General features: G+C 33.8%; 5 protein-coding genes across 7 annotated transcripts; 4 read left to right on the top strand and 1 right to left on the bottom strand.

Annotated features, from left to right (window-relative positions):
- Positions 1-16,415: 16,415 nt before the first annotated feature.
- LOC133700020 (beta-galactosidase 13-like) lies at positions 16,416-20,689 on the top strand. The gene is made up of 18 exons (XM_062123574.1): positions 16,416-16,511; positions 16,611-16,723; positions 16,835-16,901; positions 16,987-17,079; positions 17,186-17,329; positions 17,420-17,514; positions 17,686-17,791; positions 17,879-17,963; positions 18,051-18,169; positions 18,294-18,461; positions 18,590-18,765; positions 18,885-18,994; positions 19,086-19,195; positions 19,292-19,399; positions 19,485-19,589; positions 19,711-19,856; positions 19,954-20,299; positions 20,422-20,689. Exons 1-18 carry the CDS (start codon positions 16,416-16,418, stop codon positions 20,569-20,571), a joined length of 2,337 nt encoding a protein of 778 aa, XP_061979558.1. The 3' UTR covers positions 20,572-20,689.
- A 2,458-nt stretch (positions 20,690-23,147) lies between these two features.
- LOC133699261 (E3 ubiquitin-protein ligase UPL3-like) lies at positions 23,148-32,488 on the bottom strand. 3 transcript variants are annotated; one of them, XR_009843267.1, is made up of 18 exons: positions 31,478-32,488; positions 31,032-31,142; positions 30,794-30,910; positions 30,537-30,707; positions 30,302-30,463; positions 29,905-30,153; positions 29,683-29,804; positions 28,160-29,591; positions 27,585-27,674; positions 25,718-27,280; positions 25,395-25,619; positions 25,178-25,288; positions 24,842-24,922; positions 24,688-24,756; positions 24,456-24,584; positions 23,822-23,944; positions 23,517-23,734; positions 23,148-23,309 (listed from the first exon to the last, which is right to left on the bottom strand). XR_009843267.1 is itself a non-coding variant. In XM_062122454.1 (17 exons), exons 1-17 carry the CDS (start codon positions 32,294-32,296, stop codon positions 23,669-23,671), a joined length of 5,634 nt encoding a protein of 1,877 aa, XP_061978438.1. In that variant the 5' UTR covers positions 32,297-32,488; the 3' UTR covers positions 23,148-23,668. The 3 variants fall into 3 exon arrangements, 2 of the variants coding, with proteins under 2 accessions (XP_061978438.1, XP_061978437.1); XM_062122454.1 differs by having other exon boundaries at positions 23,148-23,734; positions 25,178-25,282; XM_062122453.1 differs by having other exon boundaries at positions 23,148-23,734.
- A 12,079-nt stretch (positions 32,489-44,567) lies between these two features.
- On the top strand, positions 44,568-51,933 carry LOC133700245 (synaptotagmin-1-like). Its single transcript, XM_062123797.1, has 12 exons — positions 44,568-44,968; positions 45,116-45,214; positions 45,296-45,346; positions 45,443-45,566; positions 45,886-46,004; positions 46,096-46,197; positions 46,770-46,844; positions 47,374-47,450; positions 47,578-47,824; positions 47,908-48,255; positions 48,576-48,707; positions 51,518-51,933. Exons 1-12 carry the CDS (start codon positions 44,858-44,860, stop codon positions 51,647-51,649), a joined length of 1,617 nt encoding a protein of 538 aa, XP_061979781.1. The 5' UTR covers positions 44,568-44,857; the 3' UTR covers positions 51,650-51,933.
- A 1,248-nt stretch (positions 51,934-53,181) lies between these two features.
- LOC133700246 (L-ascorbate peroxidase 3-like) lies at positions 53,182-57,501 on the top strand. Its single transcript, XM_062123798.1, has 9 exons — positions 53,182-53,397; positions 53,479-53,603; positions 53,684-53,733; positions 54,630-54,695; positions 54,775-54,823; positions 56,176-56,258; positions 56,355-56,434; positions 56,525-56,627; positions 57,150-57,501. The coding sequence occupies exons 1-9, from the start codon at positions 53,285-53,287 to the stop codon at positions 57,339-57,341; spliced, it is 861 nt and encodes a 286-aa protein (XP_061979782.1). The 5' UTR covers positions 53,182-53,284; the 3' UTR covers positions 57,342-57,501.
- Positions 57,502-61,325: 3,824 nt separating this feature from the next.
- On the top strand, positions 61,326-62,757 carry LOC133698462 (myb-related protein 308-like). Its single transcript, XM_062121382.1, has 2 exons — positions 61,326-61,921; positions 62,013-62,757. Exons 1-2 carry the CDS (start codon positions 61,659-61,661, stop codon positions 62,554-62,556), a joined length of 807 nt encoding a protein of 268 aa, XP_061977366.1. The 5' UTR covers positions 61,326-61,658; the 3' UTR covers positions 62,557-62,757.
- Positions 62,758-71,625: the final 8,868 nt, after the last annotated feature.

Here is a 71,625-nt window from a genome sequence, read left to right on the forward strand (position 1 = left end):
GATCAACGCAATTTTTTAGAGAGAGATAAAAGAGAGAAAAATGTAAGTGTCACCAGTAACAAATCATGTCACCTAAGTTGTTATGCACTGCCCCAATAGGAAGATGGTGCCATGAAAATTCCAGCAACACGAATAAAGGAATATTTTGGCTATCGAAAAGCGCTACTAGAAAGGTATGGCGCCTCACCTCCTATATGCCAACAACTTTTACATTAAAATATTATTTTATGTTTATTAAAAAACTAAATTGCCTTCAATCAACTTCATAATAATAAAAAAGTAATAATAAAAATATGAAAAAGACCTTGGATGCAAGCTTTAAAATTTTTAATTTTTAGGGGGTAATAAAATCATTTTACTGTTAAAAAATGAAATGATTAAAAGGCCCTATGATGTTAGTTCTAAAACTTTTGTTTTTAAGGGTAAATGAGTAATTTTATTGTGCTTTAAAAAAATAAAAAAGACAAATCTACCCCCATTCAATTAAGTAACAAACTATAAAATTAAATCATTGTGGAGGGTCTCACATTTCACTGTGAATTTGCACAAAAAAACTACCATTTTACTTTTAGAAGGCAAATTCAGTGAACTTGATCTTAGGAGTAGAAAAGTCTTTTCCATGGGGACCCATTAGTCATTAAAAAAATTAAAGGGGTTAATCAGTTTTTTTACATCTTTGTTGCACGATATAATTATTAAATCACCTTTAAAAGAAAAAAAAACATCCTGCTTAGATTTAAGGGCTTTTCAGGCTTTTTTTATGGTACAATGACTTAAATGCCCCTTGAAATTAAACTTTCTTAGCCTTAGATGCAAAGGCACTTCCATCATTTTATTTTGGTTTTTTTTTTGTTATTTTCATGTGGGGTTAGGGGTAATTAGATATTTTAATATATAAAATACAATTTAAATAAAATATTGGTTGGCACATGCCTCATACATGCTAGCAAGTTGGCATCACCTGCACCTTTCGAGTGGCGTGAACAGACCCTTAAAATTTTGAACATCGTTTTCCAGGGCAATGTTCGGTGCGTCTCTCTACCCCCATCACAGTAGTGAGAAGCAAGCCACCACATGATTGGCTATTAAGCTCTGACCACATGTTTTTTCTTCCCTCCCCTCCTCGAAAAAACACATTGGGTATTGCAAAAAAACAAGAAAGTCTGGTTATTTGTTTACTGAATCAAATTAGATCCTCATTCTTTTGATTGCAATGTATTTGGTTTTAAATCCTTTATTGATTTTTTTTTCAATCTTATCCCTTGACATTTTATATTTATATCAAATTTGGTTCTCATTGTTATTTGTATTTTTCTTATCTTAATCGAAATTATTTTTAAATTTCATCCTTTATTATTTAATTTAATTTTTTTTTGTCAGATTTGGTCCTCATTCTTTTATAATCTATATTTTTTCTTTCTGATTCTTTTTTTTGTTGAATTTGTTTTTTCAATTTTATCCCTGATTATTTTTTTGGTTGACATTATTATTTTTTTAAGCTTGTCTTTTATGTTGTAACTCTGCCTCATGATTCGTGTTGTAACCCAATTTTGGATCCACCAAGATTTTCTCGAATGTTATTTTATTTCTATTATTATTTATAAAAATCCAAAAAAATTAAGAAAAAAGTTTAAAAATTCAAAAATATACTTTTCTCGAGTCAACCGCATCTTTTCATCAAAACCGAGTCCACCGGGTCAATACGAGTCAAACCATGTCGACCAGGGTAAAAAATGAGTTTCGGACCGTTTCGGGTCAAAACCGTCATTTTTGGTCAAAACCGAGTGCACCGGGTCATTACAGGTCAAACCATGACGACCAGGGTAAAAAATGAGTTTCAGACCGTTTCGGGTCAAAACCGTCATTTTTGGTCAAAACCGAGTCCACCGGGTCAATACGGGTCAAACCATGTCGATCAGGGTAAAAAATGAGTTTCGAGCCGTTTCGGGTCAAAACCGTCATTTTTGACCAAAACCGAGTCCACCGGGTCAATACGGGTCAAACCATGTCGACCAGAGTAAAAAATGAGTTTCGAGCTGTTTCGGGTTAAAAACCATCATTTTCGACTAAAACCCGGTTCACTGGGTTGATACCCATCAAAAGTTTTTTCCCGGTGTTTAAAATAATTTTCGGTCATTAAAATGGATTTTTAGTGGTTGAATCAGGTTTTTTCTAATACTAAATAGAGTTTTTTTAATTTTACCTATATAAATATGTAGTATTATACATAATAAAAAAAATAAAATAAATAATAATAATAAAATAAATTGTCAAACGGCGCAACGCGTTGCGCCGAAAGCAAACGGCGATTAAACAAATGATAAAGCAAACGGTGATTTAAAAAATAATATTTGAAGATTTGCATGTCTCCTGTGGCTATAAATGCCAGTGGTAGTTCGACAGAGGGGAGAGGAAAAAAAAAGAAAGGAGAAAAGAAAAAAAAAAAAAGAATCTTACTATTCACGTTTTTTTCACTATTTCTTCATGCGAGTAGGATATTGATTTTCAAAAAAAACAATTTGAAAAATACCAAATATATCCTAACCGTTAGATCTATAGTGTTTAGATCTGAACCGTTGATTTAATAAGGTACAATAGAGCTTACCACACCAAATTAAAACCCAAATCAATCTCAGCCCTTAAAACAATTCTCCTTTAGATCCGGTGGCGCCACGTCACACGGTGTACCGAGCTTTCGGTACACCGCGACACACCAGATCAAACCTCTGATCATCCAGACCGTCCGATCAACCTGCAGATCCAGCCAATAACAGCCGTAGGATCAGTTCAACTTCGATCCAACGGTTCACAGCCGTCAGCTGCACCGTTGCACCATGCGCGCGTTCACACCGTAGCACTCCTCAGACTCCCTCTCTCCTCTCGCCGGCGACGCTCTCTCTCTCATCCGATCTCCACTTTCCGGCCGCCTCCTGCCTCCGCACCACCACAGAAAGTTTTATCCCCTGCTGTAAAGAAAAACCCCGGTGGTTTTCAGCGTTTTATCCGCCTCATCTTGCCGGAAAAAGGCCGCGATTGTCGGCGGCCACCGAAGCTTCAAGTCGTCGATTCTCCTTCGTCAGCCATCAACGACCGACGATACCACCGCCATCAGAATCCTCGTCCTCAGATCTACCAGGATCGACCGTCGTTTGGACAGAAATCTCGCCGGGAAATTTCGCCGCCGCCCACAGTAGCCGCGCTTGAGTCACACGCGCCGCAAGTGGCATTTTCGTAATTTTCCGAGAATTTCGAGGGTATTTCAGTCTTTTACCTATACAGTGATACTCAGGTAAATTTTTTGAGATTTCTAACATTTTTTTATTTTGTATATAAATTTTCTTGCATGTAAAAAACAATAAAACAAAAAAATATAAAAAACAACGTGGTTCCCGTACCCATTTTATCATATTATTGTTCGTGGATCCAAAGCTCAATTCTCGAATATGGTTATATCCATTTCTCAATAATATCAAAATAAAATTTATTTTTATAAACGAATATTATTTGTCGACACGTCTCTTTTTTTAAAAGGACCGATGTCAAAAATGTAAATATCAAATATGGATTATTTCCATTATTTCTTCTGGTAATCCAGACGTAATTCTCCTTTTTAGGGTTGAAACGTCATATTTTAGACAAGTCTCCTAATTTTTAGGGACTGATGTCATTTTTAACGCGTCTCCTATTTTTAGGGACCGACGTTAATCATTTTAAAAAAGGCAAATTACCAATAAACCCAAAATATAATGGATTATATCCATTATTTCTTTTGGTAACCCAGACGTAATTCTCCTTTTTAGGGACAAACGTCAATATTTTAGACGAGTCTCCTAATTTTTAGGGACTGATGTCATTTTTAATGTGTCTCCTATTTTTAGGGACCGACTTTAATCATTAAAAAATTTTACAAATAAGCCCAAAATATAATCGCATTGTGAATCAAATAGAAAACACACAAGTAAGGGTAACCTTTCTATTGAAAGGATGTTTTAAGGGTGGTGTCTACCTTCCCTTAATCATAACTAATCCCGTACCCGAATCTCTGGGACCAGTGTCTAATTTAGGATTTCTAGTTCCCTCAAATTACTAGATGGCGACTCCAATAAAATCTTTGTTTCCCCCAATAAAAAAAAAACCCTTTTTGTTAAAAACAAAAAAAGCGGGAGCCGTCGCCCGACGTCGTGTATCGACAATTCGTGTCATGAGTTTCGAAGATTAGATCGGGTTGGATTCGATCATTTTCAGGTCCTTTTTTAATATATATAATTTTAGTCCTCATCATTGGGTTCATTAGAAATTAGTATTCGTTATTCAACTTTTTTTTTTCTATGGAGTTATTTGTAATCATGTCTCGAGTCATAGATTCAACAGGTTTACCAGGGTTGACCCGAGTCTTTTTTTCATTGCTTTTAATTGTTTTTTCACTTGTCAATATTAAGTTAGTTTGAGAATTAAGCTTCGTAATTTTATTCAATTTGCTTTTCATGGTGTTATCTCAGTCTCACGGCTAGGTTATAGATTTGGTGTGCTGACTCGGACAGACTCGGGTCAATTTCTTTTTTTAAAAAAATTATTTTCTTTTCAATTTCATCGTTCATCATTTTATTTATTGAGAATTGTTATTTATTTTTCTTTCTTTCTATGCAATCTTCCCGTTCTTATTTAATTTTTACTTTGTTAACAAATAAGATCATTGAGATGTTTTAGGAATATTATAAAGATATATTTTTATAATATTAGCAAGCGTTCATCTTTTACATTGAATCGGTGTTGCTTTTTTTTGTTATATTTGTTATCGATATTTTATTTTTTAATCATATTATCAAATTAGTCAAGCTTATTAAATCCTTTCAAGTTAATTATCAAAATCTCATTTTTTTTAAAAAAAAAAAAACATTTATATTATCTTGATATTTTTTTATGTCAAACAAAAAAAAAGGGCTTGCACGAACTATCTAAGTTAATAATATAAATGGGATAGTGGTGTCAAATTGAAAGAATAATATAAATGAGGTAGCATGCATGTGAACCATATTGTAATGGATTTCAACAATTACAAGGGAGGGAGGGTTACGTGAATTACTCGCCACCAAGTATTTGTGAATAGAAAGACTTGAAAAAAATGAAGACAATGATCTCTCAATTACAAAGAAAAAGTGATTTCAACCCTAAAAAAAAATTGATAGTGGAGTTGGTTGTGAAATCAAAGTAGAAGAAACCTAAATAAACCCAAAAAGATGAAATACCATAAATGCAAAAAAAAATATAAATTAATAAATTTAAATCAAGCGAGGAAAAAAAAAAGAATATATGTATTAATTAGTGAAAGATTATGTATTATATGATTATTATAGTAAAACCTTACCAACTTTTTAGCAAATACAATCACATTAGTTTTGGATAATATTATATTGTTTTAGAAATGATTATTGTTTGTTATAATATTTCAAGAAGATGTTTAATTTTTTTAAATAAAAATACAAAACTACAAAAAGCACGAACAACCTACGTAACATCAAGTAATTGGCTAGTTATAGAGCAATGAAAACACATATTTAAAAGGTGTTTGAAAATGTGATAGTGATTACTTTTAAAAATATTTTTAGCTTGGTAATGCATTAAAATAATATTTTTTTATTTTTTAAAAATATTTTTGTTATTAACATATCAAAATATTCCAAAAACATAAAAAAAAAATTAAATGCTTTAAGTCATAGATTTAAATACAAGTGCAAGCGCAAGCTCAAAAGAGAACACCTGGGCAATTTCTAGAAATGGTTCTTTTTATTTTCTTCTGAGGTGTTCATTCATGATTCATCAAAGAGAAGGTTGAGCTTTTTTATATATAAATTGAGACAAGTGTCATAAAGTTTTTTAATAAAGCCTCTCTTCTATTTCAAAGTGCAGACTTCGCAATAAAAAAAGGTATTAATTAGTTTGTTTCATTGTAAAATGTCTTCCTCACTTTCAATTTTCTCAATTAAAATTTTCTAGAAGTCAATACATGTCCCCTTTTTCTAGACATGTCTGAAGTGCCACGCAGCTTCTATGGGAATCCATGCCAAGTTTGAAATGTACTCAAAGAAAATAGAAATTAATACCGATCTATGTGTTGCGACCAACAAGTTCTACAGAAAACCATTTTCAAGCTTTCGATTTTTAATCAGAATTCAAAAATTTCACATCGACAAGACAATTACAAATTGATGATTCATTCTTTTTTACTCAATGTTTTTATACTTTTAAAAGAATTTAAAATGTTTTGCTTATAGCATTTTGCTAGAATTAATATCCTTAAATTTAGTCATGTGTCAAGTTCAAGCTATTATAAATATGACATTGGGGGTATAGGCAACTTGTCATACCTAATATGCTTGGGTTTAGCCATATTCTGAATCCAAGACATCATGGATTCAACAATTTATCAAACCTAACATACATGAGTTAACCCAAGACAAGACAACATGTGTTTAATAAATTTCCAGGCCTATTTTCCTTAATCTTAGTTACTTGCCAGACCCAATTGGTCTGAGTTCTATCTTAAGACTATTAACATGATAGTTATTTCTTTACATTTATAGGTGCATAAAAAGTCTTCTAAAAACATATCATATTTTCATCTCAATAATAATCTATAAAGTATATATTTCTCTCATTAATGATATGTTAGAGATTTTTATTTCATATTAATATCATTAGGATCAAATGACTCTCCAGTCTCTCTACTCCATCAAAACAAGTTCAAGGATTATAAATACTTCATGAACCATCCAGGTAAAAGGTTCATTTTTTTTACTCTCAAAGCATTTATAACTTAACTCTTAGAGTATTTATTATATAAAAACAAGAACAAATACTTTTGTTCTTTGAAACTAAAGCTTTTTTTTCATTTATTATAATCTTTATTTAAAATTACTGATTTTATTATCGAAGTATCCCGAAATCCCACTTAAAAAAACTATTTTGCAGGTACAGGATTTTTACAATCAATTATGTACTTATTGGGCTATGGAAAAAAAATATTAAGATGAACATTTAAGTATCCAAACATCAAATAAAATATCTCATATTTGAATTACTTGGGACATCATCACATACATATCTTAGAAACAAATTATCATGTTGTATGTATCTTTTAAGCAAGTACAAACTTCTTTTCTTAACATGTTTGATATGTTAGGTTTCTAGAATTTATGTGCTTTGAATTATACTCAATTTAGTTTCGGTGGCTCAAAAATACCAGATGACCATTAAAAAAATGAAAAAAGGACGAAGAAGAAGCCACAGCCTACCAGAAGGGTGAAAAATTGCTAGATTTGAACGATGTTACTTCTAGAGATAGATTGGGTTGGTAAGATTGCCTTCAATTGGAAGCAATTTGACACTTGATAGGTTAATAAGATGAATAGGTAGGGATGGTCGAGTCCTTGGTTTTCAAGGGGAGCCACTAAGGTATCACAAAAATAGGGGAAGCCATTCATGAATTGAAACGAGACATGGTTGAACCTGCAACTTGGAATGGTTAGCATTGTCCAACGTTCATCGACCATGTATCCTGAGTCCTGACCTATCTCACTCAATAACTCTCTAACCACCTCAATCCTCCATGGGAATAAAGGTAGGTTATTGGCTAAGGGTCCATTGACCCACCTAATCCTAGTAGGTTTTTGTGTCATCAAATTTTTACATGTCAACGAGCAATTTTGTATTGGGATCTGGCAAATGTTGAGGTCCCTTTTGGATGTAGCCCGCCAGCAATAGTTTAAAAGATAGAAGCCCTTTGGCCTGTATGTATAGAAAAAATCAAGCCAGCATGTGATTGATGAGCAGATATCATGAAAATCTAACGGAAAATGAAGTGCAAACAACTCAAAATCTCAATTGCCAGAGCAAGAATCCTTCATTTTCTTAGGCTTACATATGCAAGCACCAACTCACCCTCTCAGTCAATCTGTTTTCGTGCAATGTTGCTTTCGTGAGTCGTTAATCATCACCTAACAATTTGTCCAGACCTTAGAACATTGTATTATCTGCCTAATAAGACAGTAACGTTAGCTAGATCTTAACCCGCTAAAGTTCTGCAGCTCAAACATAGGTTCTAATTAGTCCCTGTTAACTTTAGTTTACAAGATTATAGGTAGTAGAAATATCAATAAACTCCTGATCAGGCAAACTAAAAATATTAATGGCAAGGAATTAATTTGGCCAACACAGGGGACGGTTGGCAGCTACTCCATGTGCATGAATGGCCAACCCTATCCTCGAGTTACTTTCTCAATTCAACATCCAATCCAGAGATGCTACGATCCCTCCATATCAGCTTCCCACCAATTTCTTGTTGTTCTCATCAATAGTCAATACTATAAAATTACGATATGTCGACGCTTATTCTTCAAAATGAATATAAAATCATAGTCGGAAATGATAGTGGCTTAATGGTAAAACAACTCGTTTAATAGCCTCCAATGGATGGTCCAAGGGATTTAGGATTGAAGAAATACTACCACCATTTGTGTTAACCGAAGATTATATGTTATCAAAGCCCAAAATACTCCTCAAAACACCTCTCTTAGTATCAATAATAATAAAAAAGACTCATCTTCCTAGGACTCGGCCAAGAAAATAATCTATTTTTTTTGGACACAACTACGTTTTGGATCATATTTTCTCTACACTCATTAGATATATAAAAGTTATCTGAAGACCCACCATATTCTTATTAACATTAATATATATATATATATATATATATATATATATATATATTAGAGATATTTTTTTCTTTATTAATACATATGTCAGAAATATTTTCTCTCATTAATACTATCAAGGCAAAATTATATTTTAGCCCCTCATCTCCATAAAGAGACTTATTGACTATAAATGAAAGATGAATTCTTAGAACAAAGGGTTCAGAATCTCTACTCTTTATTGCATATTTATTTCTAGAGTATCTTTATGTAATATTATTGTATTTTCTCTAAAAAAGTTAGCAACTTAACTATAAAAAAATCCTTAAATTCACAAAAAATAACATTTTTACAAGTATACACAAGTTACCTCAATAGGAGAATGGATCAAATTTTCAAAACCAAGATAGATTAATCAATTATTCAAAACATAAGTCTTACCCCCTAAACAGCTTGGATTTTCTAGGACATCATCAATTGGCATCATTGGTTGGTCGTCGGAACCACCAAAATATAATTCTGACTTAACTATCACAAACAAAATAAATTTGTAATATGATAGTGAAAACCAGGTCAAACCCAAGGGAAATTTCATTTAATTTTCCTACAATATACTAAAATGAGAAAGAATTGGGGATTTGAATGAAAAAATCAAGAAACAATAATTCTGAAAATAATAAATTGATATGTCGTTAAATCAGTTCAATGATCCACACATCCATTCCTATAAATCTGTTGATTATTGAAGTAAAATAAATATTTTTCGCGACAAGCAAATAAATTCGATATCCCTTAAAGCTGAAGAAAATCGATGAGATTATGAGTACATTAATTAGGAAAAGCTCTCTAATCAATTTCTAACCATCGGGCGAGTGTAATATTGAAAGCAATTTTCATTCACTCGACAGTAGTCTTAGGAATAAAATCTGTGCATTTATTCTAAGCAAACATTCAAAAGCTTGACAATTTTAACTTAGTTTATTCTTCCCTAATAAATCAAGATGAGAGTTGCAACAATCAAATTAATTCTTTTGCTTCTTACTCTAGTCCCAAAAAACAATTATGGATTGAAAGAAACTAGAAAGCATGCATGCCATCTTAAAACAACTTAATAAGCTTGAATAACAATCAATAGCATAGTTTTGAATAAGAAAAAATAAATACTTGAATCTGAAAGAATTACAATGATAATGTTACTTTTCATAACGTGTTAATGGAGATGGTCTGTATCCCTTTTGAACCGAATTTAGGAGTTTAGTTCATAGTTGCTGGAAAATTAACAAAAGTAGAGAAGAAAGGAATTTTTTTCGGGTCCTTTTTCAGCTGTGTTCTGATTTATTTATCCTCTTTTTTTGCTGCTGAATTTCTACATAATTCTTAGGCTAATTAGGAGTCCTCATGATGCTAAATTTGTTCCTTTATCTGGTCTTTAAGGTTGGATAAATCTCTCAAAATCTGTGTTGAAAATTGATTATGCTACTATTATAATTATGTTGTAATACCAACTTTATTGCAATTTAGACTTTGATTTTGACTTAGTTTCTTACAATATCCAACCATCACAACTATATTCTTTCATTCATGACATGTTAAAGGCTTGATATGCACCTTTCTTAAGTTTTAAGTCCCATCATTTTTATGTCAAACTCCCAGCCGTATTGGGATGCTCGACACTATTAGTTTCTAAATCAGATCAGGGGACCCATGTCGACCAACTAGATTGCGTCTAAATTATATCCTTCAAAAAGATTTTATCTGACTTGAAGTCCCTCATGAAATTTGTAGTACTGGATGTGTAGATGAATTTAGGATTTTGAATCACTTGATTGCAATATCAAAAGCTCAAGATATTCTTGATTGAATATCTAGTATGAAAGCAAAGAATCTTACTGCGAGAAGGATTTTGGCCCGAGTTTGCAAGTCTGATTCAAGGTCCAAATGAGATCGGAGTTTTGCCCATAATACCTTCCTAGAAAGCTTGACATGTTTACTTCAACTTAGATTAAGCCCACATTCTCATTCCGGAACTCTAACTTGGCAAAAGACCTGTTACAAGAAGCTAGATCCAAAACGTAAAATGCAGAATTTCTTATCTTTTAACGATTAATTCACAAAGTCTCTTATGCATGCTAAACTTATAAAAATAACTTCCAATCAACTCAAATAAGTTCAAAATGCATTAAAAATCATAGTGTAAAAGGAATAAAAATAAATGTATATTTTGCACTTATCAGTCATCTATGAGAAAATGATCAAAAAATTATTAATCGTTCCTCCAAGAGCTAGGCCATTATCATTCCTAATTATAATCAAATTTGAAGCCTTGAAATTTTGGAAGATTTTCAACAATACCCACGGGATGTTGGTGCAAACCATGTAACTTTAGGAGTTATTGCAAACCAATGGTTTCATTGCCATTATCATCCTTAATCACTGTCGGAGTTGGAACTTCAAAGTTTTAGAAAGCCTTCAATGGCTACCAAAAGAGTTTTGGTTCAATCCATGCAGCTTCAAGAGTTATTGTTAATCAAGGACTCCTGCCAAACTTGCAGACCTGACAGGGTAAATGATCCCTAAGTAAAGAGGTTACCTTCTTTTTTGTTAGTCATATTTTCACAATAACTGAAGGAATTATGTTTATCTGGGAAAAGTCCTTTTGACACTACCCAAAAAACCTTCATCGGAGAAACGCAATTCCCTCTCTTTTTTTGGGCCCCAAAGCGGGATAAAAATGTATTATGGTTAATAACTAGAAATGTAAGTTTCTTGTATATGAATTTTTTTTTCAAAATAACAAATGCTTTCTACTCTCCAGATCTCAAAATCTTTTAAAGATGAGATGAATTTACTCTCCTTAACATCTCTCTAGTGCTATCACACCTTTCTCTAAGAATGGGACGGGCGTTGCATCAGTAATGGGGATGGATACGCTCTCCCCATAAAATCTTCCTAAAATGGGATGAATTTACACTCCCTAATGCGATAACATATTTATTTTGAAAGTAACGATGTCTCCCTAATGCTATGGTATAATTTATCTTAGAAGGGATTGACATGTTTTCCTTAATGCGATCACACTTTTCTCCAAGAATGGGACGGACATTGCAACAGCAACGAGGATGGATACACTCTCCCCATTAAATCTTTTAAAAATGAGATGAGTTTACTCTCTCTAGTGCGATAACACATTACTTTAGAAGTAATAAGCCTCTTCTATTTTCTTAGGAACAATGCTTATGAGGCCTTCTGTGGACCAAAATTAAAACCACTCGACACCACTTCCTAACAGGAGATTTCTTAACGGTCCAGAACTAATAACCCAAACTAATGGGTGGTCATATGCAGATGGCATCTCTCCTTATTTCTAAAAAGACAGAGCCCTCATAAATCCAGCTAAGGTTAGATCATCCACCACCCGTACCAAAAAATGCTTTATTAAGTATGGGCGTTGGAACCAAAAATGTTTTATTAAGTATAGGCAATGGACTCAAAGACATTTTGTTAAGTGTGGATGTTGGACCCAAAAAAGCTTTGGTAAGTGTGGGCATTGAACCCAAATAAGAACTCTACACGGGGACTAAAACTCATAAAAATCAACAAAAAAAACACATAATTATTTTATAGGTGAAAGGGACTGCAAATGTGAGCTTTAAATTTGCAAGTTTATTTTATGAAAATAGCAAAAAATCCAAAAATATAAGAAAAATCATAAAAACTACCTAAACCAAGGCCTCATTGCAAGATTTTTTTTATAAGTAAAGATTCTACAGTTGGCTATTATAAAAAAAAAAACAACCTCTAAAATGTCCTGTAAAATTTTAAGTGCAATCCAATAGTCAAATCAAAAGTTATTGTCTTTTTTAACCGTTATTATGGTCAAGTGCAACCAGGCCCTCTTTTGGACATTAATATGTCACAATGGTTCATAAAAGCATTTGCTATGTCATTTACGTAATCTTTATGGGGAAGATCTCCATCTAGTTGTAGCAAACTCATACCCAATTACATATAGCTCACCTTTCTTGGGTTTCCCCAAGCCTCTTAGAATATTTTCTAAGTATTGCTCACCCTCCTTGAGTTCCTCTCAGCCATTTAGAAATTATCTAAGTATAGGCTCTTCCTCCATGGGTTTTTTTTTCCTATTAGAAACATTTTCTAAATATAGGTTTCCCCACGGTTTACCTCTACTTATTTAGAGGTTCCTTTTTCAAAAATGGTGCACACTCATATACACAAGCTCTCTAGTATTTTACTCGAGGTTTTCACCCCGCTTCTCATAAAAAAATCATCATGCCAAGTACTTTTACAAGTCTTTAAATATAAATATCACAAAGACTTGGGGGCTGCTAATGAACCCAAATTTATTAGCCAATGGAAGGACCCTCCTCCCTTGATCTTAGCCAAGAGAAAGACCTGCCCTCCCTTGAGCATAGCCAAGGAAAAGAACCCACCCCCTTTGGGCACAACCAAGAGAAAGACCCACCTTTCTTAGACACAACTTCATTTTGGATCCTACTCTTTTTACACCTACGAGGTGTATAAAGTCATCTAAGAACCCACCATATTTCCATCAACATTAATATATATGTCATGGATATTTTCCCTTATTGATACATATGTCAATGATATTTTTATCAATATTAATACATATATCAAAGATATTTTTTTCATTAATACTATCAAGTAAAAATTACATTTTAGCCCCTCTTCTTCATAAAGAGACTTATAGGCTATAAATAAATGATGAATCATTGGAACAAAGGATTCGGAATCTCCATTCTTTATTGCATATTTATTTCCAGAGCATTTTTTCATAATATTATTATATTTTTTCTTAAAAATTCATTGACTTAACCATCAGAGGGTCTTTAAATTCACAAAAAAAAAAAATCTTTTTGCAGGTATTAGATACTAGCCACCTTAAAAGAAGAATAGATCAAATTTTTATAACCAAAAAATTAACCAATTAACCAAAACATAAACCTTATTCTAAATAACTTAGATTTTTTAAGACATCATTAATATAGATAAAAACCTCCTTGCTTGATAATGGTGAAAATGAATGCTAGCATAGACAATTGAATTGCCATGATTAGTATTTTCAACTCTTTCTTTGATCTTAAGAAAGAAATTGAAATGATAAAAAGAAATTCACCTTATATTTTTCAGAAAACAAAGAAACTTGAAGTAAAAATAATCTTTCTAGATCTATCACATTATAGAGCTAAAAGGTTCCAAACTCTAATTGCCCAGTTATCTCACCGGCTCGAAAACAGCTTGCTGTGACTTTTACCTCAAAACTTTAAGCAGTAGAAGCTTGAGGGGAATTGTGGTGGAAACCATTGATAAATCAGCATTCAATTTTTGATACATTTAATTTTTTTTCATTTTTTTTACAGCTTTGTCCACTGGTTTTGGGTCATTATCCAGACAATCTTGAACAGCATCTCTAAACATTGACAAAACAGCCTGCTCTTTTTGCCTAGGCGAACCATCATTGAATTAACATCCTTCACAATAAACACATATCAAGAGATACCCCACAATGAGTTCTCATGAAATATTAACACTATTAAGGAGAAAAAAAACATCAACAGCCCCAAAAACAAAATGAGAGAAGCACAGAGCAAAACTTGGCAAAACAAGGTCGAAACTAAAATACCCTGATTGAATTTTATCAGAAATTAACTATCCCACTAGAGAATTAAAAAAACCTACTAACCCTATGTACAATAACAAACCAGCACACACAAAACGCTGCCAATTTCAGAAAAACAAAGAGATACCCTTATCAAAATTCTAGCAAACAAAGCCAAAATCAAAGACTCATTATATACACACAATAACGCAGAAATCCTGCATATTAGACTAAATTAAGAGAAACCCACATTGAATCTCAACAAAACAAGCAAACAAAGATTAAAAGTTTCAATCTTTCTTTATAGGGTATTGAAAAATATTGAAACCTTAACTGGTTTTTGTTGCGGGTTGAATATTAACAACACCAATCTGGAGGTTCTTCAGGAGTGCAAACGGTGTAAAAAAAACTCAAGATGAGCAACAATGAAAGGGAAATTAGTTAGAACACAGAGAGAAGAGAGTGTACGGTTGAGCTTCAGGCTCATCATTTCATATTTTTCATACCCTGACAAAGTCAGTTGCGGGACATGTAGCCATGCATTACCTTCTAGACGCAGCTGAGAAGCAGCATGTATTGTTCCAGAGAAATAAAAAAACTGAAAGGAAACTAATTCTATTAAATTTATATAGCCGACACAGGCCCATGAAATAATCCTGCCTTGTACTTGAAGTTGAATCTTGTTATTGGGTTTTTTGGGTTCTAGGCCTGGGCTTAGCACGGTTTGAGTTTCTATAAATGCTCTTTGCATGACCATTAACTGGCTCCTAAGTCTGTCGATGGATCTATTCCCTAAACTTAGTGCTTGCAATCCATTATTTGCAATCCATTATGAAATTGAAAATATTTTTAAAGAGTTGTGAATGAATTGCTTTAGAATAAAAAAAAAATATTTCTAGATTATTTTAATATGTTAAAATTAAAAAAAATTATCCAAACAAAAAACACTTTGAAAAACAATACATAACACACTTTCAAATACCTTTAAAATAATATATATATATATATGTTATTTTTGAGCTATTTAGATTAAAAAAATCAATAAAGTGGTTAACCAGCTCCTTGAGAGTAATATTTTAATAATTAATTGCTTGGATTTATTTAGTGTTGTTTTAATGGTAAAGGGTTGAAAAAACTAAATTTTATTTTATTATTTTAAAAATGAGAAATTTTTAAATAATATTTTAAATCTCTCATCTATACAAGTTTGAAATAAATCATTATGCTTGAAAAAAAATATTGTTTTATAGATTCTCTTACTAAATAATAATAATTTGAGGAGAATATTTATTTACACCCAATTTTAACTTTCTTCTATACTTGATTGAAATGTGAGTTTTCTTCTATAGCTCGAGGGCATCATAAATTTAGTAGTCAAACCTAATTCTTCGAAGTTCAATGAGCCATGAGGTGGACTTGACCCGCCAGATTCAAAAATCTGTCACGGTAAGATCATGTGGTCACTAACCGTTTCGAACCATCCTCAGAATAGGAAACGGAAACATGAAACTCTCGACGCAAGCCAGCCACGACAAATACCTTAAAAAAGCAACCTATAAAAACACCATTCTCCGAATTTTGCTCCTTGACCCTCTTTTAACGTTTCATTGCTCTCTATATCTTTGGCGTTGGCAAGTACCTTCATTGTCAGCTGCCGGGTTCCTCCTCCTTCGAAACCGAAGAGGAGTATCTGCCCTTAAGATTGGCTCATAAAAGAGGGAAAAACAACTGCGCGCTCTCCATTCTTTTTTTTCTTTTTTTTTTGAGTTTTGGTTCTTTAAGAGAGGTAAAGATGGCGGTAAAATGCCATGTTCTTTTGATTGCTTCACTTCTTTCCTTGCTGCTTACGTCGGTCATTGCTCATGGAGATAAAAAAAAGGGTGTGACTTATGATGGGAGGTCGTTGATCATTAATGGCAAAAGAGAGCTTCTCTTCTCTGGCTCCATTCACTATCCTCGCAGTACTCCTGAAGTAAGAATACTTTTCTTTGCTACTAAGCTTATTCGACATCTTTTTCTTATATTTTTTCCCTTGCAAAAGGAAACGTAGGACTAACTAACTGTATTTGTGTTGAATTATGGTTTAGATGTGGCCAGAACTAATCCAGAAGGCTAAGCGTGGAGGTTTGAATGTAATCCAAACTTACGTCTTTTGGAATATTCACGAGCCTGAGCAGGGCAAGGTAAAAGATCAGTTTTGTGATCGATATCTTGGACTGAATGTTCCTCTGTCTGCAATTAGCATTGGTTAGGCTAATTTTGATTCATTTTTGTCGTTGTAGTTTAATTTTGAAGGATCATATGACTTGGTGAAGTTCATCAAGACAATTGGGGAGAATGGTATGTCTGCAACCATCAGGCTTGGACCCTTCATCCAGGCTGAATGGAACCATGGGTATGAGTCAACTCCTTGTTTTCTTCTTCTGATCATTGCATATTTTATTTTGCTACATACACCATTATATGTGTATCTATCTTACACCCTGTTTTCAATTTGATCTCTTAGAGGGCTTCCATATTGGTTGAGAGAGATTCCAGACATCATATTCCGTTCAGACAACGCACCCTTCAAGGTAATAGCATCACCCACTTTGTATAAAAAGAAGTTCTGTGAAATAATTAAGCACAGCATTTGACAAGAAGTTTCAAAATTTGCAGCTTCATATGGAGAGATTCGTTACAATGATCATCAACAAGATGAAAGAAGAGAAATTGTTTGCATCACAAGGAGGTCCCATCATCTTGGCTCAGGTTTATTTCCACTCTAATAATCCCAGCTCGCATATCTTTCATTTCTTTACCATTGAACATCTCATCCATTTCTTTTTCTTTTTCTTTTTCTTATATTTTAATGCAGATTGAAAATGAGTACAACACTGTCCAACTTGCATATAGAAACTTGGGAGTTAGCTATGTTCAGTGGGCAGGAAATATGGCTCTGGGGCTGAAAACAGGAGTCCCATGGGTCATGTGCAAGCAGAAGGATGCTCCTGGTCCAGTGGTAAGCTAACAAGTTTTCATGAATTAACTTTTGTAATCTAAGAGGACTGATCTGCAAATTATAATGAAATATTCATGCTTTACTGTGCAGATCAATACGTGCAATGGAAGGCACTGCGGAGATACCTTCACAGGCCCCAATAGTCCTGACAAACCATCTCTATGGACTGAGAACTGGACTGCTCAGTGAGTATAGACCTTGATGATTAGCACTGAGCCATTCACATGCATTAATAGGATATGCAAAACAACATTTAAAGCCTAAATAAGAGAAAGGAAAGAATTGAAAGAACAAGATAGAACAGCAAATGAAGCAATGATGCTAACAGCATTCCAATAAATGTTATGTGGTAACAGGTTTAGAGTTTTTGGAGATCCCCCATCTCAAAGATCAGCAGAAGATACTGCATTTTCAGTTGCTCGTTGGTTTTCAAAGAATGGTAGTCTGGTCAACTACTACATGGTAAGGAGAAAGCTGAAATCTCTGAGATTCTTCCATAAGAGAATTTCTTTTTCTCTGTGAAACATTTTAGTCACTGTGTGTTTGCAGTACCATGGTGGGACAAACTTTGATAGAACTGCTGCCTCATTTGTAACAACCCGCTACTATGATGAAGCTCCTCTTGATGAATATGGTAAGGTTTAACATCTTAATCTATGATGCTGTCAGAAGCAAAGATCCTTCAAAGAACTCATTGGCCTTTTGTTTCCACTTCTTGCAGGTTTGCAGAGGGAACCAAAATGGGGTCACCTCAAGGACCTTCATAGGGCTCTAAATCTATGCAAGAAGGCTCTTCTATGGGGTACCCCTAATGTTCAAAGGTTATCTGCTGATGTAGAGGTAAGCAACTAAGCATCTACGAGAGATTTGACCTCCATTCCAGAGTTCTCCTTGCAAGCACTTAAGAAAAAGATGGTCCAGATCCAAAGTAAATTTGGTTTACTTGAGCTGTCTTACTTTACAGGCTCGGTTCTTTGAGCAACCTGGAACCAACGATTGCGCCGCTTTCTTGGCTAACAACAACACGAAAGATCCAGAAACTGTTACATTCAGGGGTAAGAAGTATTACCTTCCAGCCAAATCCATCAGCATCCTCCCAGATTGCAAGACTGTCGTTTATAATACCATGACGGTAATTCATGATCTCTTTGTCTCCGTTGATAATTGCTTAGAGTTTAGAACTATAGAAGTTACTCCTGAAACAGATTGATTGCTGCACAGCCGCTAAGTGATCCCTTCTTTTTCTTTCATGCAAAACAGGTTGTGTCACAACATAATTCAAGAAACTTTGTGAAATCAAGAAAAACAGACGGAAAACTTGAATGGAAGATGTTTTCAGAAACCATTCCATCTAACCTTCTAGTAGATTCCAGGATCCCAAGAGAACTTTATAACTTAACTAAAGATAAAACCGACTACGCTTGGTTCACCACGACGTGAGTATATAAGCTCATTTTTAGTCTATCCATCATGAAATTGATGAATCCTAACAGGTGTTACCTAGTGCTTCCACTGAAACCAAAATCTGACATGTCTCTGTAAATTCTCGTCCCAGCATAAATGTGGATCGTAATGACCTGTCAGCACGAAAAGATATCAATCCAGTTTTAAGAGTTGCAAGTCTTGGCCATGCAATGGTTGCTTTTATAAATGGGGAATTTATAGGTAATTGCAACTTACACATTCTTATTATTATAGCTTTGGAACATGTTTAGTAACAGGATTTTCTTGAGGTAACTGTGCTAAATGTTTTCAGGTTCTGCACATGGGAGCCAAATTGAGAAGAGCTTTGTCCTCCAGCATTCTGTGAAGTTGAAGCCTGGGATTAATTTTGTTACACTCTTGGGCTCTCTAGTTGGACTCCCAGTAAGTAGCTATCATACGTCATAACTAACAGATCTTCAGAATTTGGGATTGAATTTTGGACGTGAAACTTATGCAAGCTCTTCTTTGTCAATGAAGGATAGCGGAGCCTACATGGAGCATAGGTACGCTGGACCTCGCGGTGTCTCAATCCTAGGTTTGAACACTGGAACACTTGATCTGTCATCCAATGGTTGGGGACATCAGGTATGGATGAGCTTTGTATTCATCAAAGAATAACACTTCAATGATAGCAAAAGCCTAATGTGAATCGTGTGATCCTAATTTGTAGGTTGCCTTGTCGGGAGAGACAGCTAAAGTGTTCACAAAGGAAGGGGGGAAGAAGGTAACATGGACCAAAGTCAATAAGGACGGACCTCCTGTTACTTGGTACAAGGTAATGCTGGGATATCATTTTCCGTAGCCACCAATCTTTAAATTTCTCAGTGAGGTATCACCTGGCAACAAACTTGTTTAATTCTTGGTATTCATTTAGGCATCATATTTTCTTGTTGCAGACTCGCTTTGATGCTCCTGAAGGAAAATCCCCTGTTGCTGTCCGGATGACCGGTATGAAGAAGGGTATGATTTGGATCAATGGCAAGAGCATCGGTCGTTACTGGATGAATTACATCTCCCCTCTTGGAGAGCCTACTCAATCAGAGTAAGTAAAGCAATATTTCTTAGTCACGCACAGAAAAATTTCCTTAAGTACGAAGCAAATAAAGAGATTGACTAAAATTTCTTGCTTGTAAAATCAGATATCACATCCCAAGATCTTACTTAAAACCAACAAACAACCTTATGGTTATATTGGAGGAGGAGAAAGCAAGCCCTGAGAAGATTGAGATCCTAACTGTCAATAGAGATACCATCTGTAGCTACGTGACTGAATATCATCCACCAAATGTGAGATCCTGGGAAAGGAAGAATAAAAAATTCACACCTGTTGCGGATGATGCAAAACCAGCAGCTCGCTTAAAGTGTCCAAACAAGAAGAAGATTGTTGCCGTGCAGTTTGCAAGCTTTGGTGATCCTTCGGGTACCTGTGGAAACTTCGCTGTTGGAACTTGTGATTCACCTATTTCCAAGCAAGTTGTTGAGCAGGTAATTCTCTTCTCTTCTTTCCCCTTGCATAATTTATTGTTTCCTTGTTCTTTTTCTTCTGCCAGCCAAGGCTATTGCTGCCTGCTAGGAGACTAATGAGATTTCTGCTTGAATTTGAGCAGCATTGCTTGGGAAAAACTAGCTGTGATATTCCAATGGACAAAGGGCTTTTTAACGGAAAGAAAGACAACTGTCCGAATTTGACCAAGAATCTGGCCGTTCAAGTGAAGTGCAGCAACAAGGGTCCCAAGCGTTCTGCAAACCAGGCTTAAACATCATATGCCTAGAACAATTTTATTGTGGTTTCAAGGACATGTAATCTTGAACATCTTCTTTCTTAAAAATTCTACCTTGTCTTTCCATCAGAATAAATTTCCCTTTCAGATGTCAGATTATGAGCTCCAACATAAATTTGAATCTTCTTGATGAGTTTAACAAAACTTCAATAGCTGCAGAAAAGCAGAAGGCTATGCCATTTGGAAATAAAAAATATCAAACAATCCTTTTCCATCAGAAACCAATGGCAGATGATTAAACCTTATAATGCCGGAAGCACACTTGGTGCATGCATTGAGGGCATAGGGGATGTTCTTGAACAAAACACGTTGCCTCCTACTCTGAAAATGATTGGCAAGATTTTGATTTTAGTCCATGCAGCAGCTAATACACTGCCAGTAATTATTTGGGGTTTGCATTATCAAGTCATTGCATCAAAAAATAAAATTATTTGCATATAACTCATTAAATTTGGCCAGCGTTGTCATTAGTGAACAATGATAAGGACTAACAGAAGATGAGCATCTTAACTTCAATACATTTCTGCTTAAGATTCCAAAAGGCATCTAAAATTAAACCTGCAGAAATTCAAAGGTTTACCGCGGAGAATAAATTTGAATTTACAAATAGAATTGTATGTATGTCCAATGCATTAAGCATTTCTCAGTTGACATTTTGCTTTCACAAATAGGGGGTTGTTTTTTGTTTAAATAAAGTTCTATTTTCAATACCAGAAGGTTTACACACACAGTAATGGATGCAGAACAGAGATGCTTTGTAAATCTAGATGCGAAGCCAGATCATCTTTCACAGCTCTCTCCTGCGTAGAAAGATCGTCTGTATGTATGTTTGGGGTGGAATTTATGTAAGAAGAAGAAATCTTGCATTGAAGCCAATTTCATATTCCTTGTTTTCTTTTGGCATCTCATCATGCTCCATGAATTTCTTCGTACTTGCCCCGTCTATAAATACATGTTAAAGCAGGTTTATTTGTTGCATTGCCTTTGCTCGTAGCATCTTTAGTCTCTCTCTCTCTCTCTCTCTCTCTCTTATAATACAGCACCAGTCCTTGTATGATGCAAGGAAACAACTGGTAATTAAATGATATTTGTATTTTGCAGGTGATTCCCTCAAAAGTGTGATAAAAGCAGCAAGTGGACTTCCATGCAAAACAACGAAGGACTGTGGTTCAGACGTCGTTAGATGTACTCCAGAAGCTCCTGTCGAATGTCTCAACAATACATGCCAATGCATCCATAGCTACCATTAGAGGTATCTTCGTTAACTTTGGTCAACTGCTGCCTGGTGTCCTCCTTGTATAGCTAGCTAGCTAGCCAGCCAATAAGGCTTCAAAGCTAGACCAAATATGTAGAGCAAAACCTATTTATTTATCAACATTGAAAACACCATAAAATAAACATATAAATTTTTCTGCATATCTACAATAAACTTCGGTTACCAAATAAAAAACGATGGCCTTGTTGAAAACGCGACTACTCATTCTTGGTGTCCCAGTCCCCCAAAGCTACAAATTCTATCAACCTTTTCCTTCTACAATCAACTTTCAAGAATGGAGATTGTAGCGGAGAAAATCAATACATGTATCTCCAAATAATGCAACAACCAGTCACCATCAATATTAGACACTTTCATTGCAAGTTGTTTTGCCTTTGTGATCTATAAAATATCTGAGGATTATCGTTTAATCTTATTTTTTACTCGACTGATAATTTGATGTCACGGACATCCACCCATTATTTATCAGAGTGTACTTCTAGGGACACAGCAGTTTTCAGAGGATGAATTGGTAGTATAGACAATCTAGCATGGGAAGATTATTTCTTGTTTGCAATATAAATCTTATTGAAAGTAGAATCAAAAGGTGTTGTTTAATATCTTTTTGTAAAAACATCTGTTCAGATGTGAATTATTTAAAACTCGATCACAAAGAGTTTAGCCTCATCATATGAACATGGGATTGGAAACATTCTAAAAGTCGGGAAAAAAAGACAAACACGAAACTTGAGTTTTTATAGAATAATTTTCTAGACTGTGATTTAGTTCCTCAATCTAAATATTTAAAATTGGAAACTCAAACACCGAACCTTTCAGAAATTAGAACAATACAAAATTTTGCCTATTCCCCGAGAAGAAGCATGAATTAGCTAATATTAAATAAAAACTACTATTTTTCACTAAATTCAATGTAGATAACCAAGGTGGGATCAACAAGGCCAGGCATTGTCAAACAGTGATGAGGAAGGACAACCACCTTAATGGACGGGCATGCAACATCTTCTATGATCATCACTTAAGACCTACAGACGAAGAGTTTCAGATCAAAAGAGTCAAGGGTGAACTTTCACAATTCTGAATGGCGTATTGAGTGGGAACTACAATGACATATGAATGAATAAAGCTAGACAACGTCCTCCTATCAAAGAGGATGGACATGTTTTTTGCTTCATATCAGTTTATCTCATGTTTCATGCATAGAAGAACAGGTATTACAATTTCATGGTATAAAATAACCTGCAAGATACACAGCTAAATACATGTAAAACAAAAGCAATATTTCAATGTTTATTTTTTGCCATTTCCATCATTACTTGAAATACATGTATATTCTATCGGACAAGAAAAAATTGAAAATTTTCTATTTATTTACAAGAATTAGCAACTGAACACGCCTCCACGTGTTACTCCTTTACAGCACGAAAATGCAGCAAGCAACCTGAAAATTTTAACCGTCAAATTTAAGGAACCAGTACATACCGCCAATAAAATAATTTCAGATTCATAAAAATCAGAGCACATCTTCTATGAGCTGCAAATACACGGCCATCATCGAGAAAAAATGGATGAGCTATCCAAGCAAACATTATATCCAGGCCCAATAACAAAATTTGACAAGAGCCTCCCCAAAAACTTATGAGCTGACCTTGATGACACCACTAGTATAGGTAACACCAAAGGGAAGCCATATTATTGAGTGGTATAAGCATCACTTCCAATCTCAAATGCATCCCAGGAAAAAAGTCTGGGATTCTTGTGATGTAATATAAAGAGATTCGATCGCCTAGTCAAAAAAACTCATGACAAGTCAAAAGATCCCTGCCCTTCACTGATTGCATACAGCAATTTCTTGTACATGACTTCCTGTTTAAAGCACGGATAAAGTAAGCACCAGAAGATGTAAAAAATCCCAGATAATTATAAGTCCATTTTGATCACCAAATACAGTACCTTGGTAGAGTACGGTGGTAGCTTTAGGTAATTAGCACAAGTCATGACACTAGGCAAGTCATCATCAGCTGATTCTGAAGGCCCAGTTCCATTCAACATTGCATTTCCAGCAGAAGAAGAATGCTGCGCCCAGAAATGCTATTGTTATAGGAAGCAACAGAAAATTTAAGACGGTTTTGACAACTACGACACATAGATAACAATCATATTCAAATAAAAGGAGGTGATTTTAATTATAAAATCTACAGGAAGATGCCATTAAAAAAAATGCGACACAGCAATGTGTTGATGCATCAGGAAACAATACTCATGCATCATTCCCCACCCAAAAAAAAAACACCATGTTGATTGTATAGCAAAGTACTCCATACCATATTATTTCACAAATCCATACATGTAATTGACCCATGTGCACTTAATTTATTCCGGCATGCATATGATTTTAAAATTCATCTTATGATACTATTTGTGGAAATAAAAGTTGAAAGGCATTTAACGACCTTGTAACAAGAGCATATAGAATTCATGTATAACTAGAGTGACAGAAGAGTACTATACAATGTTATGCACATTCAGCATAGCATGCACCAAATGGAACATTAAATTGTAATAAACACGCTGCTTCAAGGCATACCTTTCTAACAATGGTTAATTTTGGATTTAGCACAGCCAGACCGCCAGGTGGCAGCCTGGGTGCTCCAGTAACAAACTGGCAGAAAGCACGCTGCTGCTCTGGTGTGAACTCTCCCATAATCTCAAGCAGCTAAAACATCATGGCCACAGCACCAAAATCATCAGACAAGAACAAAAACACAGATACATATTCTCCCAAACATGATCCTCAAAAATCAAAGTAAAGAACATACATTAACAATGGCTGGACTCTTGGCAGTGTATCCATGATCAAATTTTATATGATCAACAAGTGTCTCCAACTGCATCAGTCAAAGCATCCAATAAATAATCAACAAAAAAGTTCCAGAATCATAATGCATAAACAGCAAAAAGAGAGTGAATTACCTCCCACAGTTCTCTTCGCCCACAAAGCAAATAATCCAATTCTTGCGGAGTGAATATTTGCAATGATGAGATGTCAAAAACCTACTTATTAAGCAGAACCAGAATGAGTTTGGAACAAGCATCATAAAACCAGAATGTGATATCAAAAAATCAAGGCAGTTATAATAGATTTTACAAAAACAGCATATGTAAATAGTATAAAAGGCAGGCCACAACAAAATATATAATGCAGGAAACTCCATAGAACTTAAAATTTACAGAAATCAACTAAACATCCAAGGCACAACAATTTCCTAAAATAGTTACTGAGCTCATAAAAGACAGATGGAACTGGACCTGATCGAACCCAGCTCTAAACGCTTCCATTTGTCGCATGATCCCAGTCTTCACAGTTGCATCAACTACCAAGGATATGTATTCTTCCAAGTTATTGATATCAACCTGAAGCTTATAACAAAATTTGAGGGAAAATAAATCATCAGAATGAAAGATAGATGCAGCAAGAAATATTGCATCCAATTATAAAGAGATGTTCAGGTTAAGGGTTCTATACAGTTTCATCTCCTGGCTTCATCATGTAGTCTGGATAACCAGGAAGAGTAAAATCCAAGCAGAGATCTTTAATTGGGGTCCCACGAAAACATAAATCAGCATTGACCTCATTATTTTCAGTGCTTATTGATTCTAAATATTGTTTTCGACGAACAAGGGCATGCAATTCTTGTAAAGTCTTCCCAAATTCAGCATCAAACGAAAGAAAATCATACAGATCAAGCTCCTGCAATTGATAAGAGGATAGATATTTCAACCAATTAGATCAACAGTGCAACAACAAAATATAGCTAATGTGCAGTAAAAAATGGTCTGATAGCCTACTTGACCAAGCACAAGTTTATAAAATGCCATTGAAAGTGGTAGGTCCAAAAGCCGTCCATCTTGAAGAGCTTTGGCCATCACCCGTCCGACCAGCCGGAAATACTCAATAGTCTTATAAAATTGGCTCCCTTCAGAAGCACTAGTGGTTGGTGGCCAAGGACGAGGGAACAGGCCAAGTGGAGCTTGGACAAGATCAGCAGCAACTGCAGTACCTGACCCATTGTTGGATTTTCCATTTTTTTCATCATCTCCATCAATTTCCATTGAAGGTTTCCCTGCTGCTGAATTTGACCTCCACATTCCCAGAGAAACTTTCTGTAGATCATGACTCAAAAGCGTGTAGAACTCTAAGGTAGGACCCAACCCAGTGCCAACCTCGCCAAAATATTCTACTTCAAGCACAGCCTTCTGACTAGAATACATATCCATTACTTTCACAGCAGAATCCAAAATGCGGTTTCGGGAAACACGAACTTTCTGGCGTTGTAATCTTCCAACCCTCACCTCTCTTTCATTTGTTGACCCATGACCATCTGCACCCTGCAGCTGCTGAAGACGAAACAACGCACGAGATAATCCAAAAGCAGTTGAATAGAAGTACTGTCGCCGAGTCTCAAAAGGGAACAAGAATGGACATGCTTTTGTTAACTGATAACACCATGATGGAAGGCTCCCGCTGCACAGTGCCAGGGCATCCTGAATTTGTCGAGCTAATTTAGGTGTGAGCTTGCTATTTACAAATTCTTCTGCAGGAACCCTGGCACCAGTAGCAGTCAACTCATTCAAACTAGAGATTTTCCCCTCGGAGAAGTTGTCAGAAACTAGTTGAACTCTCAAACGAGGTGCAAGCTGGTTCAAAGCCTCAAGTATACGTAGTAGAGCCAATATATTATAAGTAGGATTAGATTTTTCTAGATCACAAGGAAGTTCCGCTTGCAAGATGCTATCTAAAAGTGACATCCGATGCATTTGAGCATCTGAGTTTGAATTGGAAGGGCCACCTTTGGTGGACTTTGATGTGCTAGAACTTGAGCCTCCAACAGAAGCCCTATCAGCTTGGCCATCTGCCCTTTGATATGTAATGGTATATATATCACTCCAAAGCCTACTCCCATCACTAGAGATGAAGTCACTGCCACCATACCTGTCTTCATCATCATCTTCCAGCACAAGTTGTCTCTGGATGGCCTGATAGATAGTTAAATGCCTATTTAGCTGCTTCCCACCAGCAGTAAAGATCAACTTAGGAGGGTCACTGGAGCTACCAAACAGGGGACGTCCTTGTCGATCTCTTCCTCCTCTGATGCCTCTACCATTAGCAGATCCAAGCCCAGCCATGGCAGCAGCAGCAAAAGACATAGCTCCCCTAGATCCATAAGAGCTCCTAAAATCAGTGGAATCCAAGCCCCTAACAGCAGCAGCCCTGCTACTAGAACCAGAAGCAGGGTTACTTTGGCTGTCACTTGCTGCTGGTGCAACATTGCTATCCTCCGGTGTATCACCCAATTTCACATCATGTACTTTGTCAGGCATGCAAACAGGAAGAGAATCATCTCTTAGCACCTGGGAGAGAGAAAAAAGATGATCAAATCTAGAAAGTGGTGAATACACAGCAAACAACAGGTCGAGCTAGCAAAAAGCAGTTTTCGAGGCAAAAAACTGATTTTCAGGTCTTTCATAATCTTTTCAAAAAGGTTTTGAGACTTCAATACAGTTAAAACTGTGGTTTTTGTTGCTTTTCCAAGACCATGGTTATGAAAACTCAATCCAAAAGGAGCTGTAATCAGACAAACACAAAGCATAAAGAAAGAAATTTAAAATATATAAGCTACATAATTAACAAAGACAAAGCAATCAGAAGACTAACATCTTCATGGTCGTCATCGTCGGAGATGTCATCATCTTCAATCACCAACGCATCATCAATCTCCACAGGAGAAATATCCAATTCCTCATCCTGCAAAAAAATTCAAAAAGTTGTTTGAAAAACTGTCAAAATAATAAATATATGATATGTTTTGTATGGATGCTCAATAGATTATCCACAAATTATAATATGAAGTGGCACTCTAAAAACTCTAGTTTTCTTGAGAAAAGTTTAGCATAGAACTTCTCACTGGACTTGATTCATGCATACCGCAATCCACATGCAAATGCAGAGTACCTAGGTAACGAGAAAACTAGACTCTTAAGAATCCTAAAATTCAGTACTCTCATTATCAGAACTTGATGTAAAGAATAAGTTGAACTGCTTTTTAACTAGTTTTTAGTTATCAAGGAGATTCATTAAACTAGTTTATTTGGCTAAAGCAACTTTGGCTAAAGCAACAAAGTTGGCTGCCATCCTCACAGGAAAATGAATATTAGAATTCTAATAGTTTATGATAATGCAAGTTAAGACTTACAATCAAGTAATCATAGTATCCCTGAATTATAACATACCTCAGAACTAGAATCCCCATTCACCGGTTTCAATTCTGCATCTTTATCAAGGGCTGCTCTTCTACGAGCAGCATTTCTAGTTTGAGGTCCTTTTGTCTCCTCCTGAGCTGGTTTCAAAACAGCTTTCCCCTTTCCCTTTGATGAGCTTGTGCTTTTCTCTGGTATTGGTTCCTTTCTAGCTGAATCTCCTATATTAAAAGATGATCGGGATCTTGAAGAGTGACGACGAGTGGCAGTAGCAGGAGTTGAGGTAGAAGGGGATGATACACCAGCTCCAGGGTGTGTGGTCCCCGATTCTGAGTTTCCTGCAGATTCAGACACCTTTTGGCCAGTTTCGTTTCGCTGCACTCGCGGCCAAAGAAATTCTTCTACAGCAGCTAAACTTGCTAATGGATCAATAAGTACAACATTGGAAGAGTAATCACGGAGACCCTTTTCCCCTTGGACCCGACAGAGACGTAACTTAAAAGGTTGAGATAGTGCACTCAATCCAGAAGACAGGCGTGCACCTCCACTGGATGACCTAGAAGAATGGCTAAGAACAACAGGAAAACGCTCCAAGGATGACAAAGCATTTTGAAGCTTCTGAACTAAGACTGTCATGGAGGTGGCACCCCCTCCATCAATACTGGAAGGAAGGGCCAGAGCAACAAATGATTTAAATCTTCTCAGTGCTTGTTGCCGAAGTTTGGGTAGGCTGGCTTCTGAAATTCTCTCCTTGGTAAAATAGCCACAAGAAAAATAATTTAGCAAGGTTGCCACAACACCACTACCAATAAACTCAAAAGTGGATACACCATCCCCCTTGCCTAGCTCTGCTAGCATCTCGGATATCACCCCAATCAAGTATTCTTCCTTGTTAGCAGAATTGTCAATAAGATGGGAAGCAGAAGCCTTTGATTTGCCCTTGGCTTTAGTCTTTTGGTCATCAACACCAGCATTCAACTTTGTGCAGAGATTTTTCAAGTGTAAAAGGTCATCGGTAACCCCACCTTCAGCAGCTCCGGGATCCGAAGGAAAGTGCTTATCTCTAAAATCTTTAGCACACGCACTAACTGCTAAACGCAAATTAGAATTAACGGTTGGGATTTCTATAGAACTTGGAGGTGATCCAGCATTTGCGCAAACTTGAGTCTTGGATTCTTCAGATGAATTTGCCTCAGGATTTGAATTCCCACTGCGACGTTTGTAACGCCTGGAACGTGATGATGATCCAGGAACAGAATCGTTATCCTTCTCAGCAGAAGCAGCTTGGGTAGGACCAGTATTTGGACTTCCAGCTAAGATAAGTTGATCTACAGCATGAACAACACCTTCTCTGACAAACATCTTGGAGAAAGTCCCAGGAAGTTTTTCCATAATAATCTTGGCAATTTGAAGGGCAGGAACCAAGACATGTGGATCTTTCCACGCTAACACCCCAGCTAGAAAACTAGAGGAACAAATAACATGGATAAATAGTCATATGACTTACCCTGATGAGAGTATATAAAAAGAACAAGCATGGATAAAATTTGCTTCACCTTGATATGTTTGTCACATTAAGTAGAGACTGAATCATCTCCGCATTGCTGAAGTACATCAACTTCCCAATAACTGAGAGACATTTGTGGCGAACAGGACTGTTGACACTGGCACCATAAATCTGAACAACAAGCAAATGATATTGTTATTATCAACTTCAGTGAACACAAAACAGATCTTACAATTTATACACTTCAAAGTCCACTAAAAAACTGACCGACCTGTATCAGAACAGGAAGAAGATCCATTCCAAATTGCTGCAGAAGTTCTGGTTGATCATTTAATAATTTCTCACGAGCTGAAACCTCAGGAACATTTCCATTATTATCATCTTGTTTCCCAGAACTGCTGGATGGAGACTTCTTCACAACAGATCCTTTGGCCAACATACTGGAGCTGGTAGGGAGGGAGATAGTTCCTTGTGGAAGTGGAGGAAGAAGCTCATTTGCCAGATTGACAATCTCAAAAACCTATATGGCAGCGTCAACAAAAATGAAGCTGGAACTTAGTTCTAAAACTGTTGAACAGGCCAAATATTTTTTAATCCTAGGAAAACTTCATGGTGAAAAGAATGCAATGGCACCACAAAACAGAATAAGCAGACGAAGAAGCAGGTACCTGATCTGCTGGTCTACTTAGAGCCGGAGGAACAGAGGAGCTAGCAGAACCCGCAGAACCTAATAGTATATCTTTAAGAATGCCACTGACCCCAAGAAGAAGTAATGTTTTGGCTCCTAAAGGAGAGCCACTTGCACATGTGGATAGCAGTCGAATTAAGCCCTGAATGCCTTAAGTCAGAAAGGCCGAAATACATGACATAAAACTTAAAGGACAAGGTACAAACTTCTTTTACCGTATATGTTGGAGCATTGAGAGATGCTTGTCCACCTCCGGAACTACTGGTGGAAATGAGAGAGGCAGCTTGAGCAACAAGTCCATGATTACACAATTCATCTAATTTGTCTGGTGATGAAGCAAAGGCTTCAGCAATCCTTGTCAAACAAACTGAAGCATGCTCCAAGACCTACAAATGTTCAAATTGCTTTGAGTGCAGAATAAATTAGAAGGTGGTGAATTGGCTGCAACTCTAAGAGAAAACAGCAAGATTACCTTTGCATCGTGGTACTGAAGAAGGTTGGTCAACAGAGGGACTGCTTCCATCACAAAGTCAGCTGCATCTGAAGGAAGTTTCTTGCACATATTTGCAGCAGTCGATAATGCTACTCGCTGAAAACATGACATTGATCAAAAGAGCCTCAATAAGAATGAGAGCTACTCCACAAGGTTCTAGCATCTCTGCATGCCAAATTAACTTATTAACTAAAAAACAAAACTGCATATCAATTACCTGAACTCCAGTAGAGAAAAAATCCAGATAAGAAAGCACTGCCATAAGAGCACCAGCACGCAGACATGCAGTTGGGTGCTCTTGAGATATTTTCTTTAGAGCTTGCAGAGACTGTCACGTTACGACAGAAGCAGCAGTAAGTTTCACTAATAAACCAACAAATAAAACCAGCTGATTGCAGTCCATCTGAATAGTATTGTCATAATGCTGTATAGAAAGAATGCAATTTTACCACTGACTAAAGGCAAGACACTGGCATAGCTAATCAAACATAAAATCCCAAATGACTAACCCATTTAATACATTCATAAGCCATCATTATTGTATACGGTATTCAAAGAACGGATTTGCCATGAATACCAAATAATCAACCACTTAAATAAACCATAGCCAATCAATTTACGGGCAGATAAAAGCAACATAAACTGGGGAATCAAGAAACTAACCTGTTCAGCAAGATCCATGTACTCAATAGTAATCAACCTTGCAACAAAACATGAAACAGCGCCATAATGAACAACAGCAGCACAAGACGATGGCAAAACATCACACAAATGTGTAATCGCCCTTGCAGCAAGCAACATAATATCAGGATTACTCTCATTATTCAACAACCCAACAAGAATCGGAACAAAAGAATCCACGGAAAAAGTGCTCAGACTCTCTTCAGTCCCAATAGAAAGCATTTCACAGAGCTGCGTTAAGGCTTCCACTTGCTTCCCTTCTTCTCCATCAGCCCTCAACCCAGACAGAATCTTCTTCAATCTCCCCGATTGATGCGAGCTTGAACCTGAACCCGTCACGGGAGAAGGCAACAAATCATCAAGACCAGCACCCAACTTTCTCAACAAACCCTGTAAGGCACTACTAGCTGAAGTCAGATTATGATGGAAAGCACCAATTCCACCACCTTCGCTGTCGTCATCGTCGTCGGCATTGAGGTTATTATTGTCATTTCCAGAATCCAAATTATTGTTAATTTCCCTATTTTCACGCAAAACCCTAACTTCATGTTCTTTCTCTTTGCCTTTATCCGATTCACTGTTACTATTATTATTCCTATTCCGACGAGAGCGAGAAGAAGAAGACGATTCGACAGGTGTTGAGTCCATGGGGAGAGGGTGAGCACGTGTGGAACGAGAGCGAGTGGCGGTGGCGGTTGTTGTTGTGGCAGTGCGGGATCGTTTGTTGGGCCGAGCAGTAGGACTGGTGGTGGTGGCGGCAGATGAGGAGGCCTCCGCCCGTTTCCGGCTACGAGTTTCCATACAAGAACTAACCCTCCAGAATTATATCCGTCGTCGCGCACTCACGCGCCACCGGATCGGGTTGTCATGACGAGAATTCAGCGCATCCGTTTGAAAACCCTAAAAATTATCGAATTTGGGAAATTTTGATCGGGGGAGAGAGGACAGGGGGGACCGGGGTGAAGAGAAACCCTAAAATCAGAATAAATAAAGAAGAAAAAAGAGCGGGTGGACGACTTTTATATGTGTTTTTGTTGGAAAGAGAGAAAAAAATCGGAATAAACTATACGAATAAAGACATTATATTCGGTCTATTATATCGTATATGTTCCTTTGTCCTTACGTCACAATTTAGAAACTTAGTAGATAGGTATAGTAGCTGCGAGCTCATTTTTTATTTTATAAAATAATTAGGTTTTGATGATGACAGGATTTAAGGTTTTTTGGGTTCTATACAGAGATGAACCGAGTTTGGGTTTTGTGACGTGTAAGACTCGAGGATAGTTGGATTTAGGCACACCTTAAGCACCATGTGCATATTAAGGTGTGTCCACCCAGCATTCCATGTGTGCCCAGGTAGGGTCTCAGCATCGTGTATGCTGGTCTGCTAGCACATAGGTATCTGAGCACAGATGTCTCCATGTGATTTCTTTTAAATAATGATAATGTTTTTTTAAAATTTATTAATAGTAATAGTAGTAATTTTTAATTTTATCTTTCAAATCAAATCTATAAATTTTTTTAATATTAAGAATAATGTTTTCTAATTTAATAATTATTTTATTAATAATATTAATTATTATAAAAATAATAATATTTATAATACAAAAGATAATATTTTTAATATTAATATTTTTTATTATAGTAAAAATAATAATATTCATAACACAAATAATACTATTTTTAATTCAAAGAATATCTACAACACAAATAATAATATTTTTTATATTAAAACTTTAAATTATTATAAAAATAATAATAATAATATAACACAAATAATAATATATTTGATATGAATGCATTGAATTATAAGAAAAATAATAATATTTAGAACACGAATAATAATATTTTGACATGAATAATTTGAATTATAAGAAAAATAATAATATTTAGAACACAAATAATAATATTTTTTATATGACTACTTTGTATTAAAATAAAAATAATAATATTTACAGCGCAAATTATAATATTTTTTATATTAATACTTAAAATTGTTGAATATTTTAATAACACTGTGCCGCGGACTCACTTTTTATTTTTATAAAAATATCATAAAAAATTTATAATATAAATAATAATATGTTTCCAATATTAATAATAATATTTTCTTTCAAATTTATTAATTATATTAATTATAATAAAAATAATAATATTTCTTACACACACATCAGCTCAAGCCCTACATGTTTGCTTGGTCTGCCCAGCACACAGGCAAACAACCCAAGCGCTCAAGGTTGGGCAGACCGAGTGCCAAGCGGTTGCAACCTGCGGCGCGGCCTGCCCAAAACCCAGGCCTGGCAGCCAAGCGCTAGGTGTCCGTAACCCTAGGGGCCTACCTCCATCCTGGTGCTTGGAGCTTGCTAGCTACAGCCTCACACATGCCCCCATCAAACAGTGCAATACATAGTGAAAGTACTTATAGTGTATAGTACTCGTGCTACAGTGCAGAAACAATATGATTCACATTAAATTTACTCACAATATATAGTAGCCTACATTATAGTGAAATAAGGATTACGTTATAGTGAAATAAGGATCAGTTTTAGTTATAGTTAATTTATTTAATGAGTTTAAATTATGATTTATGAATGAAAATTAAGTTTGGTTCTCATGATGTTAATTAAAAAAAAACTCTTAAAATTAATTTGATAAGGAATCATAGGAACCGTAGTGTGTCAAAATAATTTAATTGCATTTATAATTTGTGATTTAAAAAAAAAATACATGACTTTTATTTGTCCAATTATTATTTTATATATTTTAATTGTTTTGATGTATTAATGTTAAAAATAAATTTTAAAAAATAAAAAATTATTATTTTAATTTATTTCCAAATAAAAAATAATTTCAACTACATTTAAATTTTAAATGAATGTAAAATTTTATCAAGAGTAAATGTATTGCACACCATTTTTTTTTCTCGGTTTGATATGACTACTTGGATCAATATATTTATAAAAGAAATTAATTTTTTTTATTTCAGCCTCTCTTGTGATTTGGAACCTCGATGCAAACTTGAGAATGAACTGTTTATGACCGTCTTAAGCCTACATGGTGTTTAATGTTTATTCATTTTGCTGGTAGAGTTGATTTGATGCACAACGTTTTGTTTATTTAATGTGATTTTGATTATTAAAAGGTATAAACCTATGAAACAAGGTAATTTCTCTAGTGATTTGTAAGGAGTGGTTCGATGCTTTACTGTGGGCTTTTGGCTGTATACTTGTGAAAACGACGTTGTTTCGGAAATGATAATGATTTTTTTTTTCCATCTGGGATTTTTTGGTGAAGATGCAATTTAGTTTTTTCGACCAAAAAAAGCATGCACTTGTTGTTAGGCACGTTAATTTATCTTTCTTGGGTTTATTTGTCAGGGATTATTTATTCGCTGCTTTCATACGCTAATAGTTTCGGTTGGGTGGAAGGGAGTAGGCAAAATATGATGGATTTCACATGGCAGGCAACGGCCCTTCCACTGCCTGAGAAGATTTGTTTGCTTTTGGTGGTTAGATGTTGCTGTTGTGCAAGTCTAGTTTGATCAATTTGGTTAATGTAAAACCTGGTTTTTTAAAATTTAATGGGAGTGTTTGAGTCAGCTTGTGCGCACCTCGACTAATTCTCATGAGTCCTGAAGTTAACAATCAGATAAGCCTCCAGTGGCCATCAATATTAGAAATCACAAGACTTGAACCTGAGACCACAGGAGAAGTAAACCTCTTAATTTCAAATTTTTACTATTAGACCGCCTACTATATGATATTTAGGTGGACCAGTGATGCAGATATAGTGATTTGTATCTTTAAAGTTGGTACATACCGGGTTTATTATTGAACTATTTTTGGATATTGACCACTAGAATCTTAGTAACTTGGTAAGTTAATTTGTGACTCGATTAACATGGACAAACTTGGATGAGACCCATTATAGTCAATTTTAATATATATTTTTAATTTTATTTGAAATAATATTATTTTTAAATTGACTTATGATCGGCAACTCTTACCTATTAATAGAAACTCTAAAAGGTAAGAGAGTTTTACTATAGCAATAGACAACGTAAATCACTATAGTAAAATTATCTACTTGTCCTTGAGTTAGAAAAAAAATAAGCCTTGAGGTTGGGGTTTTTGATCTTTTTCACTAATCATTGGTTATTAAAAGATTGTTTAAAGGTGTTTGTGTCCTTTCCATAAATTTGACATTTCATTGTTTATCTAAATGAGTCGTCATGTTTTCTTTCATATTGTGTGGCGTGTGGTGATCGGATGGTCGTCAGTGGTTATTTGTATTTTTTTCTCTCTTTTGACATGTCAAATACACTATCCTTTTTGTTTTTTGTTTTTCAATCCTGGTCCTCATTTTCTATATTTTTTATTTCGTTATCGTTCCTTTTATATAAGTTTTTTTTGTTTTACAATTTATCGTGCGTTTTTTTTCCATTCCAGCTCTTTTTTTTATTTTTTCCTTGGTCGTTTTGTTCAAATTTTTTGGCTTTCAATTTCATCTTTCAATCAAAGTTTTTGTTGTTTTATTTTTTTTCAGTTTGACCCTCATTTTTTTGATTTGTTTTTCCTTTTTTAAAGCTATTTTTTCAATTCAATTTAACAATCCAATTGAAAATTTTTATTTCCCCTCTAATTAGTGGTTTTTTTTCACCCCTATTTTTATATGATTCCTTATGTGTAGTTGATTTTTTTTTCTAGTTTCATCTTTCGCATTCAGCTTGTCAAGGATTCAGCTTTATGTAATTTTATCGCTCTGCATTAGTTTTTTTTTTTTAACATTGATCTTGTGATTATTCTCAATTTCTTTTCTATATTTATCCCGATCTCATGGCTTAGGCCACGGACTTTGCATGTCTTTTTTTAATATAATTTTTTTAATTGTTTTGTTTGTGTTTGATTTTTCAATATATTATTTTAATTCTTTTTTAGTTTTATAGTTATGAAATTTATTTTTTAAAATAAAAAATATTTTTTTTAAAATAATATTTTTGATGTATTCGATTTGCGTGATATTTTTTTTAGGGCATGAGTTTATTCAATTAATTTCACTTGTGTTTATCTTTTAAATCATAAGTTTTTCTAGATGTTGATATATCTTTTATTTATTTAAATAAATAAATTCAGTAAACATAGTCGGGTGAATGTATCTTTCTGTGTGATTGAATATTTTGATTTATATTTATCTTTTAATTTTCTTAATTTTTCTTTTAGTTATTATTAGTGATTTATTTTTGTTTATTTATATAAATAGTTATAAATTTATTTAATTAAATACATATACAAACTATTTGATTTACATTTTAAATTTATTTTATGTAAAAAAATACATTGAAATAGCTTATACACCTAATATTTTTTTTATAAAAAAAAATTACAACCCGCACGAGTTAGAATAGCTATAGAAAGTTTGCTATACAGAGACCAGGCTCTTAAAATGCATAAAGGCGAGCCTTTTTTTAATGAGAGCCATTTCATGCTTCAATACAAGGCATAGCCTGCTCCAAGACTAGCTTGTCCAGAGGTTAGTTTGCTTGGGATAAAAGGGTGGTAGAATGATTTAGCTTGGCAAGGGAGGAGAATAACTTTAGAAAGATAGTGTCTGATATTATAATGATCATTATTTTTTTATAGTGATTTTTATTTTTAAATATATAAAGATATTTTTTTATATTTTTTAATATTAATGCATTAAAATAATTTAATAACATCAAATATAAAAAAATGTAAAATTTTCTAAAACATATTTATACCGAAAAACTAAATATTCTATTAAACCAAAACTTTTTAGATTTGATTTGTCATATCTTATTGACATATGATTATGTAACCATCTAGTATATAGTCTAATGATAAAAGTTTAGAATTAAAGGGTTTATTTCTTTTATAATTTCATATTCGAGCTATATGATTACTAATATAATGATCACTGAAGTCTTGATTAGTTTCATAGCCGGAACCTTGTCTTGTTTATGAAAGTTGGAGACACATTGTAATCGGGTTATTGTGTGAAGATTTTCACTTTTTAAAACTCTTTTTCTTTACTTCTATCCCGTTAGATATTTCTGTCCTCTTTTACTTTTGTTTTTTATTATTTATTTTCATTTATATGTTAAAAATAAAAAATTAAGTAAACATGAAAAATAATATTCGAAATCAAATTGTAGGTACTAGAAAACAAATATTAAAATGGTTTTTAGACTAGAAAAATGATAATTACTTCGATTTACATTTTCTAAGTTCATATTTGACAAACAAATTTATAAATTGAATTGTTTTGTGTTGATTAATGCATGTTTTGTAAATACCTGTAAAAACCGCAAATACAAGAAAACCACATATCCTTTTACTTGCTCGTATGAAAAAAGGATGCGTTGTTTAATTAAATATATCTTTCCGTATTTATTAATATAAATAGTTATAGATTTATTTAATTAAATATATATAAATTTTTTATTTTTAGTTTAGAATTTTTTGTATAAAAAAACATTTAAAAAGCATGCATGTTGTTTTGTTTGCTAAAAAATTTATGCAGTCTATAACTATATAAAAAAAACACGAATCAAATAACTAGTTGTATCAAATTGTAAGGTTGTGGCCTAGCAGAGAAAGGAACTTGTTCCCTTCCTCTGCACCTAGGTTCAATTCTCTTTATACATGTTCGTCATTCCCGTAATGCCTTACATGTTTACTGGGTTTGTAGGATATTCAGTGGGCCTAGGAATTAATTGTGGTATGTATAAGTTAGCCCAAACACCCAGGTTATTAAAAAAAAATTACCCTTTCAAATCCCAACAACTTGGTTTTTTTTTCTCGTGTACTAGACTCCTATACAATTTAAGTGAAAAATAAATTAAAAAAAGATGCCACATAATTACAGTGTCGTTGCACTCTCAGATTGAAAATAACATTTGTGTGATTGCTTTTGCTTTTCTTGAATTGAGTTTATTTTAATTTTTAATTTAATTTTTGAAGTTTTTTATCTTATAAAAAAATATTTATTTTAAAATAATATCTATTATATGTTTGTTCTTATATAATATATATTTTTTATTTACTCAGCTTCATATGTACTTTTATTTTTATTATTTTTAATAAATAAATTTAGTAGACATAAATGATTTAAATATTTTGATGCACGTTTATCTATTAATTTTATGATTTACTCTTTGGATATCTTTATATAAAAAATCATATCAAAATAGCCTATCTACCTATATTTTTTAAAAAAACACATATTAGCCGCAACATAGCGCAGGATAAATATCTATGAAAAATAATAAAATACTTAACGTTGGAGATGAAAGGGACATCATAAAAGAAAAGGGATCGATTTGCAACTCCAAAGGGAAAGGACAACGACAACCTAGCTTGATAAGTTGATAAAGAAAACGAGGACCGCTCTCTGACTGCTGTAATCTTTTCTGTGGCCAGCAAGGAAAATCTTGACCTTTTGCTATCACTTGACGTAGAAGCCAACGGCAAGTGTACTAGAATGCCCCCGTCGAGACGAAAACACCCATGCTAATTGCTCCTGATCTGTTCAAATGGAATAAATAATTCCGGTAATCTACAATTGATGTCGGCACCCATGGTTCAGCAAGCAATGATCACATAGGGCCGCTTCCACTTAGTGGCCGTTTGGGAGTGTGGCTGCGGGTGAGGTTGACCCGCAGCTACACATAATATTATTTGGTAAAGAAAAAAAAATATTTTTTTACTAGTAGGATTCACTATAACTTAAAATAAAACCGCAGGTTTTGAAGAAGCAACATTTAACTGCTTCTCCTAAGGCAAGAAGCTGTAACAGTGGAGCATGACTCCACTGTAACAGTGGAGCCATGCTCACAGTGCGAGTGAATTAATTCACTCTCATTGTACACTTAAATTTAAATCAGTTTTTTTTAAAAAAAAAAACTAGAAAAAGTTTAGTTTTTGTTTTAATTATTATTTTGAAAAAACAGGAAAAGTTTAGTTTTTTTTTAATTATTATTTCGAAAAACCAGGAAAAGTTTAGTTTTTTTTTGAAAAACTAGTGCAGTTAAGTGATTTTACTCGTACTATTCATGTGAACATGAACAATATTTTTTTTGTTTTTTTAAAAAATTAGTTTAGGGTGAATTAAATTTACTCGTACTGTAATCTCAATTTTATTTCTGATAATATCTTAACTAATTTTATTTCATGCTCAAAAAATCATGAAAACTGTAGTTTTTATCGAATGAATTTTGTACGTAATGAAATTATAAAATATTTTTAAAAAAATTAAGTTTTACTCGAAAAACTAGTATTTAATATTATTTAATAACACTATATAAATTAGAAGGATATCGCATGATGACGTAGCATTTGTGGAATTTGATCGCAATTCCAATTATGTTCTTGCCGGGTCCGACCCAGTAAAAAAAATTCAGGTTATATTTTTATTTTAATTGTGTTTTATTCAAAAAATTAGAAGGAGATCGCTTGATAACGTAACAAAAAATGCAGTTTTTGTTGTTGCGTGCTTAAGAAACCATGAAAAATATAGTTATTGTTGGATATATTTCGTATGTGATGACATTGCATATAGTTTAATGGAATAATAAAAAATATTTGATATCAATATTATTTATTTCATGATGTAATAATAGTAGTTAAATCTACAATATTTAAATTAAAAATATTTTTTAATTATTTTATAACCTCAATTTGAAAAGCATTTTTTTAACCAAACACATTAAACTACTTTTTGTTCAACCTCAATTTCAACCACAATTTTAACCAAACATATATTTTTCCAAACCAACCTCAACTAAAAGTACTTTTTATAAAACAACTTTTTTAAAACCACAACCACAACAGCAACAGCAATACCAAACACATTCTTAGTTGTATGCTTGTCAGCATCCTGGCTGTTGATTTTTCTCCCCGTGCCATGGGGTGTGTGAGAGCTTCTTTTTCTTTTTTTATACTTTTTAAATATTTTTAGTATTTTTTTCAAATTGATACTTTTTAATGTTTTTTATGATTTTAATATATTAATATTAAATATTAAAAAATAAAAATATTTTAATATATTTTTAAATAAAAAAACTATTTAAAAAAGGCTTCTCACCATAACCTTGAACACACAAATTAAGAAACCTTTAAAGTTTTGACATTCATAGGTATCGATGACTAAAAAAATGATTGATAGTGGAGTAAAAGTTATTTTTTAAAATATTTTTTTGTTTATAAATATATTAAAATAATATTTTTGTTATTTTTTATATTAATATATTAAAATAATTAAAAACCACTAAAAAATTAATTTAAAAAAAATAAAATTTTAACAAAAACAAGTTCAATTTTAATACCAAGAAGACACAAAAACAATTACTGATTAATTACAAATCACATGTTTCAATTATTTTTAACCTTTTAACCTTTAATTATATTCAAAGTAAGTTATCTTGGTGACTGCAATTAATTTGAAGAAAAAAATAAAATTTTAATAAAAAACATTTCAATTTTAATATTAAAAAAAACACTAAAAACAATTACCATTAATTACCAATCACATGTTTAAATTATTTTTTAACCTTTTTATCTTTAACTATATTCAAAGTAATTTATCTTGTTGAATGCAATTTACTTGTCTTGTGAATTTTTTATATTAACAATTAAAATTGACAATTTGCTCACTCTGAACCATGAAAATAAAATGCATTTACTTAAGTTATAGAAATCAACTAGTTTATTGGCGTGCATTTAAGCTGCGTGCTTGGTAAAAAAAAATATTAAGATGTCACCAATGTTATTTATTTTCCAGTGGAAAAAAATTTAAATCTTGTAAGGATTGACCCAAATGTTAACTTTACGAGTACAAATGCAACCCAGGTGACTTGTAAAATATAATTTGACTAAAAAAAATTTGAAGATGATATTTTTTTTTATGCCAAGACAACAATATAATTGATTGGTTTGAGTCAACCCAGATTATGAAACTATAATAACCTTATAAAAAGTAAATCAAGATAAATTATAAAGTTTTATTCCCAATCAACCTAATGTTGAAAGATGATATTAAAAAAAATAAATAAAGACTTAAAAAACAACCCGAGTTAACTTGTCAAAGCCGCGACTTGGGTCATAAGACAAAAATAATCATATACAAAGCAAATCAAAATAAATTATAAAGTTTAATTCCTTATCAGCCCAATGTTGAATGATGAAATTGAAAAAAAAATAATTAAAAAAAACATAAAGATAACTCAGGTTAACTTATCAAACTCATGACCCGGATCATGAGACCATGATGACCTCATAAAAAAATAAAAAAATAAAATAATTTAACCCAGGTTAATTTGCTGAATTTACAATATTGACCATAAGATTGAGATAACCCTATAAAGTGTAAGTCAAAACAAATTATGAATCTCAATCCCCAATCGACCATGTTGGATCCAATATTAAATGATAAAATGTATAAAAGTTTTTTATTAAATATCACAAAAAAATGAATCAGGTCAACTCGAGTCAACCCATTAAGCATTATTCCCAAGTCATGAAGTTAGGATAGCCTAATAAAAAACAAACCAAAATAAATCATAAAACCTAATTCTCAGTCAAATATAATATTAAATGATGAAAATGAGAAGATAAAAATTCAAGTCAACTAAATCAATTTACCAAACCCGTGATCTGGGTCTTGAGACAAAGACAACCTAATAAAAAAAATCAAATGTTGAAGGACTTGTGACCCGGATTATGAGACCGAGATAACATTTTAGAAAGAAAATAAAAAAGCGACCTAGTTTAACCAAGATTAAAAATATCAAAACTCACAACCTTGGTAATGATACCAGGGTATTCCTGTATGAAGAAAATAAAAATAGATTATGAAACTTAGTTCTTAATCGACTCAATGTTAAATGATGAAATTAAAAAGAAAAAAAATTAAAAATGATACAAAAAATGACCCGAGTCTACTTGTTAAGCACTATTCCCTGTTACTGAGGTCAGAATAACTCAATAGAAAGCAAACAAAACAAATCATGAAATGTAATTCTTAATCAACTTAATATTAAATGATGGAACCAGGAAAAAAAGTTAATTAAAAAAACAAGTCAACCAAGTTAACCCGTTAAACTTACGATTTGTTTTATGATATTAGGATAACCCAATAAAAAACAAATATAATATTAAATGATGAAATAAAAAAAAAACATTAATTGAGAGGAAATAAGAAAAGAAAAACAAAGTACTTAATTTTATCATTTAATATTAACCAATAAAAAACTAAGCAAATAGGGGTTTTTATTATACCCCATAAAGATTACGTGGATGACCTGACATGTGTATTTATGAACTAATGAGATAAATTTAGGCTAGGAAAAAGGTCTGGTCACACAAAACCTAAATAATAACCCAAAAAGATCATAACTTTTGCTTCGACTATTAGATCGCGCTTAAATTTTTACCTGAGTTTTCAGAGACTGTTTTCCTTAATATAACCATGAAATCGCTACTCCAACTGCTGGATATTTAGATTTCAAAAATCTTATTCCAAAGCTCTAATTTTGACAGTTTTGTGATTATTCTCATGACCGGTTAACTGATTAGTCCTAAATTTAAATAGGTATCAACATCAATTAAAATTTTATTGTTTATGAATCAGTTAACTAGTTAGCCTTGAATTTAAATAAATATTAATATTAATTAAAATTTTATCATGATTTTCAACTAAGATATTCAAAAGTATGCTATTTTAACATTTTTAAAATTTTTTTTGTATCATTTCACTATTTATTACATGCTAATTGCCAAATTTATTCCACAGATAATTCCAACATGTCATGATCAAAAGGTTCCTGTCCTCTCCTCCAAATTTAATATGAGATTGTTTTACAGTATGGTTGCAAGTGCTTTTTAAATATTTTTTTGTGAAAAAATACATGTTAATTATGTTTTTTTATTTTTTAAAAATTATTTTTGACATCAGCACATTAAAACGATCCAAAACATACAAACCATATTAAATTTTAACAAAAAAAATAAATTTTTAAAAAACAGGAGTTGAACCGCGTTCTCAAACATTCCTATATCATGGACTCACGTGTATAAGCTCGCTGCACGTAACATGCCATTTCCCCCAAATACGAACAAATAATAACGTACGATAATGTGGTATATATTATTATTTTTAAAATATTTTTTTGTTTAAAAATATATATAAATATTTATTTTTAGATTTTTTATATTAATACATTAACATTATTAAAAAAATATTAATTTAATATTTTTTCTTACAAAATATATTTTAAAACACACTAAATACAACTTAAAATGCAATAACAAACTACTTCATCAATACTCTCACTGCTTCTTGTGTGCCATAGTTTAAGGGTGTATCCGACAGTAATAATAATTATTTTTTAAAGTAATTTTACTTTAAAATATTTTAAAATAATATTTTAATTTTTAATTTTTAAAATTTATTTTTAAGACCGGCACATTAAAATAATAAAAAAACACAAGAACACCAATTTATTTTTGGATTATTTTTATGTGCAGAAGTTAAAAATGAAATTTTAAAACTAAATAAAATATTATTTCAATACATTTTTAAATAAAAAATATTTTTTTAAAAAACATCTATCATACTTAAAAAAAAATACCCCTTTAACTCCAACAATAAATTCCCATACAGGGCATTATAATTAATTGTTTGAGTTAATTATAATGCCCTGAATTAATTATAATTAATTAAGAAAGAAGGAGAAAAAGAAGAAGAAGGAGGAGGATTGTATTCTGAAAAAGGACAATTACAATCATAGAAAGACTAATCAATAATGAACTAATAAGAAAAGGACACATCTTTTAATAAATAACGGTCACTTAGATTTTAAATCTTCCTAAAATCACTAAAAATAGTTTTTAAATGGTCCACTTCATTAATTTCTGTAGCTATTTAAACACATTCGAGATTCCTGAAAAGCACAGGATAAATAAAAGGAAAGTTCAAACTAAAAGAATTAAGATTGAAATAGTTAGAATATATAAGGACTAAAATATAGCTCCCGTCATGTTTCTATAACCAAGGCGTCCGCTCTCCGTCACTTCCAACACTTTATTCTTCTCTTCCCCTTCAATCTTTTCTCTGATGCTCTCACAGTAACCTAACCAAGGATAAATCGGTCTTTCGATTATCCTGTTCTAAAATAATCGATCATCATCATAATAATAATACATAGTAATTAGTGTTGGATCCGAGAAATAGAGAAGAAGATTTTTTTAAAAATCAATTTCCTTATCCATGCAAATTCTCTGATAGATTTTTTGTGAAGAGATTATCAGGGTGTGTGTTTGGTTGTTTTTAGAATCAAAGAGAAAAATGGGGTTCTTTAGTACAATACTAGGTTTCTGTGGATTCGGTGTTGGAATTTCCACGGGTCTTACCATCGGGTACTACCTCTTCATCTACTTCCAACCCTCCGATGTTAAGGTAATACATAATTTTACCATCCCTTAACCTTTTTTCATTTATTGAGGTTTTTTAAATTAAGATGCTTAATTTAAGTTTTTTTCTTCTTAGATGTGTTTTTGCTAATGTTTAGTTTTATTGTTGGATTTTTATTTTTTATTTTTTTAGGATCCTGAGGTACGGCCATTGGTAGAGCATGACTCGGAAACTTTGCAACGAATGCTTCCAGAAATACCGCTATGGGTGAAAAATCCGGACCATGATCGCGTAAGTGATTAGCATTCCTGGTTTAAATTAACTGCAATTTGTGTTTTAATGATGTTGCTTATGTTGTTTTTGTGTTTGTAGATTGATTGGCTAAACAGGTTTATTCAATTAATGTGGCCTTACCTTGACAAGGTTTGGTTTGATTTCTATGGCTGATTCTTGTTTTCTTGCTAGTTGTTTCTTGATTGTATTTAATTGTTTGGTTCTGTTTTTGACTTTTTTGTGCAGGCCATTTGTAAGACCGCGGAGAATATAGCAAAACCAATAATTGCCGAGCAGATCCCAAAATACAAAATTGATGCGGTTGAGTTTGAAACTCTTACACTAGGCACCCTACCGCCAACCTTTCATGGTGAGCAGGGAGGGAGCTATTTGTTTGGTTTGTTAAGAGAAATTTTGAAGATGCATCCGTGTGTTTTCGCACTTTACATTATAATAAAAGTTATGTTATGACGCTGTTTGTGATGAATCTTTAAAATCATGTGAAGGGAAAATAAAATGTGTTTTGAAAAATGACTTTACATTAGGGAGAGGGGTTCCTCTCTTTGAGGTGTAGGCATTTTGACAGTAATGTCCAATCCTGTATAATAGTTATCTAAGTTTGTATGGACTCTGTGTTTTTTCCTATTGAACTTTTATATTATGATCTTGTTAACTATTTTTCTCACCAGGAATGAAAGTTTATGTCACTGATGAGAAGGAGTTGATTATGGAACCATGCATAAAATGGGCTGGAAATCCTAATGTCACTGTTGCTGTTAAAGCATTTGGGTTGAAAGCAACTGCTCAGGTAATTGGATTCTCCTGTTTTAGAAGGAAATTGTTTTGTAGCTGACTTAGATTTAAGAAATTCTGTTTTATCGTTCTTTCAATAATGGCAGGTGGTTGATTTGCAAGTGTTTGCTTCACCACGCATAACTTTGAAGCCTTTGGTCCCTAGCTTTCCTTGTTTTGCCAACATCTACGTGTCGCTCATGGAGAAGGTTGGTGTTTATTTTTCCCTTGTTCAAACTCATGGATAATTGGATATTTAAACTGTCCTTGTTAGATGGTGGCTTATAATTTTTATTGATACTTAACTTGCTCTTTTTAAGTTTCCCCAATAACATAGGACCTCTGTTACTTACTAGGTCCCGATTTATCCTTGTTTATTAGAATCCAAAAGCTTCAGGCTGGCTCAAATTACTCAGCACCTTAGTTTGTAGAATACTCAACTCTGTGAATTCTCACACTTGAACTCCCATTCCACACCAATTCTTTGGGCTTTACAGTCCTTTTAAGGTGCCTTTACATTTCTGCCTGATTAGGGGCACTAACTCATTAATGCGAATACAGTTTTGAGGGATGATTTGTGATAATCTTGAGGCTCATTTTGAATCTATAATCAAAATGCCTGTACTGATACTGGTGTTGGCATATAGTTTACTGAAATTTGAGGGATGATTTTTATATGAAACTTCTTGCTTGATCCATTGTGATCCATATTCACCACTTTGAGAGTACATACAAGCCTGGTTCTTATATTATTATTTTCTTGTTTTTAATTATTCTGCAGCCACATGTTGACTTTGGGCTCAAGCTCTTGGGGGCTGATTTAATGTCGATACCTGGCCTCTATAGGGTCGTCCAGGTGCAGTATTTGACATTCTATCTTTACATCTCCTTTTCGCAGTGAACTGGTTGAGAATGGTATAAAGCATTGCTAATTTAGAGAATCAATTTAGGACTGAGTCGTCCACTGGTTTTTTGGTTTTTGCATGTGTCTATTTGCTTCAAGTAGAGAATCCTAGATTACCAGCACCCACATTGAACCTGCTTGAGTATTGTGTATTTTGTTCATCTCTTGCCTTGTGGGAATGCATTGATCTAGTTCAACGTTTGTCCTCACCTCAACTATGATGGTCTTTTGTGGCTGCTTCATTGCTGTTTATTTTTTGCATCTATTTAATGTAAACTTGTTCTGCTTGTTAGACGGAAAATGGAAACTCTTCCACAAGCTGGCTTTTGTGAAAAGCATTGTAGCAAAAAGCAAAGTCAAAATATTTGAAAGCTTTGGTCGCTGAAATGTTAAAAGCAATTAGTTGTCAGTGTTTTGTATCATCTGTTCAAATTTTTATGGTTCATGATGTTAGTAGTGATAAAATGGTGTTTTGCTGCAGGAGATTATTAAAGATCAGGTTGCCAATATGTATCTATGGCCTAAAACCCTGGAAGTCCCCATCTTAGATCCTGCAAAGTGAGTTTTTGCAATAATTTGAAAACTTTTGTAAGCTATGATGACATAAAATTTGTCAAGAGTCCTGATAAATTTTTATGCTAGACTGCCTTCATATTTGACCAATCACATTAAATGAAAAATGCAGAGCCATGAAGAGGCCTGTAGGAATTCTCAGTGTAAAGGTTCTGAGAGCAATGAAGCTGAAGAAGAAAGATCTGATGGGAGCAGCAGACCCCTATGTGAAAGTCAAGCTGACCGAAGATAAGCTTCCAGCGAAAAAGACCACTGTGAAGCACAAGAACTTGAACCCTGAATGGAATGAGGAATTCCATGTAGTTGTTAAAGATCCAGAATCTCAGGCTCTAGAATTACGTGTTTATGATTGGGAGCAGGTATGGGATTTTCATTCACCTATAAGAAGTTGCACTTTCTGTATTCTATTCTGCATCTCAAACAGTTTATTCTCTTTGCTTAGGTTGGCAAACATGACAAGATGGGTATGAATGTAGTGCCACTGAAAGAACTTACCCCAGAGGAACCAAAAATTATGACTCTTGAGCTCCTGAAAAACATGGACTTGAATGATCCTCAAAATGAAAAGTCACGTGGGCAACTTATGGTTGAATTGACATATAAACCATTCAAAGAGGACGATGTAAACCTAAGTTTTAAAGAGCAGGTGGAACAGAAGGCTCCTGAAGGAACCCCTGCTGGTGGAGGTCTGCTTCTTGTTATTGTTCATGAAGCTCAGGATGTTGAAGGAAAGCACCACACTAATCCATATGTACGACTTCTTTTTAGAGGGGAGGAGAAAAGGACTAAGGTATCTCTTTTTGTGGGTGTAGATTTATATGTATAAATAAATTGTCGTGGCCTTTTTTGTTTTCATTTTTATTTCCACATCATATATCTCAAGAGAACTTCTGAAATTACAGGATAACCATGTTGAAATTAATTGTCTAGAACTTTGCTGTGAGTTTTATATTTTAAGTGGAGATGGTTGGTCACATGAAACAAATAGTTATCTTGCCTCTAAATGGAAACCATTGTTTCCTTTGAGCAATGTTCATGGCTTCATGCAAGTTATTATAGAACCAAATTCTTACAAGTCATGGTTAATAGCTTTATCTTTTATTCTTACAGCACGTGAAGAAGAATAGAGATCCAAGATGGGAGGATGAATTCCAATATACGCTGGACAAGCCTCCTAGTAATGAGAAGCTACACGTGGAAGTCATCAGCACGTCGTCTAGGATTGGCCTGCTGCATCCAAAGGTACACAATACACTTTCTCTTTTAACTTTGTATAACAATAATGAATTATAGAAGTGGATGCTACCGAAGTGATCATTGTCATTTTGTCGGCAAAGATGGTTTTCTCGTGTAGCACCATTTCTACAAAAAAATTACCTGTAGAAGTAAGGGTGTTTTATAAGGCTCGATGTCATGACCTGGAACATACATTTCATAATTTCTACAAAAAAATTACCAAAGATCGGCGACGTAGGAGCGATACCACAAAGGTATCCCAGCTACGCTATGCCTCAGAACATACATTTCATAAAACAAATATATAAAACTTCAAAATTTCTCATCATCATATAAAAATAAAACAAAAGTTCATAATACTTATTACATTAAATAAAATCAAATCAAATCTTTGAAACTTGATAACAACGTTATAGTGGAGCTTCTAAGGTGTTGAATAAAAAAGAATAAGAAGAAAAGTGTCGCAGAAGCAAGCAAGGCATACCAACAAATAAAGTAGCAGGAACTCTCAATCAAAGGTGAACATAAGCTAAGAACATGAAAATAATATTAGAATGGAGGTTAGTTCAACAAACTCAGTGAGGGAATAACATTTAATATATATTATAAATATTTATAAGTTATAGGCCATAAATTGTGATATAATAGAAGTATAAGAACTGAAACACACACACACACACACACACACACATATAATAAGCATAATACTAATATGGAAGTGATATACATGTTCGATATTAGATCATGCCATAGGCTTAGATAATAAACAAAATCCTAAAGTTTTGATAAAAGACGAGGTTTGCGGCCTCAATAATTATGAGTGGATCAGTCGCCATAGGCTGATGTCTCTCTCACTAGCTAGTTATATAGACTACTATGTGCATATAGACTAACTAGTCTCTGTTAGTATGGAGTTTCTGACAAGTATTTTGATATTCAAACGTAACATATATTCGCATTTATATGTATATTAAAGCAAACAAATAATATACTAAATATAATTAAATCAACATAATGCGAATACAATTTCATGAAACTGACTAGCACTCGGAAAATAAATCAATATATAGATATTCAAGAATGTCATTTATATTAATCATATAATCATTAGACAAATTATTTACATTACATGTATGTTAAAATTATCCCATTCACCTGGAAAATGGAGGCAAAAGACAAACAAATGTAGAATTGGAAACTATTGAGGATCACTAGGAGAAAACACCAGTAGAACCTATAACAAATACAAAAAATACTCAAAAACAACTCGAAGAAAATAACATAAAAGATTACAATTCTTATATTAGAGACCAAACATAATTATAAAACTGAAACAAATCCACCCTATCAATCCTGAATATTTTCCAAACCGATCAAACCTAAAAGAACCGATCAACCCCCACTGCTCTGTCAACCACTCGACCAAAATTGACCAATCAGTTGACCGAAAGTATCAGGCCAACCGGTCGACCGGTTGATCGGGATTCTAAAATCCCGATCTGTTAGTCTTTCAAAACTGCTGATCCTTAAAATTCAACTAGTTCCTCAAAAACCCATAATTCCAATCTTCATATTAGTTTGTTTTTAACCAAACTAACATCCTAAAACATCTTAAATCATTCAATTATCAAATCAACATATTAAACATCATAAATTCCCGAAACACTTCTTTAATCCACAAACTATCAAAATCACCCTAGAACATTATTCTTGTGAATTGATTTAGATTGTCTTTAACCCATGTGTGATCATCCATATAATGATTATTCACACACTCAAAAGCTACTGAAGATATGATGTTTAATCACAGTTCTAAAACAACAAAAAAGTAAGTCATGATACTTGTTTTTTCAAATCCTTTCTAAAACCCAAAAACTTAAGTTTTGATAGAGCTGAATTCTTTAGTATATTTGTGAGAAAAGTTACGGCATTAAAGGAAAAAGAGAAGAAGTCGGCAAAATTCTCTTTAAATACACAGGTTGGGTTCTTGAATTTGGGTTATACTTGAGTTTGGATCTGATGGGTCAAAACTCGGGTCTTACACTCATACCTGGGGAATATAAATCTAGTGAGTACTTCTAACTTGTCTGGCTTGATGATTGCAACTTAATGCTTTGTGGAAGGTAACGGGTCTTCATGCATTCCCATTTTCTAGAAAGAGTAAAATATAAAGTAGACCCTCTAGTTTTTCAAAATGAAAAACAGTCTCTTTAATTTCAAAAATAATTAATTAATCAATTGACCAGTGTTGATCATGCTTAATTTAATATATCTTTGTACCAAATAATATCTTCTCTCTCATCAATCTTTCGATATCCTCTATTCATTTTCTCTCTCTAAACAGGAAAAAAAGTGAAAGAGAGCATGAAATGGGTGAAAAGGATAAAGTTACAAGTAGATGAAAAACGCAGGGACTAATTAATTATTTTTGAAACTAGAGGGTCTATTTAAATCATTTGAAAAAATAAAGGGACTAATTTATAATTTACTCTTATAGAAAATACTCTTGAAAAACAAAGAAAGTTATGGGCTGTATTTTGGGTCACAGATTTGTCTTGCATACGTAGTTGTTTCTGAAGGCCGTGTCCTCCAAAGTTTTTCCCGAGCCACTTCCTCTATTACACGACTGAATAAAATCTAAAACTTCCTAGCTAAGAAGATGATCCATCCATAGATGAATTTGAGTTCAAAAATGAATAACGGAATGCAATTGTTGTGGTTACAAGTCAGTGATGGCTTTTAGATAAATTTTTAGCATACAAAGGAGGCTTTACTGAAATGAATAATTTCATGTTGTTTCTTTGTTCTTTAATCAGGAATCACTTGGTTATGTGGATATCAATCTCACAGATGTTGTTAATAACAGAAGAACCAACGGAAAGTATCACCTTATAGACTCGAAGAATGGACAGATTCAAATAGAGTTGCAGTGGAGACCAGCTTCATAAGCCTGTTGATTGTACTCTCTCTCTTTCCCTGTCAAGCCTTGAGATTCAGACTCTGCGTTAAATTTAGGATAGTGTGTGACAGGAGGAATGTGTTGTTTCAACAAAATTCTCTACCTTGGTTCCCTAATTTTAAAAAAAGGTTTGTACGTGAATTCATTGCCAGTCATTGGCAGATTGGTGGTGTATTTAAAAGCCCTGAAATGTGTTTCAAGAAGAAAATGAGAAGTGGAAAAATGATTTCAGGGTAGAAACATAAATAAGAGAACGAGTGTGTTTTATTTAAAGAGTGTGTTTTATTTAAAAATGTATTAAAATGATTTTTTTTCTTGATTTTTTTAATTTTTATAAGAAGTATGTTAAAACTTTTAGAATTACTAATAAAAATATTAATTTGATGTAATTTTATATCAAATATATTTTTAAAATGTGAAAATAGGGAATAAGGAAAGAAGATACTTAAAATGAATCATTACTAATGATTGAAAATGAATGATGGCATTTTAAGTGTTTATTTAGGAGTGATAATTTTTAAAGTATTTTTTTATTTAGAAATGTATTAAAAATATATAATTTTTTTATATTTTTTGAAATTAGAATATCAATTTTTTAAAATAATGATAATGCTTGACATCAAAGGAGAGCGACGGAGGGACACAATCATAACACAGATCGTAGCTTACAGAGGTAATTTTTTTATGATCATGTGATTAGTACAAAACCAGCTAAAAAATAAAGCTCTCTTTTTATTACCCTTTAATCAAACTAATACATAATGTAATTACAAAGAAAATCTTATATCATATGTTATAATTGAAAATGAAATTAATCATAAATGATAACTCATTGATAACTTGAAAAATACATTGCATACAAAGTAAGGGGAGCTTCAATTATTTTAAACAGATAACTTGACTTTTTGATTATTATTAAAAATCCATCGTATAAAAACCGATTATTCATTGCTTACATTGACAAATCGAGAAAATTTAATGACCAATATGTAATCTTGCATCAAATCCAGATATTAAAAGGAAATTCAGAAAAAAAGAAAAAACAAGATAAAAGAAAAGAAAAAGTACCCTTGGAGATTATGTTAGGATGTAATGATCATAATTATTATTATCATGCAGGTCATTTACATCTTAATAATTAATAATTAAATCTAATCATTTATAAATTAAATATAAGCAAGTACGAAGGCCAATCAGCAACGTGGTCATTTATAAAATTTTAATAAATACCAAGTAAGATTAATTAGATCCAGTACAATTAAGATCACCGGTTGTAATCAGAAACCCAGTCCATTTCTAGGCTCCAAGTCAATGGGCTTAGACCCAAACAATTATCACCGGCCAGGCCGGATTCGAAAATTCGAGAGTAGTTGAAAAAAACCTCCCATCGAAAGAAATGGTCTTCACTTGCCAAGTCAAGCAAAAGCACCGACACGCTAACTACCTGCCACGTAGCAATTTCAACAAGATCCCCGCTAATCCCTCTACACCGAATCAAAACTCGCCAGTTTATCCGAAATTCAAAGCTCCTATTTCATTTCAGTGGCCATTCCAGTCATCCTCAATATCCCCTTCTTATTCTTCTTCTTCAAGTCAGCTAGAGTGAGAGAGAGAGAGAGTTTCAATGGCGCTACCGGTTGTTGACACAGAGTACCTGAAAGAGATCGAAAAAGCACGTCGCGATCTCCGTGCTGTCATCGCTTACAAAAACTGCGCTCCTATCATGCTCCGCTTAGCGTAACCAACTAACTAGCTTTCTCATTGCTTACTCTCTCTCTCTGTTTGAATCTTTCTGTTTTGATTTTTTTTTCGGTGAAGGTGGCATGATGCAGGAACGTATGACAAGAACACGAAAACAGGAGGTGCTAATGGTTCGATAAGGAACGAAGAGGAGTGCTCTCATGGTTCTAATAATGGCTTGAAAATCGCTATCGATTTTTGCGGTTAGTTTCTTACTTGCTTTCCACTTAAATTTCACTTATATTTTTGTTGATTTTGATTTTGATTTTTTGAGTTTTTTCAGAGGAAGTGAAGGTGAAACATCCGAAGATTACTTATGCAGATTTGTATCAGGTGATCTATTTCACTCCAGTAGTGTTTGATTAATTAATACTGCAGATAATTAATTAAATGTTTAATTAATACTGTTTATTATTCTCCATCTATATGTCTATTTAATTTGTTGTTTCAGTGTTGGTAGCTAATAATTATACTGATAATCAAAGCCTAAACTGATTTTCTTGTCAAAAAGTAACAGTATGTAGAGATATAATTGAAAAACTTGAGTAAATGAAGTAAAGATTATCCGCGTGGGTGAGTGGCGGAGGTGGAACATTCCTTGGTAAATCTAACCTTATGATTTGTGGATGGAGATAGAAATTCTAAGGACATTACCGCCACTGACAGGACTGAATCACAAGCGGAAGTTCTAAAAATATGTCTTGTCTGACCTGTCTAGTCAATCTTCACAAGAAATGTGAGTGAATGGCGATGGAATGATGATTCCTAGTCATGCAAGTATAGCATAAGGTGGTTCCTGTTCTATTTTCATCCATGTTGGTATTGAGTGCTCACAAATATAGATACCTGACCGTATTTTTCTAATTCATGATTAGGTTTCTAAATTTTACGGGGAAGAATTTGGAGAGATATTCTTTTAGTATGTTACCGTAGCAATTCAGTTGGAATTTGTTGAAGCATGCTGGGAGTTGGGCAACATTAGATGCACTATCATGGTTGCTGTTCTGTTCCTTGGCATGATACACAAAATATTTGCAAAATTATGAACAGACCAGCAAGCCATAACTCCATGATTGCCGCATCAGTTAGTACATTTAGCTTAACATGCGAGTAATTGATATATAATGAGTAGTGGATTTTAATGTAAAATGTTTGAATATCCAAGTACAATTGCTGAGTTTTAAAATATAAGGAGCAACCGACTCATATTCAACTACTTGCATGTTCAGCTAGCAGGCGTTGTTGCAGTCGAGGTCACTGGAGGTCCGACCATTGATTTTGTTCCTGGAAGAAGGGTATGTGATTGAAGCATTTCTTGAAGATGCAGGTGATTATCAATTTATAACATTGCTGACTATATGTTCATTTTCTTAGGATTCAAATACTTGTCCCAAGGAAGGGCGACTTCCAAATGCCAAACTAGGTATTTTCAGTATTTTAATTACTCTAGAAACTTCTTTAGTTTAATTCAGGGGTTGGAAGTTCTTAAATTGTGGTGTGCTTTCTTTTAATGTATGAACTGAGCTAAACCTGGTCTAAAGGGAAAGGTGGAATTATGTGTTTTGGGATTTGTGTCTTTGTGATGCTGTAAATAAACTTATTTATTGTGTGTTTACAGCATCGATGAATCTAATAGTTGAGGGTATTGTGTTGTATGGGACTGACGTGCAGTAGATTGGAATTATGTGTCTTGGGATTTGTGTCTTTGTGATGCTGTAAATAAACTCATTTATTGTGGGTTTACAGCATCGATGAATCTAATAGTGGAGGGTATTGTGTTGTATGGGACTGACGTGCAGTAGATTGGACTCTCTAGATATAATTTTTCATTGAATTTATCTGTCTTCTAGTAGTCTTCTCAGTAGATTGAATTGCCATTTCAACAATTTAGTTTTCTAGTTTCTGAGAATTCATTTTCCACGTGGACCCAAAAGCTCTTTCCATAACACGTGGTGTTGTATTGAACATCAGGTGAAGTTTTAGTCAGGATTGTAAATTGTTATGGTGTTTAGCTAAGAAGCAGAACTGTGACATAAAATGCAGAGCAAGTTTTTCTTGATTTAATGCATTTGTTTACTCTAATAAGCTTTGTGCATGAAATTGACACATGCTAGATTTTTAGGCAAGATTATTTGTAGGTGAATCACTTATAATTGCATGTTTGTTAGAAACAGAGCTTTTTGTATGCTAATTCTTCTGCCTTTTCTGTACTAGTTTTTTTGACTAATTCATTGCATTACATTAGAGTTCTGTCTCATAAAATCACTCCTAAAGCCATAGATTTCTACATTTAATAGGTGGTTTAATGTGGAGGAGAGTCAGGTTCTCATATCTCAATTCAAGTGATGATCTTTACTTTTGTTGGTTCTGCTCATAGAGCAGCCATGCTGATCTGTTCTTTCATCTCACAACATGCATATACTTGTGCTGATTTCTGTGTAATAATGATTTGTCGAAGTTGTAATTTGCAGCTGTTCTATGACTGTAAAGAATAGTTGTTTGATCTTCACATGGCTGTTTATTTAGACTATCAGCTTAGGGGAAGTTAATCACAGATGAATATTTATCCAGGGCTTATAAGTTTCATGGAGACCATCTCACATTTTTAGACATTTCCATATTAATGATCTTTGTTTGTTGTTCTTTGGAATCTGTTACCATGAAGTTTTATAAAAGTACCTGTTGGTTGGCCATACCCTGTTGAGCGTTCATATGTTTAAATAGAGCACTTTGAAAGAACTTGTATTTTCATTATTCATTTCTGAAATATGGCAGGTTCACCACATTTGAGGGACATCTTTTATCGGATGGGCCTGTCTGATAAAGATATCGTGGCACTTTCTGGAGGTCATACCCTGGTAATTCTCTAGAACTGTTTCTGACTTTCAATGTAAATCATTTAAGCCGCAGATGCACAAATTTGTAATTCTTTTGCTGGCTATGATTCTATTTAGGGAAGAGCACATCCAGAGAGATCAGGTTTTGATGGCCCCTGGACTCAGGAACCTCTAAAGTTTGATAACTCATACTTTGTGTAAGTTTTAATGCAAGCTCAGCATACTACCATGTTTCGTTGTGTAGAAATTATGAAATTAATCAATCTTTTACGCACTGTTGATACCAGGGAACTATTGAAAGGGCAGACAGAGGGGTTGTTGAAACTTCCAACAGACACTGCTTTATTGGATGACCCGGACTTTCGTCCTTATGTTGAGCTGTATGCTAAGGTAATGTGGGCTTTCGTTTCGACCAAATGACTTGTTTCATGAATGGGTCATCATAACTTTTCCTATCCCCTTGCAACCTGAGTTGATTTTTCCATGCAGGTTGGGTCTGGATAAAAATATTGGCTTGACCATCTTGAAACCTGATTTTATGCATTTTCATTGCCTTTTGATAGCTCCTTTTCAAATGATCCCAAGTATTTTTTTTTGAACAACAATAAATAAATAGTCCGGGGTTAGCTTGGACCATAATCTAATCTTACCCTAAATTGGGCCTTATGTGGCCTTTTTCGAGCTTCTGTTAAGGGTTCTTATGGCCTACCTTACGATTGGGAATCGCAAGGGTAAATACATGCCTTGATTTGCACCTCGATCTAGAATCATTAATAAAGAATACCCAACGTTCAGATTGGTGTCGCAGTTAGATTCTTAGTGTGGGATGACTTGTGATGTGGTTTATTTCTGTTGCTTCACCTTGGCGATCTAATCTGATATCTCTTTTCTTCAATTTTTGTTGCTTCTCAGGATGAAGAAGCATTCTTTAGAGACTACGCTGCCTCGCATAAGAAGCTATCAGAACTGGGGTTCACTCCAAGGTCCTCTGTAGTCAAGGTAAAGGACAGCACTGTACTAGCACAAAGTGCAGTTGGAGTAGCAGTTGCGGCAGCTGTTGTGATCCTTGGCTATTTTTATGAAGTTCGCAAAAAAATGAATTAGACATTGCCTGACCTTCTATGTATTGTTATTTTCTCTTAATAAATCTGTGGCAATTTACTTAATTTTTACAGCCCACGAGCTGAATTCTAAGTGTTTGTACCCAATAATAGCAAAAAACTCCCTCTTTACTCAATACAACCAAATCCCATTCCATTGCAAAGTCAATATCAAAATGCATGTATGACAAATGATTTTCTTAAGAATAATATCTTTGATCAATTCGCTGACTGTTTTGTGCTGGAAAGTAACATCTTATTAACAGGATGATGTCTCCTACATTAAAGACTTTGGTAAGAAGGATTAGGTGCGTGCCCATACTTCTTTTGATACTTTCTTTCTTGTCTTTAATAGTGAATCCAACTTTTTCAATGCAGTTGGTTTAAATGTTCATTTCAAACGATAAGCAGTAGATTGGAAGAGCTGGGTGTGTGGCTATAGTAAAACTGCGTATGTCATGTGTCATTGTTCATACTTTATATCAAGATAGATATTTTAATGCTTTCATGAATTGCGGGAGTCTATCTACTATCTCCATTTCCACTTTCCACATTAGATCAAGTAAACGACAAATAAAAAAAAATCTTTGAATCTGAACTTTAATCATGATTGGATAACCTTATTTCTTCTTTCCCTCATAATTTCTCTTCTTCATTGGGTTGCTTGAGGGGCCTAATGACCGGAGACGAAACTTGGTTCTCTAAACAGTATTTTCATTGTCACGGAGCACAGGTTATGGATACTCAAATGGAAGTGGGCTCATTTCCTACCTTCCCAGTTCCCGTCTTGGATTCAAATTCATCGGTAGGTCATGAGATAAAAAGTTTTTCATGAATGCACCAGTTCTGGCCTGGATGGCTTGCCTAGCATCGGATCAGAAAGATTACCTTTTCTTTTAATAATTAAACAGTTGCATTTTTTACAGCTAAACACACCCTTTTACGGTGAATAGCTTGCTACTTGTATGCGCAGAAAACAGGGTTGGGTTTTGCTTCCATGACATTGAACAGAGATCTCTTCTTGTGAGAGGAATCAGGGTAGAAAGAGGAATCAGGGAGGATCCTAATTACTGTTGCAAATAGATCTCTCCTTGTGTACTCTATTGCGGTGATTTATCCTATGACCCTTGTATTTGCTATTCTACTATAAGACTCCTTTCCCATTTTGTGGTGCTAACAGATCCTGGTTTACACGGAACAGGATTACCCTAAATAAAAGTGGGATTTGGTTAGGATGGTTGTAGAAGATCTGATTGGTTCTTTTCTCTATCAATAATGTAACCAAACAATAAAAGGGCATTAATTTGGTTTGGAGAAAGCATAGTTTAAGGCTCCATCCTAATTGTGGGTCATGGAAAGCTGACCTTTGTGCCAAGGTTAAGGAGTCGCACACGGGAAGGGCTGCCAAAGACGTAGGTGAAGAGTTTTTAGGACTGTCCCACAAGTCTTGTTCAGTACCTAAGCACATGACATGCACGTGTTTGCTTTGCTGGACATCACCACTCATTCTGGATTCCCAACCCTATAAGCCCTCAATCGTACCTAATTATAAACTCGATTCATTTTCTCCCTTCTAATTTTTTGCTCTTTCTGGGCAGTCATTTGCTCGTGTGCAACTAACAGAGAAGATCAGTAGGGATAGACACATTTGTGCCAACCAAGAGCGTACAATAACCTACCTGATAGTGGTGATGAGTTTCTATCTGATTGGAACAACAGAAACACGAATAATTTATGCATAAAAAAGAAATGCATCTAGTATTATATACGTTGGAAGAGCAAGTTTTTCTTTGGTTAAGAATACCCCTCTCTACCTTCCTCTATTTTTTGAGATCGTAATTCGTAATGTAGCAACAACTTGTCCCTGTTGGTTGATTAATTTCTGAAAGCTACATGGATAAGCTTAGGTGGGTAATGTGAAAAAGGGGCGGAGGGACGTTTTTTGTGGGAATAAAATCATGAAAAGTTTCAACATCCAAGTGAGGCCAGGGCAGGACTACTTGTGAGGACGGTTAGAAAGGGTGAAAAAGTAGGTGAAATACAAACAGATAATTTTTACACAAGTGGACATCCATCCATCCATCCATCCATCCCTCCCTCCCTCCCTTTGACAACTACTCCTGCCCATGATTCTTAACCCTTGAAAATCCACTTGGATTTCATGATGAGGGAGGGAGGGAGGGAGAGAGAGACTGTGTGGTGGGGGGTAACAAATAATGTGCAAAATGGAGGGGAGATAATAGCAACAAAAAGATGAATCAACCTTCCCAGTTCCCATCTCTAAGCCCACCCTTGTTGCCTAAACTTGCACCACAAGGTTAGGGAAAGAAAAAAGAAAAAAGTGGAAGGTGAAGCAAAGCACACACACAACCACAACCACACTCTTATCTTTTTTCCTATTCTTCCCTTTTCTTTCATCATCTTCCCTTGAACCCAACCTCCAACTTTTCTAGAAACCCCCCCCCCCCTCTCTCATGCATGATAGTGTAGTGTACCAATAGAATAAAGAACCACAACCACCATATGCACACTTATAAACACAAGAATATCTCAAGAACTGCCAAGCCACTATAGCATTTCTTTTCAAAATACCCATCACAACTAACTTACTAACTCTGCAAAAGTATGGTTTACATCCCCTGAAAACAATTAACCTAACTCGACCTTTTTAAACCTAAACTAGTCTCAAGACTTGCTTCTGTAACAATGAGCTAAAATCAAATCAATATTTACTCATTTAAGTAGTGGATTTTTTAATGGATTTTGAGTTTTTAAAAAACTTCATCATTGAGCCTTGGAAACAGTCCGAACCAAAATTATCAAATTCGAACTTCATTTTTTCCCTCACGCATGAATAGAGATGAATTCTTTACTTACCAGTACGAGTTTATTATATGGGCTCGTTGTTAAAGTTGGTATCTGGAATATTTAATTTTAATAATCTAATCTATTTGTTCTTAAAAAATAACTATTGATCATATTTGATACCTATGAAAGGTTTTTTTTTTTTATATATATATATATATATTTAAGGATTCTCTAATGAGTATCATTTGAAAGAGAAAACAATTATAATTTAAAAAAAACCCTAAAATATATATGTTATTTTTTGTGGAGAAAAATTGAATCCCTTTTTAAGGATATTCCCCCTCTTTTGTAGCTTCTTTGTACTTTTTATTGAAAAAAATGATTAAAGTATCAACAAAATATCTATAATTTATCAAAATAAAATATTTTTAATTTATCAAAATAAAATATTTTTAATTTATCAAAATAAAATATTTTTAACATTAAAAAAAATACAAAATCAGCATTTAATTGAGTTTAAAGATAATAAGTATCAACTTCTCTTCAATTAATTTTTTTTTAAAAAACAGATCCAAATAAAAACAAAAAATACTGATTCATTACTTACAAGTCACGATTATAATTTTTTTTTGCAAAAGAAGAAGAAGAATGATGTAACCAATATTTTAATTGCAAGATAAATTGGATAATCAAGAATCATGGAAGCAAGGTTATTGGTCATAGAAAAGGTACGAAACTGGACCTTGCTACAGATCCACTCCCTCACTGCTGTCAGTTCCAACGGCAATAAGTAAGGATATAAATATAAGGGGTGTCCGTGAATTCTGGTGCCTGTGTTGTCTAGTGAGTTGGGGAAGATTTGAGAGGCAACTTATAAACTTAGATAATCAAGAGTTTTCCGGAGTTTAAGTGGGTGATTGGAAGGCTTATATATAAAAATTATATTTTAAAGTGTTTTTTTATTTGAAAATATATTAAAATAATATATATATATATATTTTATTTTTAATATAGCGTATCAAAACAATAATAAAAAACTAATTTAAAAATAAAATTAAAAAAATAACGGAACCGCGGTTATGAAAAGCGGGGGGATACCGCACTTTGTCTTGCCTATAATTAAATATAAACTTACTTTACACCTAACTGAAGGTTACCTAGAGTTTAATGTTCCTTATTTGATGCTAGTATCATCAAGTAGTATCATCAAGACAGATACCACCAGCCACTCTCTCAAACCTGTCTCACCAACTCACATCTAGAAGCAATTAGGGCCACTTCCCTCTCACCCTCCCTCCCTCCTTCCCTCCCTCTCTCTCTCTCACACACAAAGAGTCAAATGCCTATAAAATCACTTCTCAAGTAATCTCAAGGGCCGGCCTTAATGTTCTAGCAACAAGAAGAAGAAGGAAGGCCTCCATTTCTACCACAACAGTACCGCACGCCCGTCAAAAAAAGAAAAGACGCACCGAAAACATCGAGGTTACCATTCCTACTTGTAAATCCTACTGAAATGGGAAGGTCTCCTTGCTGTGAAAAAGCTCATACAAACAAAGGCGCATGGACTAAGGAAGAAGATGATCGCCTTATTGCTTACATTAGAACCCACGGTGAAGGTTGCTGGCGTTCACTTCCTAAAGCTGCTGGCCTTCTAAGATGTGGCAAGAGCTGCAGGCTTCGTTGGATCAACTATTTAAGACCTGACCTTAAACGTGGCAATTTTACTGAAGAAGAAGATGAGCTCATTATCAAACTCCATAGTCTCCTCGGCAACAAGTAAGCCTAGCTGAGTAATAATTGAAAAAACTAACCCTTTATGCTAAGGTTGAATATTTTATGCTAATGGTGTCTGCTATTTTTGTTGTAGATGGTCACTTATAGCCGGAAGATTACCAGGGAGAACAGATAATGAGATAAAGAATTATTGGAACACACATATAAGAAGGAAGCTCTTGAATAGAGGCATAGATCCTGCGACTCATAGGCCACTCAATGAACCAGCCCAAGAAGCTTCAACAACAATATCTTTCAGCACTACTACCCCAGCTAAAGAAGAGTCGTTGAGTTCTGTTAAAGAGGAAAGTAATAAGGAGAAGATAATTAGCGCAGGTGCTTTTATATGCAAAGAAGAGAAAACCCCAGTTCAAGAGAGGTGTCCAGACTTGAATCTTGAACTTAGAATTAGCCTTCCTTGCCAAAACCAGCCTGATCGTCACCAGGCATTCAAAACTGGAGGAAGTACAAGTCTTTGTTTTGCTTGCAGCTTGGGGCTACAAAACAGCAAGGACTGCAGTTGCAGTGTCATTGTGGGTACTATTGGAAGTAGCAGTAGTGCTGGCTCCAAAACTGGTTATGACTTCTTAGGGATGAAAAGTGGTGTGTTGGATTATAGAGGTTTGGAGATGAAATGATTAAAGATACTTGGAGCTAATTAATGTTGATGTTGTAGTTGAAAAAGAACGGAGAGAAATGATAAAAGGGATTGCTATTAGATTGAAAATCTCTTAAATTAATCTCCAATCTTTTATTTTTCCTAATTAATCTCTAATTTGTATGAATACACTATTTGTACAGTTTAGTGATAATTATAATTGGTGAATGTTTTCCACTCATCGAGATATTACTTGCTTTTGACATGTTCATGATTTCGTTTCTTTCCTCGGTTCTCCTTCTCTTTTTCCGGGAAAGTTGGGCTATGTCAGATGTTCAAAAGGTTCATGTTGTTAGTCGTTGCTATTTGCTGCCAGCAGGCAAGGATATTCTGAAAGTTTATCATGCCCACTACTCTGATCCATTTTTTATGATTTTTTTTTTCTTTTCCGATTTAGATTCTTTTTTTGGGCTTGTCTTTATTGGAAAAGTTCGATTTTCTTTTGTAGAAAATGGATAAGCTGTGAGCGGAGGAGAAATGAGGAGGATGGGAGTGGTGGGCAACCCATCTTTTATATTGTAATAAAAGCACAGAAACCCTACTCTATAAAAAAAAAGTGTAGAGGAACCAACAACTGTCCGTAGTACCACCCAACTCTACGTACCAACCTAATATTTGATTATCTAAACCCCTTGGTCCAGCCAGCTGAACTGCACAATTGAATACGGATCAAACCCTAACCCTAACCCTAACCCTAACAATGGTTTTTGTTTAATTCGGATCAGTACCATTCGGTTTACCTCCCACAACTTATTTTAGATTGTTTTCGAAGCATTCTCGAATCAGTTCTTTACATTCGAATCAAGCACCATAAGGTATTAATTAGGGTTTGTTCCATGATTTATCAAATTAAGGAGTGCAAGAACCAGCTGGGCAATCCGGTGAAGTTGAAGGAGGCGCAAAATTATTGTTGACTTCACATGCCTTATTAAATAAAATGCTGCTTCTAACATATGGATTGTAGTTCATAATTAATTATTGAAACTTTATTAGGTAAAAAGTTCAATCAATCAAGCCCGAAATCACTTAACTTGTTTTGCTTTTATCAAACAATATTCAACTTAATTTATTATTGCTAATAATTAACTCATCTGGAATTTGTTTACACACTAGTGGGAATTAAGGGCATGATCCATCCATGCTGGGATCTTGGAATCCCGAATGCAACTTTTGGGAACTACTCATCTGTGAACAACTCACCATGAATTCTGAAAACGCCATATATATATTGATATGTTTGTTTGTAGATTATTATTTTTTTCTCAAAATTAATAAATGGACGAGACCAGTTCTTCATAGCTGAAATTTACGAATTCCTTGATAAAGAGAGGAGTGCCCATCATCCAAATGGCAAAGCCACGAGCTACATCAATTCAATGCGAATTATGTCACTGGGGTCCCAAAGTACTTGACCTTTCACTATTTTGGCTCGCTTAACTACCATATAATAAAAACAACACTAGTATTCGAATTATTGAGCCAATATTAAATAACTTTAGTATGATTAAAAATAGAAAGATATTAATTACGGGAGAGAAACGCCGAAGAAGAAAGAGATGAACCCTCACTCCTGAAGCCCTGTCAAATGAAGAAAATCTAGTTCAAAGATGAGGATGATCAGTGCCCATCTGGTGGTAGCTACTGATCCTTGCAGAAAAAGGGAAGGAAAACAAACACCATGGCCATTCCCATACTGAAAAGGTACCCTCTTTTCTACTATTGACCCCTTTTTTTTTCCTTTTCTTTTTCAAAGGGGTTAGGTAGAGGCAATAGAAGCTTCCATGGGATTTTTTTCTCTCCATGGCTTCTCCCTCTCTTACTCTGCCAAGAAAATTATACAATACGGCTGAAGTTTATTATAATTATTATAATTATAATTATTATAATCATTAACTCATCGCTTCACTCACTATCGGTAGTGTAATAATTGTCCTACCTTTGTTAATAGTTCAACTTCTACCAACATCACATGCATAACCTTTTCTGAAGGGGCCCTCCAAGTTTTCTTCTGGATCCATGCCTTTCCAAAATGACCCTCAAATGCTCCATTATTAAAGAGATTGCCTTCGTCATGTGTTTCAGATGTAAATCCCACTTTAAAATGGTGTGAAGAAAGGGACGAGAACATGTAGATATGGTTGAGGATTGAATTAGTGAGGAGACTGAATAGAGATATATCTTTGCATCACATTATCATAGGTACAGGCATACGAAAAGCTTGGGCTTTAAAAAGAAAATTTCACTCAAAGGTAATTCTCACAAACAAGGGTAAATTGTCAATAAGTATAGTTATGATTCTGTGTCTTTTTTTTTTTCTTATTATTAATCAAACAATTTGGTATAGAATATGTCGAGAACAATGATTTTAGAAAGATATTCGGCAATGGAATCAAGATACAGGCATGGCAAGATGACCCTTCTGAATTTTGAAAACTTTTCATTATAGATTCTATCTTTGGATTTAAGATTTAGTTTTCTTTCTTTATATGTGCAAGACATTATTTTTTCTAAGGATAAATCAGGATTCATTAAAAACATCTAGACCATAAAAAAAGAGAGTAAGCAAGTCCAAAGCCATTTCTCCATGGAACAAACCTAAAATGCACTAGTTAAAAATATGAACTCTATAATCACTCCTATATATATGCTTCCACATTCTTTTATATTTTCATATTTTTATTTATGGGCATGTATCCTTTAATTAGTTTCACGCAAAAAAAAAATTCATTTTCTTTAATTTGATGAAAGTCTATAAGAATTTTCATTTTTAATTACAAGCTCATTGTGATTTGAATTTGATGATGTTCTAAAAATCCAAACAGCTTGAGAGCAATGCTTATATGTTAGATAATTAGTTAATCTCTTGGCTCTAACAATCCGATTCATTCTAGCAATCCGATTCATTCTCTTGCCTAGGTGGCCGATGGTTGATGCTTAAAACCTGTAAAAGATAATCATCTTTTATAGATTTGAGGACTCTTTGATGTTTATGTAAGTATTATTTTGAGAGAAAATATAATGATATTTTAAATTAAGACTTTGAAAATAAATAAGCCATGAAGAATGGAGATTCAAAACCTCTACTTCTAAAGATCTAATGGGTCTTTATAGCCTATTTTCTTACCCTTTTAATCCTTAATTGTTAAAGAGAGAAACATTTCTAACTTTATCAGAGAGGAAATATCTCTGACTTTACCAAAGAGAAAATATCTTTGACTTTTTCAGAAGAAAAACATCTCTGTAAGCATGTGGAATCAGTGCTTAGTTAAGCTCAAGGATGTTGGTTCTAGTAGTTCGCCAGACCCATATATGCTTGGACTCAGCGCTTGGCCGAATCCAAAGATGTCAGGTTATCACCCGAGCCCTGGTTCTTTTAAATGAGGATCTAAAAAGAAAAAAAAAAGAACATAACATGTTGATCCATAAGTAGCCCCCAAGTTTTTGTATATTTATTACACAAAGATTTTAAAAGGTTACTAGTAGTAAATGAGACTTTTTTTACCTTCCCCATAAAATTTAGCTGTCTCACATATAATTGTTAGGATTCTTATGGCTAGATGGCTAATCTTTATTGAAGGAGGTGACTTGTGGGAAATATAACGATTACTTACATTTAATGTAGTATTTGAGAGATTTTTTGGAGATTTGAGAAGACATGAAAATCCATTCATCTAATGGTGAGGGCATAAAGATGTTTCCTTTATAACCCTAGTTGTTTTTGCCTCTGTTGTTTCTTTTATTTTCTATAATTTATGAAAAACTACTCTGTTGAAAACCCCTAACTATTTTAGTTCTAATCCAAGGATATAAACTCATCTTTAGGTATTTTCCACCATCGGCTTCTTTCTCTTTCCGCTTTAAACCAAAACATGAACCCAAAAAAAGTTAGACATGTCTTTAAAAAGAGGGTTGTCGCTGTTTCTGAAAAGGAATTCAGGTTCCAACTTAAGACTGGGAGAAATGGCAAGGGTTATGGGGTCTATTATAATGGGCCACAAAATTAGAAAGGGTGATAACTTGATGTCCATCTCTAGTAGGGATGAGAGTAGCTCTTCTCATAGAAGTTCTTCTCTCGCCATTATTAGAGAATCCTAAAAGAGATGGAGGCTACCTTAGACCCTTAAGGATGACGTTTCCAGCATTTTAGGTGTAGAAGATATAAAGTTTTTTTCTCGTATTTAGCCAAAAGAGTACACAACTTAGATACCTAACCAGACTGGGTGTATCAGCTGGGAAACCTTGGGCTCTTCTTAGAGTCATTTTAAGATTACAACTTTTTTTTGCATATACATGATGAGGTATTTCTTCCCTCTCAAAGGATTTATAGGGGAAATGTTCAGATACTACCAATTAGGTCCAGGCTAGTTGCATCTAAATAAGTTATCACTTTGTTCATATTTGATAAGTTTTTTTAGGCTTGTTGGAATTGAACCTATAGTTAATGTCTTTAGAAGTTGTTACTATTTGGTTACTGACACTGACGATAACAATGACATGTGTTGTTTTTTTACATTAGCCAACAGGCCCACAAGAGCCATAAATAAAACTCTCCATGGGAAGCCTATACATGTCAAGAAATGAAGTGGAAAATGACCGATAGTAAGGTATAGTGAGCCAGTCAATCCTAGATGTGGAATGCAATAAATATGATGTTGTTTCCATTATTGGAAGGTTTCTTTTCCCGATGTAAATATCATGTCTCGTTTGAGCTTAGACAATGAGAAAACATAAGCTGCACTAGCCTCAACTTCGACTAATTATAAAGTCAATAGGATGGCCAAAAGATATTATTAAGCCATTTTGTAAAATATGCAGCTTCTTTATTCTTTTATCTTTTTATTGCTAAGTTTATTACTAAAATCTTTTTTTTTTTGTGCAGGACTAACAACTGAAGGAGAAACTTTAATGAGGTCTACAAAAGAGAGTTCATTAAGAAAGTCTTCGTCTCTTTTTGTGGTTAAAAATGGAGTTGAAGAATTAATGGAGGAATACCTCATCCTTTTTTTATAAACCCTCTATTTTCGAGGGCTCTATGCATGAAGAAACAACAGTGGGAGCTGGAACTCCCACAGAAAATAAAGTTGAGGGCATTTGTACTCCCCCATCAAAGAGTCAAACATATTTAACTCCTCCTGAATTGATTGCGGACGTTGCTAACCGCTTTAAGTGGAGGAGGGTGTCCACCCTTATAGAGTTTGGTGTTCTGATCTTGATTGCAGAGGCTCATGTGGTGGATTTTCTCTGCCTTAATTTCCAGCTTTAACAAGCATATTCTAAATTGATCAAACCTAACAAAACTAATTAAACCTCCAATAAACCAAAATAGACCAACTGGTTGACTGGTTCAATCCAATCGGTTGATCGGTTCAATCCAATCGGTTGATCGAGATTTCAAAATCCCGATATGCTAGTCCTTAAAATTATAGATCTAAAGATAATCGGCAAGGTTCTCAAACAACTATAATTCCAGTTCCCAAATCAGTTCATTTTAAGCCAAACTAACACCATAAAACATTTATTAAACCTTTTAAATCATTCAAACTCTAAAATCAAACTTAACCAACATATTCAAGCATAAAAATAACATCAATATCTTACATTAGAAACCCTTGACTTTAACTTTCACTTTCTTTTCCCTTTCTTCCTCCTTTCTTATTCGTTATTCCTTCTTTCTATCTTCATCTTTCGGTCCTCACTGTCTACAAATCTAACTCTTTCTCTTGTTTTTCTTCTTTTGACCACATATATATATTTATTAAATCATATGAAGTGTCCAATTTTCCCATCAATCATTAATACCCATAATAATGCACACAATGACACCATTGACTTTTCAAATCCATTTTATTTTTATTTTTATTTTGGGGTATTACACTAAAAAAAATATATGTTATAGAGGCTGAACTGAAGAGCTTCAAGTGGCTTATTCATCATTAAAGGAACAAATACAAGGTATTGTCTTTCTATTGGGATCTAATGATAAATTATTTTAGGCTGCCTATAATCAAGTGGATTCCCTAAAGTGAGAGATCCTTGAGGTGAAGACCATCTAAGATGGTCTAATGGCTGAGCTTTTTGCTACTAGAAAAATGCACAGAGTTCTCAAGCATAACCGAAGGCTTTAAGGAACTCTCTCTCTCGGAGTTTCATGAATTGTTTTGGGGTCTACAACTTTGATTGAGATAGTTGGGGACACTATATTTCTTTCTATATCCAATCTTTATTTCTTCAATCAATCAATTAAGAGGAAAACATGTGGACTCCAATACCGTCTTTCATCCAGTCTTAGTGTTTGACTTTACGGAGGTGTTTCCAGTCATGGCTATTGCTGCCAAATGTGGAGAATATCTAGCTGAAGAGCCAGGGCTAGATATTTAAGCCTCAATTCCTCTTATTAATATATGCACCTTTGATCTTGTGGGGTGTGTCCATGTAATATTTATATTTTATTTTATAAATTTTGATTCTTTTCATTTCTCTATTTACTCGTGTGTATGGATCTAATGCCCATAATAAACATTCTACATGGGGCTCAAGACCCTTAGAAAAAGCTTTGGAATTTTATATGGATCCAATGCCTATACTTGAAAAAATTTAAGAGAATTCCCTAAACAATTGGTGTGGGTCCAACACTCTAATTAAAAATTCCATGCAGGGTTTAAAAACCCTCAGGAAATTATGAAACAATGTATAAGTCTAACACCCAGACTCGGGAAAACATTTATTAAATTTAAATTTTAAACTTTGTCTAACTTTTTAATTAGTATTTAGAAGGGATTTGCTGGATCGAGATGAAATCTTGGTTTCAGATATATTCCTATCAATCTGGATGAATATGTAATTTATTATTTTGTTAGGTAGGATCGAGGGGGAGATTGGTGCTGTTATTCTTAGTGAAACCTAGTTATTGAGTTAGTTTGCCTCTTTTTTGGAGAAATGTGTTATTGCTCTAGAGTGACCATGTCAATCCCTTTCAATATGATTTGTGCAATTGCACAGGGGAGATTGAGTTGATCCATTTCAAGGTAAATTGTGTAATCGCACTAGAGAGACAGAATCCATTCCATCCTTAAAAGGTTGTGATATTGCTTTCTTAAACATCACCTAGAGAAAAAAAGACATTGTTACTGTGAATAATTTAATTTATATATAAAAAACTTACATTTCTAATCATTGACCATGATATATTTTTTTTTATTGCCATTTAAGGTATAATCATCCTGATGAAATTTATGTTGAGATCATGGTCTCAGCTCTAAAAAAGGAGAGAATAGATTTTTTCCGGTAGATATCTTCTAAGTGGTTGACAACTAGACTTCACATATTTTATGATTTGAACCACCATTCCACTTGTACTTGTTGAAAACTTTTTAAAATCTTAAGGCACCAACTGCATTCTTGAAATTGGCAAACGCATTGCCCAAATTTGATCATCTCGTTAAAAGTTTTGAATTATTGAATGAGATATTAAGAATAGTTTAGCTTTACTTTTTAATATATTTTCTTGAATAAAAGGTTTTTTCTTCATTTAAAACTTGCATACACCCATCATTATTGTATTGTATTGTATTTTATTAATTTAATTAGATATATAACGGAACCTATATATATATATTGCAACAATGACACTAAGGATGTGTTAGTTTTTTAGTGCAAAATTTCTTTGTTTTCTATGCTGCATATAAATCAATAAGCTCAAGTCGTAATATTCTAGATGTTCCAAACACCTTGCCATGGAAGTCAATCACACAGCACGAGTACTCCTCTGTTATTCGACGACAAAAATCCTATTCAAATCTTCAACCTCCTCGTGCCATTTGATCTTTTGTAGAGCACGAGAATTGATCGATCATACTGGTCTACGACTGTGCAAACAATTAGACTACTGCAGCATTTCCACTCTATGACGAAACATCGATCCATCTGCATGTTTGAATCTCTAATTTCATTGCATGAAGTCTACAATTGTGTTCGCCCTTGTTTTTTCCTCCCGACTCTTTGTGACCCCTTACTCTGTTAAATGCCGCAGACTATATATCCAAATGGAACGATTATGACAAGTATGGCTCTCAACAACTTAATTTTCTGTACATATATTTATTTTTATGTTTTAAAAATATTTGAATTTTTTTATTTAAAAATAATCTTGTTATTTTTAAATTATTTTGATGAGTTAACATCAAAAATTATTTTTTTAAAAATAAAAAATATTATTTTAATACATTTCCGAGTGAAAAGAATTTTAAAAAATAATAACCACAACATTAACCTAAACGCCCTTAATATTATAAAAACATTACATGAAGTGAGAGTCAAGATAGCAAACATTATACTATACAGAAAAGTAATCTAATGATGTAAGAATTAAGGTTCATAGGCATTGTAGCCTCTATGAGATAATTAGAAAATATGATATATAATATCGCCAAAAGAGGAGCAATGGTAGGGTATGGGGATGGTGCGCACACTGGCGCAAGCTAGCAAAACACTAGCTGGTAGGAAAAGTTAACACAGTTCGGTGAGATATATGTGGGAGCAATTATTAAGGCGGCAATGATATATTAATACTAATAAACATTACTATGGTAAAGCATGGGCAGGCAATGATATATTAATACTATATATATATGGCTAGCAAGTGTGTGGCTAACACGTGTACAAGCTATCGGAATGGTTAGGTGATTGTCTCCTGGGTAGATGTGATTGATCCACCTGTCCTTTTTCATTTAGACTTCTACACTCTCATTTTCTTATATTAAACAAGAGAGAACCATACATTATTGAACCATCCCTTCCCACAAATGCCCATGTTATCTTCTCGGGTGATAAAAGATTTTTTTAATAATTATTTTTTATTTAATAATATATTAAAATAATATTAATTTTAACAAATTATTTTATATGACACACACACACACACATATAAATGATTGTATTGTACTTGTAATAATAATAATAATAATAATAATAATAATAATAATAATCAAAGGTTAGGCTATTTTTATAAATGGGATCCCATAATGTAAATGTAATTGCACATCAAGGATGC

The sequence above is a fragment of the Populus nigra genome, chromosome 7, assembly GCF_951802175.1.
Source record: "Populus nigra chromosome 7, ddPopNigr1.1, whole genome shotgun sequence".
NCBI lineage: Eukaryota > Viridiplantae > Streptophyta > Magnoliopsida > Malpighiales > Salicaceae > Populus > Populus nigra.

What these genes read in the sequence shown, in the direction of transcription:
- LOC133700020 (XM_062123574.1), top strand. Translation starts at nt 16,416, where the DNA reads ATGTGGCCAGAACTAATCCAGAAGGCTAAGCGTGGAGGTTTGAATGTA. An exon ending in ACGAGCCTGAGCAGGGCAAG is followed by an intron (nt 16,512 to 16,610) that starts GTAAAAGATCAG and finishes TTGTCGTTGTAG; the next exon opens with TTTAATTTTGAAGGATCATA. An exon ending in GCTCTCTAGTTGGACTCCCA is followed by an intron (nt 19,196 to 19,291) that starts GTAAGTAGCTAT and finishes TTGTCAATGAAG; the next exon opens with GATAGCGGAGCCTACATGGA.
- LOC133699261 (XM_062122453.1), bottom strand. Translation starts at nt 32,296, where the DNA reads ATGGAAACTCGTAGCCGGAAACGGGCGGAGGCCTCCTCATCTGCCGCC. An exon ending in AATGTGACAAACATATCAAG is followed by an intron (nt 29,592 to 29,682) that starts GTGAAGCAAATT and finishes TTGTTCCTCTAG; the next exon opens with TTTTCTAGCTGGGGTGTTAG. An exon ending in TACCACCGTACTCTACCAAG is followed by an intron (nt 23,735 to 23,821) that starts GTACTGTATTTG and finishes TGCTTTAAACAG; the next exon opens with GAAGTCATGTACAAGAAATT.
- LOC133700245 (XM_062123797.1), top strand. Translation starts at nt 44,858, where the DNA reads ATGGGGTTCTTTAGTACAATACTAGGTTTCTGTGGATTCGGTGTTGGA. An exon ending in TGTGGCCTTACCTTGACAAG is followed by an intron (nt 45,347 to 45,442) that starts GTTTGGTTTGAT and finishes TTTTTTGTGCAG; the next exon opens with GCCATTTGTAAGACCGCGGA. An exon ending in CCTACCGCCAACCTTTCATG is followed by an intron (nt 45,567 to 45,885) that starts GTGAGCAGGGAG and finishes TTTTCTCACCAG; the next exon opens with GAATGAAAGTTTATGTCACT.
- LOC133700246 (XM_062123798.1), top strand. Translation starts at nt 53,285, where the DNA reads ATGGCGCTACCGGTTGTTGACACAGAGTACCTGAAAGAGATCGAAAAA. An exon ending in AATCGCTATCGATTTTTGCG is followed by an intron (nt 53,604 to 53,683) that starts GTTAGTTTCTTA and finishes GAGTTTTTTCAG; the next exon opens with AGGAAGTGAAGGTGAAACAT. An exon ending in TTTCTGGAGGTCATACCCTG is followed by an intron (nt 56,259 to 56,354) that starts GTAATTCTCTAG and finishes GATTCTATTTAG; the next exon opens with GGAAGAGCACATCCAGAGAG.
- LOC133698462 (XM_062121382.1), top strand. Translation starts at nt 61,659, where the DNA reads ATGGGAAGGTCTCCTTGCTGTGAAAAAGCTCATACAAACAAAGGCGCA. An exon ending in CATAGTCTCCTCGGCAACAA is followed by an intron (nt 61,922 to 62,012) that starts GTAAGCCTAGCT and finishes TTTTTGTTGTAG; the next exon opens with ATGGTCACTTATAGCCGGAA.